Genomic DNA, 72,089 nt, shown 5'->3' with positions numbered 1-72,089 from the left:
AGCCTCCTACTGCTTCCTGTAAGCGTCCGGAAGGACGCTTACAGGTCGCATGTAAACAAACACACTGTGGCCATCTTGTGGCCAAATAGTAAACTACACCCTAAAAGCATTTTACATAAACAAACATTACATTTACACAATAAATTAACTCATTACCTCCCACACTCCCCAATTTTTTTATTTTTTTTTTGTAATTAAAAAAAAAAATACAATAAAAAAAAAACATAAATAGTTACCTTAGGGACTGAACTTTTTAAATATTTATGTCAAGAGGGTATAACACTGTTACTTTATAAACTGCGGGCTTGTAATTAGGGATGGATGCAAAACTGAAAATAATGCACCTTTATTTCCAAATAAAATATTGTTGCCAAACATTGTGATAGGGACATAATTTAAATGGTTTTATAACCGGGACAAATGGGCAAATACATTTCATGGGTTTTAATTACAGTAGCATGCATTATTTAAAAACTATAATGGCCGAAAACTGAAAAGTAATAATTTTTTCCCACATTTTTTCCTAATTTCCCATTAAAACACATTTAGAATAAAATAATTCTTGGCATAATGTCCCACCTAAAGAAAGCCTAATTGGTGGCGAAAAAAACAAGATATAGTTCATTTCATTGGGATAAGTAATAATAAAGTTATAGACGAATTAATGGAAGGAGCGCTGAAAGGTGAAAATTGCTCTGGTGTTCAAGGGGTAAAACCCCTCAGTGGTGAAGTGGTTAAGAGTGCATGCTACGCTGCTGGCAGCACGCATAGCATGCAAGCCTTTCTCCCCTACTTTTGTTACCACTTGGAAAACTACTGTAAAAACACGGCCTGACTTACCACTGCTATGCTGACGACACCCAACTATGTCTTTCCTTCAAGCCTGGTGTGACAGACCCAACTCCAACTATAAACGCCTGCTTACGTGAACTACAGCAATGGATGAGTGACAACTGGCTGAGACTAAATGCAGACAAAACTGAAGTCCTTCTGATCGGAGGGCAGCGCATGACAACAAAACAACTTGCAGTCTTCACCATTGTGAATAGGAGGCACGGATCTACGCAGCTCTGATCATGTGCATAGCCTGGGAGTTCTAACTGATGGGGATTTAAACTTCAGAACTCAAATCTCTGCTGTGGTGAAATCATCCTATTTTCACCTTAAAAACATTGCAAAAATCAAGCACCTCATCCCCCCAGATGATCTGCCAACCTTAGTCCATGCCTTCATCACATCCCGACTGGACTACTGCAATGCTCTCTACACTGGCCTTCCAAAAAAGGTTTTGTACCGCCTACAGCTGATACAGAATACTGCTGCCAGACTGCTAACCAACCAACCCCGTCACTGCCACATAACGCCAGTCCTGCACTCCCTTCACTGGCTACCTATAGAATGGAGGGTCCTATTCAAAATTGGCCTACTGACATTTAATTCACTAAATAATCTGGGCCCTGGATACATGAAAGAAATGCTGCAGCTGCGTAGCAATCCCCGCAATCTCAGATCCACAGTTCCTAATAATCTAGTCACACCCAGAGTCCACTTGGAAACTTTCGGTCCCAGAGCCTTCTGTCATGCCGCGCCTACATTATGGAACTCCTTACCTCAACAGATCAGGACAGCTCCATCCCTGGATGTGTTTAAATCCAGACTGAAAACCCACCTGTTCAGTTTGGCATTTGCAGAAATATAACTTTTGTTGTGTGAATACTTTCTCCTACTACCAATTACTGAAACTGAGAGAGCCTAAGCGCTTTGAGTCCCATGGGAGAAAAGCGCTATAGAAATGTTATTGTTATCACATTTAACTCGCACTGAACAATTTACCTCACGCTGAGCAGCACGATATAGATGAATGATTACACTCGATTGGCCCTTATTCAATTTTTTTTTTTATTTCAAAGTTTTTATTGAAAATTTTGAAAATTTTACATTAACAGCGGACAACAAAAGGGCAAGAGGGAAAGCTCTTATAAAACAAGATTTTGTACACAGGGTGATCATAGATAACAAAACGGTCATATAACTTGAAAATTACAATTCTTCTGTTCCTATAGCCCGAAGTACATGTACGAACAGGGAAAACAGACTATACAAAGGGAAATGGGGAAGGGTTCGATCCGGGCCATTGAGCCCGATGGGGGTCAAGATAGGGGTATAGGGAAATTGCGACTGCAAAGGGGTAAATGTACCTCAGAGGATTACACCAACTATCTGGGGTATGCCGTGGTAGTGGAAGGGTATAGGGACCGGCCAAGGAGGAAAGGGGAAGGAGGGGGGGGGGGAGAAGGCCGGTATAAGGGAAAGCCTAGGAGGTCAGCTCAGGCAGTGAGCAGGACCCCTACTGTTCAGAGATAGTGCGAGCTAGGGGTAGGAATGTGACCGAGAAGAGGAGAGGTAAGAGGAGGAAGAGAGGGGAGAGAAGAAGAGAAAAGAAAAGAGAGGACAGAAAAGAAGGAAGGGTCCATCTCATAGCCTGGTTATCAATGTTTCCTCCATGTTTGGGTGTTCCAGTTGGATCCAGGGTTCCCATATTTTCTCGAAGGATTTATGGGTGTCTCGGAGTATGCTTGTGAGTTTTTCATTGACCATGTAGGAATTCATTCTGGCCTTAACTTCCTCAAAGCTAACCGAAGGTTTCTTCCAACTGTTTGCTATGGTCATTGTAGCCGCTGAGAAAACTAAGGAGGCCAGTTTATTTTGTTTGGCGGTCAATATCTCAATTTTTGCATGTAGTAGGGCATGCCAAGGATTTTTAGGGATTGTTTTGTGGAACAAACTGGACAGCAGCTTAAAGACACGACTCCAGAATCTGATGAGGCGGGGACAGGACCACCAGATGTGCATCATGTCCCCTGTCACTCTACAACCCCGAAAGCAAAAGGGATTGGCTGAGGGGAATACCTTCGCTATTCTAGCTGGGACCAGGTACCACCTAGTCAGAACTTTATAAGCCAATTCTATCGTGTGTAAGTTATTAGAGCATTTAGATATTCTTCCCCAAATGTCCAGCCATACCTCTCTGTCCTTGGTTTCTGCTAAGTCGGATTCCCATCTAGACGCATATATATGCTGGATAGGGGTCCGGGGACGAGTTAAAAAGGCATAAAAAGAGGAAATGAGGCCTCTCGAGTTAGGGCGGCGGAGGCAGATGTTCTCGAAGGGGGTGAGATTGAGCGGGAGATCCCTATCTTTTATAAGTGTGGTGATCCAGTGTCGCAGCTGGAGGTAACGGAAGAACTCCGTTTTAGGAATTTGTTTTGTTTCCTGGAGTTCGGACCACGAGCAGATGCCTCTAGGGGTAAGAAGATGGTCCACAAAGGTTAGGCCATGATCTGACCACCAGGAGAATGATGCTGGGCTATCTAGGCCGGGGCGGAAAAGGGGGTTTCCCGTGAGAGGTGCTAATGGCAGGTGGGGAGATTGTAGATTGGCCGAATAGCGTATGGAGTCCCAGACTTGGAGGCTGTGTTTCAAAGGGGGACTCATGGTTGGAGTTCTTAATTTAGGGGGGAGCCAAAGTAGGGTGCTAGGTAAAAGGGGCACACATTCTGGGATTTCCAGGAATACCCACAGTGGGGTGTCCTGGAGCTGAAAGAGCCGAGTGAGTTGGCTGATAACAGCTGCTTTATAGTAGGAGTTGATGTGTGGAACACTGAGGCCACCATCTAGTCTATGCGCGAACATAGTTGTTTTACGAACTCGGGGGCCTTTACGGCCCCAGATGAAGGTCATAACTCTGCTCTGAAATATACGTAAATAGTGGTCGGGGACTTTAACTGGGAGGGTTCGAAAATAATATAAGAGTTTGGGTAAGTATGTCATTCTGATTGCGTTGATTTTACCTATCCAGGAGAGGGGGTGGGTAGACCAACTAGTGGTTAAAGCTGACAGGGATTTGAGGAGTGGGGGGTAATTGGCTGCGAAGAGGGAGGAGTATGAGGGCGTTAGAGTAATACCCAAATAGGGGAGTGTTTGTACCCATTGGAAGGGGCTTGTCTCTTTAAGGGCTTCATAACTCGTTTGGTCCACTGAAATGTTCATTGCTTTAGACTTGGCTACATTGATGCGGAGGCCTGAAATTTTAGCAAAGTTATTAAAAGCCTTGAGTGCGTTGGGTATAGAGATAAGGGGTTGAGTGAGAAATAGGAGGGTGTCGTCTGCAAACATCAGTATTTTATGGTCAATGCCCGCTTTTTCCACCCCTTTTATGTCTATGTTGTCCCTAAGGTTTCTAGCGAATGGTTCTAACGCTAATATGAAGAGTAGGGGAGACAGGGGGCACCCCTGTCTCGTCCCTCTGTTGATAGGGAAAACTTCGGAACTGTGTCCAAAGTAGCGTACAAAGGCAGTGGGATGGGAATAGATGCCTTCTATCCAATTTAAAAATTTAGAGTCTAGGCCCCATTTGCTGAGGGCGGATTTTAGGTATGCCCAGGAAAGCGTATCGAAGGCTTTGAAGATATCAAGCGACAATGCCACTCTGGGGATTTTGTGATGTTGTAGATGGTGGGTTAAAAGTATAGCCCTCCTGGTGGCATCCTCAGCTTGCCTGCCTGGGACGAATCCCACTTGGTCTCTATGGATGAGAGTGGGGAGAACTGTGCTCAACCTCAGCGCTAGGATTTTACCAAGGAGCTTAAAGTCTATATTAATTAAGGAAATGGGACGGAATTGATGAGCACTAAGGCACTCTTGCTCTTCTTTGGGGATCATAGATATTTGCGCTCTAAGCATGTTCTGAGGGGGGAGCTTGCCTTCTCTAATCTCATTGTAGCATTTGGCTAGAGTTGGCGCTATCAGTTCGGAGGTTTTTTTGTAATATTGGGCCGAAAAGCCATCAGGCCCAGGAGATTTGTTTACTTTCAGTGTTTTAATGGCCGCTTGGACTTCAATGGTTGTGATTGGAGCGCTTAACCGGTCTGCTGTGTCTGATGAGAGGCTGGGAAGGGTAGTTTGATCTAGGAAGGCTGTGATGTCTTGGGCAGAGGCTTCAGATGGGTTGGAATAAAGGTCAGTGAGGAACTTGGCGAATATATCTATGATTTTACGAGGATTGGCCGAGGCCTGGCCCAAGTGATCACGAATTTTGAGTATAGTAGGATGTAAGGGCCGGTTTTTTAAGGACCTGGCCAAAAGGGCAAGGGGTTTGTTGGCGTTGTAGTAGAACATCTGTCTCCGCCACCTCATTTGCCTCTCAACTTTGTCTGTGAGGAGTAGATCCAGTTCTGTGCGTGTTTTGTCTCTGATCAGTCTGTTAATGCGTGTAGGGGTTTGTTTCCATTCCTGCTCTGCCTTGTCTAGTTTGGAAGATAATTCCTCTATTTTAGAGTTCCTCTGGCGTTTAAGTATGCTTGCCTGACCAATCAGGAAGCCTCTGATTGTCGCTTTATGTGCTTCCCATAGAGTCAGAGAGGAAGATACAGAACCGTCATTATCTTCAAAGTATTCCTTAATTCTGCCCTTTAAAAGGCCTAAGAGGTCTTCTCTGGTCAGTAAGGAATCGTTAAGCCGCCAGTGGAACTCTCTGCGGCGAGAGAGCATGGGTGAGAAACAAATTGAAATGGGGGAGTGATCTGACCAGGAGGTGGTGTGAATTTTAGCGGCTGGGACTAAGTGCAAGCACTGTTGCTGGACAAAAATGTGGTCGATGCGGCTAAAACTGTTGTGAGCATGCGAGTAGAAGGTGAAATCCCGTACTGTGGGATGGAGGTCTCGCCAGGCATCCACAAAACCATGTTTGTCCAGCAACAGTTTGATCTTGGCGCCTTGGATGTCAGAGGGGTCAGCCGAAGGATTAGAGTTAGGACTTTTCTGTCTATCATTTTTAGGATTCAGGGTGGCATTTGTATCGCCGGTGACTATTATCGTGCCACAACCATGCTGGTTTAGTACTTGTAAGAAATGAGAGTAGAAGTTGGATTGGTGGGCGTTTGGGGCATAGTAGGTTGCTATTGTGATGTCTTGGTCATACAATGTACCTGAAATTATAAGGTATCTGCCGGTGGGGTCCGCTATTTGTTTGTTACAAACAAAGGGAAGATTTTTCCTGACCGCTATAAGAACTCCTCGGACTTTAGTCCGGGCACAGGCAAAAAAAGAGGTGGGAAAGTGTCTGCTCAGATATTTCGGGCATGACGAAGAGGATAGTCTGGTCTCTTGCAGGCAGACCAGGTCTGCCTGGCAAGATTTGTAGTAATTAAATGCTTTGGACCTCTTCTGGGGAACACCGAAACCTTGGACATTGTGTGAGAATATCTTAAGAGTGTGGGCGGTCATGGAGGGTGAGGAGGTATTTTTGCATAAAAGAGCCAGGCCATGAGATGGATAACCCAAGGAGAGAGAAAGAGAGAAGGGAAGAAGGAGAGAAAAGGGGGGTAGCAGTAAGAGAGAAGGGAGAGGAGGGACCAGAAACGCTTCTCGGTCTGAAGTGTTCTGGCGAGGGAAAAGTTATTGTAAGCCGAGGTGGGTCGGAGGACCCGCTCAGGAGGATGTAATGACCCGAGATGGGTCAGTAGCGGGATTAACCCGAGAGTCAAGGAGGTCACCCAAGGAGGGAACTCCAAGGTCATGAGAGGTGGGGTCGTGTGTCAGCCGTCTGCCCCACCTGCCCTGTCAAAGTTATCTGATACAGGACAGAAATATATATGGTGTTAGGGGAAAAAGAAAGCTAAATAAAAAATAAAACGGGGGGGGGGGGGGGAGGTAAGGGCCTCACTTTGTTTGGGGTCTGCGATGCGGCAGAAATAGCAAGTGTCAGAATCAGGGGTCGTGCTCTAGAGATTGGGTCTAAGCATGCGGAAGAAAGCGTTATACATCAGGGGTATATTTCCCTGAGGCTCACACGGTTGGAGAGGTTTAAGCTCAACTGGGGTGCGAGCTTCAAGCCTGGCCTGAGGGTCCCTGCCTGTAACCGGTGTCGGGCTTGATATCTAATATATTCATTAGCCAGTAGGAGATGCCGAGAGTGAGATTCGGTGGCCCTTATCAGAGGCCCAATTAAGGGATCCGCATAGCCAGCCACTCATAGAGGCCGATGGTATATAACCCATTTTCATAGAAAACAAAGTAGATCAAGTCCATCCCTCATCGTCGGGCGCTGCCAGCGACATGGCCGGAATCAATTTCAAGACACCGAGCCAGGCAGTGACAGCGCTCCACGCTAAGGGCTCTTGTTGCAAAAGATACAGACATATAAATCTCTCAGGAGCATATGTGCAGATATAGAGCAATGCTGCCATCTAGCGGTGTAGGTTAGCAATAATGAAATCGCTCAGCCTTATGAGTGTACCACAGGAGAGTTGCTATTATTGGCAACTATGCTCAGGTATAATGCAGAATAATAAAGCTATAGTGGTGAACATGAGGGAGCGATTCGTTTAAATAGAACGGTCCCATAGTTAGGGCTAAGAGAGCTACAGGTCTTAATTGTTGCCAGCTTAGTTTGATGGGTCAGGAACTATATAGTTGCTGGCAATGTAGATGATATCATGTTTAGCGGGGGCCCCCTAGGGGCTGCGTAGGGAAAGCTAACATTTTCACAGAAAACATATTGGCGGAATAAAGGATTCGTCTGAGGTTAATGTCCCTTGTTATCTGTGTCGGTGGCTATGCCCCCCCAGCGGACACCCCCGCTACAAAGTGAGTAGCCCGAGGGCGGTGTGGGATTTGCTAAAGTGAGTTGTTTTGGAGAAGGTCACGAAAATGCAGCGCGGAGGGCACACAGCCACCGACCCAGACCTGATATACATAAACAACATATAATCCCTTCAGTTGGTTCCTTGATTGTTTTTCTCCTGTGCTGGTAGTCGCGCCCCCAAATCAATCACTTTATGGGGAGATAAATTTCTACGAGGGCAAAGCGAGGCGTAATAAATGCATTTAAGCAAGCTAAGAGGTTGTGGCTAGGAGGCATGCTGCCACCCGCACAAGGTTAGTTTACGTATTAATGTCATGATGTAGGACCTTTATGAAAGGGCTGTTGTTAATCTGCACCAGCACAGGAAACAAACAGAGCAAGTGCCCCATAGGGATTGAGTAATAAAAGGTAGCATTTTCACACAAACAAACAAACAAAAAAAAAAACAAAAAACAAAAAAAAAAACACAGTATAAGCATGTATTGAAAAGCCGGTCGTCTTAGGTAGCCATGCAATTCCGTTCTGCACCGGGAGCCGCGTCCCCCGGATCAGCCAGCCCAATAAGAGATTGGGTTGTTTGGGAACATTGTACATCGTGGAGAACTGAAATTGTATAGTGGGCTGGGTGGTGTCACACGGGGGGGCACGCTGCTGCCGGCCCAGACCCAATACACAAGTGATCAAAATATCGCAGACCTCATGTACTAGTGCACTGGTTCAATTATACTGTAGAGATAATTGGGGCTAAGCATAATTGAAATGTCCAGCCAGCTTTGCATCAAGCCTCTGGCAGTAAGTGGAGGAAAAGTTCACGGCAGTTCTTGAAATGAAAAGAGTTCAGGTTGCGCTCAAGTCCATTAGCTGGGGTATGTGTAGTGTTCATCTGGGGAAGGGGGAGGGAGGGGGAACTGGTAGTGAGCGGCCCATTTAGAGCGGGAAGGAAATGGCGGGGCGCCAGAATTCAAACGGTGTCAGTTACTCTGTATGGGCGAACAAAGTTCGAAAACGTGCATTTCAACAATGATAAAAAGTTCAACCAACTGGAAACTGGATAACCTACATAGCTATGGCTATGTAAAACAAAGAACCGTTCAACTGTAGCTCTGGGTGTGATCCGAGTATCGGATTAGTTGGGCAGGATAAAGGCAGAAAACATTGCCTCCAACAGTTAACTGGGGAGGGGAGAAATCCGGTGCTTCAAAGTATAAGCGCCCGTAGGGAATAAACTGATGGTGAATTAAACAAGAGTCTTACCCAACCGTGGAAACCGATGAGGATAACGGGTCAGGTGGAAGGAAGGGTCTCCTATGGAGGAAAGCTGAGCCAGGCAAGATTCCTGTTGTGGAGTATCATGGCGGAGCATTGTCCGCTTGGTTGCCAGCCGATTTCATGGAGGATCTGGTTGAACGAGGTGAAGAAGCCAGGTGATCGTCATCCCGCTGAGTAGAGGATCTTTGGTTGCGGTTCCCCGCCGAAGGACGGTTATCTGTTGGCGGTAGAAGTAGATGTAGTTTCTCTAAGAGTTGCTGTGCTTCTTCTGGTGAGGAGACAGCATGCGAACGGCCCGAAGCTGTAAAAATTAATTTAAAAGGAAACCCCCATTTATACTTAATTTGGTGGGAGGATAGAGCAGATGTGTAGGGCTTCATAGCTCTCCGTTTGAGGATGGTTGAGGAAGCTAGGTCCGCGAAGATCTGGTAGCGGTACCCTTGGAAGGTTAGCGGCTCGCTGTCTCGTGCAGCCTGGAGGATGGTTTCCTTTGTCCTGTAAAAAGTGAATTTTACTAGGATGTCTCTGGGTAGTCCATTTGTTTTAATTGGGTCGAGAGCGCGATGTATGTGGTCGAATTCGAGCCGCTCTATTGGGATCGCCGGGACAAGCTCTTGGAACAGCGCGGTGGCTGTAGAGGTTAGATCTTCGATGGTTTCGGGTAGGCCCCTTATTCTTAGGTTGCTCCTTCGTGAGCGGTTCTCGGAGTCTTCAAGACGGAGCTTAGCTTCAGAGAGCTCAGTCTTCATCTCGGCCAGCTCTTTGTCGTGGGCATCTAGAACTGTGGAGGCTTTGCTCACTCTATCTTCCAGGTCTCCGGTCCGACCAACTAAGTCACGGATCTCTTTTTTAAGCTGTTGTGCGATTCTGTTGGCCACCGAGTCCAGCTCACGCTGTAGCAGCGACTTGAATTTATCCAGAAGCAGGGCATCTTTCGGGGTCCACTCTAGGGAGTCATCCGCCTCCTCCTGACGTTTCGGAGTGTTTTTAGATTTCGTAGGCGGCTGCCTAGGGTAGGAGGCGACCGTGGCCCCTGAGCACGAGGAGGCCGAGGACGCCATGTTGTCCTGGCCGCGGCGGCGTCTAGCTTTCGAGGCTGGAGTGGAGAACGACTCTTCTTGGGAATCTCTGCGCCCCATAGTTGCTTCAAGGTTAGCTCTGGTCAGGTAGGGATGTTTGGCTAGGTAGGGGTGCCTGTAACAGGTCAAATATAAGGTGAAGGCAGACGGCTGTGCAGAGCGCGGCTAGAGAGCGTCCATCTCTCAAGCGCGCTAGCCACGCCCCCCGCCCTTATTCAATTTTTATCCTGAGTTTTCTCCTAGGTGATATTTTTCACACCTTATCAATAAAATGCCCTTTAACCTTCTTAGCGGTAATCACGAGTTCAGGAAAAAACATGCCAGGAGCGGTACTCATGGTAGCCGCAGGGAGGTTACTGCAGAACAATGCACACAGCGGGCGTTTTTACTCACAACATCAGCCGCCATTCTACTTCCTCTCCTCCGAGGCTCTGCATCCCCCTGGTGAGACCGGCAGACGACAATCTCACTATAGGGTTACAGCGCCACCCGGAGGACGGAAAAAGGAACTACAGCGCTGGATCCCAGGGCGGTGAGTGAGTGCTGGGCTGCTGCAGAACTCCCTGGCAGCATGATTTTTACCAGGTTTTAGGATCTAAAAGCATGCAAAAAATTGCATCACTTTTAGACCCTAAAATCTGCAAACAATCATAACGCCAAGGGGGTTAAGCCACCAGCAAGCAAGAAAATACTCAGAATAATTTGTCTGTACTTTTTCACCTAGTTTTTGGTACTACTAAAAAGTTATTTTAAACGGAAGATGAGAAATTATCTCCTAGGTGAAAACTCTTGAGAAAAAGTGAACGGAATAGGGCCAGTGTCTGATGGTGGCATCTGGGTATCACTATTATGAAACGAGTGAGATTGCTGGGAGGAAGCGGAGGAGACGCGGCTGAATGAGCGCACATTGTTCAGCTGTACGATAAAACTGCCATGTCAGGAAACCGCTTACTTACACTTAGGGTAATTCTAAAATACATTGTTACAAAAAATCATCCTCTCTCTTTTCACCATTGTCAGGTGCCCAGCCCTCTCCAATACATCTGATTCTCACTCCTCACCATTCTGACTCCTCTCTCTTTTCACCATTGTCAGGTGCCCAGCCGTCTCCAATACATCTGATTCTCACTCCTCACCATTCTGACTCCTCTCTCTTTTCACCATTGTCAGGTGCCCAACCCTCTCCAATACATCTGACTTTCACTCCTCCGCATTCTGACTCCTCTCTCTTTTCACCATTGTCAGGTGCCCAGCCGTCTCCAATACATCTGACTCACTCCTCACCATTCTGACTCCTCTCTCTTTTCACCATTGTCAGGTGCCCAACCCTCTCCAATACATCTGACTTTCAATCCCCACCATTCTGACTCCTCTCTCTTTTCACCATTGTCAGGTGCCCAACCCTCTCCAATACATCTGACTTTCACTCCCCACCATTCTGACTCCTCTCTCTTTTCACCATTGTCAGGTGCCCAGCCGTCTCCAATACATCTGACTCTCACTCCTCACCATTCTGACTCCTCTCTCTTTTCACCATTGTCAGGTGCCCAGCCGTCTCCAATACATCTGATTCTCACTCCTCACCATTCTGACTCCTCTCTCTTTTCACCATTGTCAGGTGCCCAGCCATCTCCAATACATCTGACTCACTCCTCCGCATTCTGACTCCTCTCTCTTTTCACCATTGTCAGGTGCCCAACCGTCTCCAATACATCTGACTCTCACTCCTCACCATTCTGACTCCTCTCTCTTTTCACCATTGTCAGGTGCCCAACCCTCTCCAATACATCTGACTCACTCCCCACCATTCTGACTCCTCTCTCTTTTCACCATTGTCAGGTGCCCAGCCGTCTCCAATACATCTGACTTTCACTCCTCCGCATTCTGACTCCTCTCTCTTTTCACCATTGTCAGGTGCCCAACCCTCTCCAATACATCTGATTCTCACTCCCCACCATTCTGACTCCTCTCTCTTTTCACCATTGTCAGGTGCCCAGCCGTCTCCAATACATCTGACTTTCACTCCCCACCATTCTGACTCCTCTCTCTTTTCACCATTCTCAGGTGCCCAGCCCTCTCCAATACATCTGACTCACTCCCCACCATTCTGACTCCTCTCTCTTTTCACCATTGTCAGGTGCCCAACCCTCTCCAATACATCTGACTCTCACTCCCCACCATTCTGACTCCTCTCTCTTTTCACCATTGTCAGGTGCCCAACCCTCTCCAATACATCTGACTTTCACTCCCCACCATTCTGACTCCTCTCTCTTTTCACCATTGTCAGGTGCCCAGCCGTCTCCAATACATCTGACTCTCACTCCCCACCATTCTGACTCCTCTCTATTTTCACCATTGTCAGGTGCCCAACCTTCTCCAATACATCTGACTTTCACTCCCCACCATTCTGACTCCTCTCTCTTTTCACCATTGTCAGGTGCCCAACCCTCTCCAATACATCTGACTCTCACTCCTCCGCATTCTGACTCCTCTCTCTTTTTACCATTGTCAGGTGCCCAACCCTCTCCAATACATCTGATTCTCACTCACCACCATTCTGACTCCTCTCTCTTTTCACCATTGTCAGGTGCCCAACCCTCTCCAATACATCTGACTCTCACTCCTCCGCATTCTGACTCCTCTCTCTTTTCACCATTGTCAGGTGCCCAACCCTCTCCAATACATCTGACTCACTCCTCCGCATTCTGACGCCTCTCTCTTTTCACCATTGTCAGGTGCCCAGCCGTCTCCAATATATCTGACTCTCACTCCTCCGCATTCTGACTCCTCTCTCTTTTCACCATTGTCAGGTGCCCAGCCGTCTCCAATACATCTGACTTTCACTCCTCCGCATTCTGACTCCTCTCTCTTTTCACCATTGTCAGGTGCCCAACCCTCTCCAATACATCTGATTCTCACTCCTCCGCATTCTGACTCCTCTCTCTTTTCACCATTGTCAGGTGCCCAGCCGTCTCCAATACATCTGACTTTCACTCCTCCGCATTCTGACTCCTCTCTCTTTTCACCATTGTCAGGTGCCCAACCCTCTCCAATACATCTGACTTTCACTCCACCGCATTCTGACTCCTCTCTCTTTTCACCATTGTCAGGTGCCCAGCCGTCTCCAATACATCTGACTCTCACTCCTCCGCATTCTGACTCCTCTCTCTTTTCACCATTGTCAGGTGCCCAGCCGTCTCCAATACATCTTACTTTCACTCCTCCGCATTCTGACTCCTCTCTCTTTTCACCATTGTCAGGTGCCCAGCCGTCTCCAATACATCTGACTTTCACTCCTCCGCATTCTGACTCCTCTCTCTTTTCACCATTGTCAGGTGCCCAGCCGTCTCCAATACATCTGACTTTCACTCCTCCGCATTCTGACTCCTCTCTCTTTTCACCATTGTCAGGTGCCCAGCCGTCTCCAATACATTTGACTTTCACTCCTCCGCATTCTGACTCCTCTCTCTTTTCACCATTGTCAGGTGCCCAACCCTCTCCAATACATCTGACTTTCACTCCCCACCATTCTGACTCCTCTCTCTTTTCACCATTGTCAGGTGCCCAACCCTCTCCAATACATCTGACTCTCACTCCCCACCATTCTGACTCCTCTCTCTTTTCACCATTGTCAGGTGCCCAGCCGTCTCCAATACATCTGATTCTCACTCCCCACCATTCTGACTCCTCTCTCTTTTCACCATTGTCAGGTGCCCAACCCTCTCCAATACATCTGACTCTCACTCCCCACCATTCTGACTCCTCTCTCTTTTCACCATTGTCAGGTGCCCAGCCGTCTCCAATACATCTGACACTCACTCCCCACCATTCTGACTCCTCTCTCTTTTCACCATTGTCAGGTGCCCAGCCGTCTCCAATACATCTGATTCTCACTCCCCACCATTCTGACTCCTCTCTCTTTTCACCATTGTCAGGTGCCCAACCCTCTCCAATACATCTGACTCTCACTCCCCACCATTCTGACTCCTCTCTCTTTTCACCATTGTCAGGTGCCCAGCCGTCTCCAATACATCTGACACTCACTCCCCACCATTCTGACTCCTCTCTCTTTTCACCATTGTCAGGTGCCCAGCCGTCTCCAATACATCTGACACTCACTCCCCACCATTCTGACTCCTCTCTCTTTTCACCATTGTCAGGTGCCCAACCCTCTCCAATACATCTGACTCTCACTCCCCACCATTCTGACTCCTCTCTCTTTTCACCATTGTCAGGTGCCCAGCCGTCTCCAATACATCTGACACTCACTCCCCACCATTCTGACTCCTCTCTCTTTTCACCATTGTCAGGTGCCCAGCCGTCTCCAATACATCTGATTCTCACTCCCCACCATTCTGACTCCTCTCTCTTTTCACCATTGTCAGGTGCCCAGCCGTCTCCAATACATCTGACTCACTCCTCACCATTCTGACTCCTCTCTCTTTTCACCATTGTCAGGTGCCCAACCCTCTCCAATACATCTGATTCTCACTCCCCACCATTCTGACTCCTCTCTCTTTTCACCATTGTCAGGTGCCCAGCCCTCTCCAATACATCTGATTCTCACTCCCCACCATTCTGACTCCTGTCTCTTTTCACCATTGTCAGGTGCCCAGCCGTCTCCAATACATCTGACTCACTTCCCACCATTCTGACTCCTCTCTCTTTTCACCACTGTCAGGTGCCCAGCCCTCTCCAATACATCTGACTTTCACTCCTCCGCATTCTGACTCCTCTCTCTTTTCACCATTGTCAGGTGCCCAGCCCTCTCCAATACATCTGACTTTCACTCCTCCGCATTCTGACGCCTCTCTCTTTTCACCATTGTCAGGTGCCCAGCCGTCTCCAATACATCTGATTCTCACTCCCCACCATTCTGACTCCTCTCTCTTTTCACCATTGTCAGGTGCCCAGCCGTCTCCAATACATCTGACTCACTCCTCACCATTCTGACTCCTCTCTCTTTTCACCATTGTCAGGTGCCCAACCCTCTCCAATACATCTGATTCTCACTCCCCACCATTCTGACTCCTCTCTCTTTTCACCATTGTCAGGTGCCCAGCCCTCTCCAATACATCTGATTCTCACTCCCCACCATTCTGACTCCTCTCTCTTTTCACCATTGTCAGGTGCCCAGCCGTCTCCAATACATCTGACTCACTCCTCACCATTCTGACTCCTCTCTCTTTTCACCATTGTCAGGTGCCCAACCCTCTCCAATACATCTGACTCTCACTCCTCCGCATTCTGACTCCTCTCTCTTTTCACCATTGTCAGGTGCCCAACCCTCTCCAATACATCTGACTCTCACTCCCCACCATTCTGACTCCTCTCTCTTTTCACCATTGTCAGGTGCCCAGCCCTTTCCAATACATCTGACTCACTCCCCACCATTCTGACTCCTCTCTCTTTTCACCATTGTCAGGTGCCCAGCCGTCTCCAATACATCTGATTCTCACTCCCCACCATTCTGACTCCTCTCTCTTTTCACCATTGTCAGGTGCCCAGCCCTGTCCAATACATCTGACTTTCACTCCTCCGCATTCTGACTCCTCTCTCTTTTCACCATTGTCAGGTGCCCAGCCCTCTCCAATACATCTGATTCTCACTCCCCACCATTCTGACTCCTCTCTCTTTTCACCATTGTCAGGTGCCCAGCCGTCTCCAATACATCTGACTCTCACTCCTCACCATTCTGACTCCTCTCTCTTTTCACCATTGTCAGGTGCCCAGCCCTCTCCAATACATTTGACTCTCACTCCCCACCATTCTGACTCCCCTCTTAATTTTCTGACTCTGAATCGCCCTCCACTTTCTTTCTGACCAACCCTCCTCCATTCCACTTTTTTTTACCCCCCCCCCCCCCCCCCCCATTCTCACCATCCACTGTCTTTGATCTTTCTCTTTCTGTCCCCTTTCTTCTTCTTTCTCACACTCTTTACCGCTCATCATATTCTCTCTTTTTCATGATCTTTATCATACCCCATTTTCTTTCTTTACTATATCCCTTGTTCTTTCCAACCCCACTTTCTCACTGTGCCCCCCCCAACACACACTCACACACACACTCTTTGCAGCCTTGTCTGTTCTCTCAAGTCCCTCTCTCAAAGCAAATCAAAAATAGCTCTATTGACATGACCATACAGGCCAAAGCAAAGAGACACGGGGGAAATGAAAGGGACTGAGTCCTAAGAGTTGGGTTAGATGAACAGTGGATAAGTGGTTTGTGGACAGTTATTAGGTTTACAGTTCATTTATGCTCCTCTCAGTCTGTGACATAGTGTGCGGCAATTGTCACTGTAGATTCCTCCTCTCAGTCTGTGGCATGCTGTGATGTAGTGTGCAGCGATTGTCACTGTGGATTCCTCCTCTCAGTCTGTGGCATACTGTGATGTAGTGTGCAGCAATTGTCACTGTGGATTCCTCCTCTCAGTCTGTGGCCAGCTGTGTCATAGTGTGCAGTGATTGTCACTGTGGATTCCTCCTCTCAGTCTGTGGCATGCTGTGACCTAGTGTGCAGCGATTGTCACTGTGGATTCCTCCTCTCAGTCTGTGGCATGCTGTGTCATAGTGTGCAGCAATTGTCACTGTGGATTCCTCCTCTCAGTATGTGGCATACTGTGATGTAGTGTGCAGCAATTGTCACTGTGGATTCCTCCTCTCAGTCTGTGGCATGCTGTGTCATAGTGTGCAGCGATTGTCACTGTGGATTCCTCCTCTCAGTATGTGGCATGCTGTGATGTAGTGTGCGATTGTCACTGTGGATTCTTCCTCTCAGTCTGTGACATGCTGTGACCTGGTGTGCAGCGATTGTCACTGTGGATTCCTCCTCTCAGTATGTGGCATGCTGTGATGTAGTGTGTGATTGTCACTGTGGATTCTTCCTCTCAGTCTGTGACATGCTGTGACCTGGTGTGCAGCGATTGTCACTGTGGATTCCTCCTCTCAGTCTGTGGCATGCTGTGACATAGTGTGTAGCGATTGTCACTGTGGATTCCTCTTACTGTTTTCTCTGTAATTAGGTTTCTCTCTCCATCCCTGCATGTTCTCAATTTTCTCTTTCTTTCTCATGCTCTTTACAATTCCTCTCTCTCATATGTTATTCCAACCTGGACTGAGAAAAATCTCCATACTTTTTCAGAAATAAATGGTATGATCCATTTGTCAATCTTATATAATTTGCAAGTGTCCCTGTATCCTGTCAGTGTGTCAGTGCTTTTGCGCTACTGCGCATGTCAAGCACTGACAGCTGTTGGGACAGGAAGCAGGACAGGACCAAGTGGCGGGCCGGTGTAATGTCAGATATTGCAGCCCGGAAGCAGCCTTCCTCACTGAGTATTGCGCATGCTCAGTGGGAAGTTAGACATTATTTACCTGAAATATCTCCGCTTCGGCATTGTCAGGAACCGGCCCGCGGCACGCCTGCGTATACGGTTCCCGACTGCGGGTTTGACCAGATTAAGCGGGGAACAGCCTTATTTAAGCTACAAACAAGGCTGGAACCCCTCAAACACTTCTCACTGCCACCACTAGCTGTTCGCTAGACACTTCCACTCTGCTGTCGAGTCCTCAGCGCGCACTCCGCGTTTTCGTATTTGGGTCAGCTTTGCGCTTAGGCCAAATACGGGAACGCCACGCACCCACACACACACACAGTTGCAATCTTACACTGTCGTGAAGCAAAGACCCACTAACAGTCGTTCCGAACGATACTGTTAGCCACTCTGCTGTCGCTACTCGCACTGGCGTTGTTCGTACGTTGGGTCAGCTGCGCGCTTAGGCCAACGTATGACAAACGCCCCCACACACAATGCAATTACAATTTCATACGGTAGTGTTGCTCAAGCGTACAATTAGGCATGAACTTATACACGGTTACACTTCAGTCTCTTCTAGGCTATGAGTGTTAGTTTAGTACGGCAGAAGTCAAACTTATTAAATAATAATTTAATATTTCAGAAAAAAACATAAAACAGTGCAGAACTGAATATATACAAAAAGATTACAAAAAAACAAAGTAAAAATAGTTACAAGATAAAATGTACAAAGATAACACACAAAGCGATTTTGCTTACCAAAATAAACGGGAAATAAACGTACCAGCGTATCGATCTGGTGTTGTTGCGGGCGGTACGCACTTCTGGTCAGGAACCAGGTTAGTTCTAGCCGTGTGAGCTACCTCCAAGAACTACAAGTTGTGGCTATCCTAGCTGCGGTTTTATACTATGAAATACGCCTGGAGGCTGTAAGCCTGTGTGGACGGGGGGAAGCTAGATTTAATAACATCCTCAGACATAATTTGATTTCCCAGGTAAAAGTCTACTATACATCAAAGATTGTGAAGTTAGGCTTTCAACTCCAGGTGAAAACTTGATTAAGGCGTTTTCCTGTCTCCGTTCTCAGACATAAATGGGATTTCCAGAGATCCACATACATGAAAAGGGTACTATAGCACACACACAAAACAAAAGACTTCCTTCACTTCCAATCTCCCCAGGTTACAGGTGACAATTGATTAAGGCTTCACATTGCAGCAGGATGTCCTGTGTGATAGGTGACTGGTCGTATTCACTGAAGACCTCTTTAGATGCAAATGTAGGTCTAGTGACCCACCCACACAAATACAGGAACAGTCAATGAATCTAGCCTGCATCTCTACACCTTTGACATACCACAGCAGATATAAAAATGGGAAAATGAAAATATATTAGTGCATTATCCTTAACAGCATCAGCACCCCAATATATCTCCACACCTCCGCCGTTAACTTGGTGCAAGGCAGACGATCTTCCCAGATCATCCTGCCAGCACCTACACTGTTGGTTCTGCTTGACGGGACAGCCCGTCCGCATTCCCATGATTGCTCCCCTTCCAGATGGCGCTGGCAGGTGAATCTAACGCATCATCCTGCCAAAGCCTACATTGACGGCCTGGCCGGGTGGGGAAACCCTTTAGCATCCTCAGGAGGGTTCCCCACCTGTCAGTTAGCTCCAAGCTACACGACTGGAAAGCTAGGTCAGGTTGCTGCAATGTGTCGTTGCCCTTGGCAACCTGACGTAACCAACCAGGGGAATGTGGGTCAGTGGCGACCGTGAATTCGCAACCATAGAGACTGTGCTGCAACTGGGGAAGGGTTCCAACCGTCGCTACACGCACTCTCTCTATAGTGGCAGGAGCTATCTCTCGGTCCCTTTGGGGAACGAGTATCTGCCGGTCTGCCTCCTCCACTTCGGACAGCTCCGAGGGAATAACTTCCCAGAACCCTCTCAACCTGCCCCTCCCAGCTGGTGACCTGCTGGCTAGCCCCCTGAGCTCTTCCAGGCTGCTGTCAAATCGAACAGCCCCAGAGAGCTCAGTGCTGCCTGTCACACATTCTAGGAAGGCTGCAGACGGAGAGGCTCCTGGGCCATCCGGGCCAGGTTCAGAATTGGATGTGGCTGACCCAGCAACATTTGCCACTTCGGTGGACAGTCCCTCTGCTGTAGACCCGCTAGCACTGCGGGTTACCACTGCAGCTGAGGGAGTGCCCACCTTACACACATCATAAATCACGTCACATTTTGTCTTAAAACCATCTGAAGGGGAAAGATCTGGCCTGGTGCCGTCTGCCCCTTCAGTGGACAGTCCATCTGCTGCAGCCCAGCGAGCGCCGCTGGTTACTCCGGCAGCTGACGGAGTGTCCACATGACACACAGCATTATGTAGCACAACACATATGCCATCAGCATTATCATCCCTACATATATTGTCATTTGGGACATCACATAAAACCTCCACATTATCTGTATCATTACACACATTGCTACTCAGCACTTCACAATTATCATCAACAGTTCCTGCATCGATCGCCTCGATAGTCCGTGCGTCATAAATGACATCATCAGTTTCTGCATTCTCTGTGTCAACAGGTCCCACTCCAGGCCTAGGCACTGGAGACTCACTAGGGCTGGCTCCTAGTACACAGTCCATAGCCCCTGGGGCCTCTCCAGCACTCCCCACTTGCACAGCATTATCAAACAGTACCTTGCAAGAGTCCAGAACTTCTGCTGGGGATGCAGGCTCCACAGGGTTTGGAGTAGGCTCATACCGGGCCACTAACCGTCCCAGGTCGGTACCCAGCAAAACGTTGGTGGGGATTTTGTCAGTTACCCCAACTTCTTTCAGTCCGCTGCCGGCCCCCCAATCCAGGTGGACCAAGGCGGTGGGTATGGCGGGGGTGACACCCCCAATTCCTCTGACAGCAATCATTTTCCCAGGTATGTACTGCTCCGGGTTCACAAGCTGGGGATGTATGAGAGTCACTTCTGCTCCAGTGTCTCTCAGCCCAGTGGCAACTGTACCCCCAACCGTGACAAGCTGCAGATTCTCTGCATAGCCAGTAGCATTCCTGGTAGCACACAAAGCCGTTGGGACTTCACTGGGGTTTGAGGCCTCACTGGATTTTGGGGCCTCCCTCTTCCTCTCTGGGCAAGTCGTGCTGATATGACCCACCCTGTCACATACAAAGCATTTCCGAGTGTCAGTGGTTGGTTGCCTGAATCCAGGAGACAGCGGTGCTTGCCTCCTCTGGGTGCTGGGTGAAACAGGTTTAGCCCTCTGTTCTCCTCTCCAGCTGGGCGTAGTAGTCCTCCGGGACTCAGGTGCTCTATGGGCGGTGTAGGCATCGGCCATTTCCGCAGCCTCATCCACTGTCTTTGGTTCTCGATCCAGCACAAACAGCCGGACCTCAACAGGGCAAGTGTGGAGGAACTGGTCTTTTATTATCAGTTCCTGCAGGGCATCAAAGGTTTCAACAGCCAGTCCTTTTACCCACTGCTGGAAGGCAGTGCGCAGGTTGCAAGCATGATCCAGGTAACTGTCATTAGGACCTCGCTGCACTGTCCTGAAACGTTTGCGATACACCTCTGCCGTGAGGTGGTATCGCGCAATGATGGCTTTCTTAATTGCCTCAAAGTCTGTTTCTTCCTCCTGGGGGAGACTCACAAACGCCTCCAGGGCCTTGCCTCTCAGCCCTGGTGTGAGGTATCTTGCCCACTGCTCACGGGGCACCCCATACTGCCGACAAGTCCTTTCAAACCCCTGTAGGAAAGTGTCTATGTCAGAGTCCTTGTCCATAGCGGGGAACTTATCCAGGGGGATTCTGTGGACTCGCTCACCTTCGCGTTCTGCGGGTCCAGCAGACCGGTTCTGCTGCTGAAGTTTAGCCAGCTCCAGCTGGTGTCGCTGTGCAACTTGTTCCCTCTCGGCCTGGTGTCTTTCCCTCTCGGCCTGGTGTCGCCGTTCCGCGTGTTCCTTCTCTGCCTGTCGGTGCAGTAGGATCAGCTTTAGGCGCAGTTCGGGCTCAGCCGAACCTAGTAGCTGTAGGTCGGCTTCCAGAGATGTCATCTCCAAGTTCGGTGGATCATCCAGGACATCGTCTCCACTCGCATTCTGTGGCAGGAGCGATTCCTCCTCTGTCGTGTCGTGAGCTGCATCCGCTGACGTTGAAGCACGGGCTTGCTCTGCCGCATCATGCTCCTCGAGCGCACGAACTAACTGCTCCTTAGTCTGGCCGCTCACCGTCTCGATGCCTTTGTGCTCACACAGGTTGAGTAGTATCTCCTTGTTTTGCCTTGCATAGCTGGATGCTTTCTGAGCCATCGTGTTGCAAAAAATAAAAGAAAAGAAAAAAAAAAGGGGGGGGGGGGAAGGGAAAGCAAAACACCAAGTGTGTATCTTTGAACAAAAAAAAACGTATATAGATTCTGCACTGAGTAGACTTCTGTAGGCTAGTTGCTTCTAGCAAGCTTCCAGCCTTTAGTACTCAGAATAGCGAGCTAAACTGCGTACTAATGTACTAAACGATGCCACCACTGCCAGCCAATTATGTCAGGAACCGGCCCGCGGCACGCCTGCGTATACGGTTCCCGACTGCGGGTTTGACCAGATTAAGCGGGGAACAGCCTTATTTAAGCTACAAACAAGGCTGGAACCCCTCAAACACTTCTCACTGCCACCACTAGCTGTTCGCTAGACACTTCCACTCTGCTGTCGAGTCCTCAGCGCGCACTCCGCGTTTTCGTATTTGGGTCAGCTTTGCGCTTAGGCCAAATACGGGAACGCCACGCACCCACACACACACACAGTTGCAATCTTACACTGTCGTGAAGCAAAGACCCACTAACAGTCGTTCCGAACGATACTGTTAGCCACTCTGCTGTCGCTACTCGCACTGGCGTTGTTCGTACGTTGGGTCAGCTGCGCGCTTAGGCCAACGTATGACAAACGCCCCCACACACAATGCAATTACAATTTCATACGGTAGTGTTGCTCAAGCGTACAATTAGGCATGAACTTATACACGGTTACACTTCAGTCTCTTCTAGGCTATGAGTGTTAGTTTAGTACGGCAGAAGTCAAACTTATTAAATAATAATTTAATATTTCAGAAAAAACATAAAACAGTGCAGAACTGAATATATACAAAAAGATTACAAAAAAACAAAGTAAAAATAGTTACAAGATAAAATGTACAAAGATAACACACAAAGCGATTTTGCTTACCAAAATAAACGGGAAATAAACGTACCAGCGTATCGATCTGGTGTTGTTGCGGGCGGTACGCACTTCTGGTCAGGAACCAGGTTAGTTCTAGCCGTGTGAGCTACCTCCAAGAACTACAAGTTGTGGCTATCCTAGCTGCGGTTTTATACTATGAAATACGCCTGGAGGCTGTAAGCCTGTGTGGACGGGGGGAAGCTAGATTTAATAACATCCTCAGACATAATTTGATTTCCCAGGTAAAAGTCTACTATACATCAAAGATTGTGAAGTTAGGCTTTCAACTCCAGGTGAAAACTTGATTAAGGCGTTTTCCTGTCTCCGTTCTCAGACATAAATGGGATTTCCAGAGATCCACATACATGAAAAGGGTACTATAGCACACACACAAAACAAAAGACTTCTTTCACTTCCAATCTCCCCAGGTTACAGGTGACAATTGATTAAGGCTTTCACATTGCAGCAGGATGTCCTGTGTGATAGGTGACTGGTCGTATTCACTGAAGACCTCTTTAGATGCAAATGTAGGTCTAGTGACCCACCCACACAAATACAGGAACAGTCAATGAATCTAGCCTGCATCTCTACACCTTTGACATACCACAGCAGATATAAAAATGGGAAAATGAAAATATATTAGTGCATTATCCTTAACAGCATCAGCACCCCAATATATCTCCACAGGCATCTCCTACACTCCCGAAATTTTCAGGGGAGGGAGGGGACCCCCAGATCTAGCTTTGTGTCAAATTGCAGCCCCTGAGCTCTGCTAGTTCCCGAGATAGGTTTGCTGCAATCAGTCTCGGGAACCAGTGGGGCTCGGGGGCTGCAATTCGGCACAGAGCTAGATCTGGGGGTCCCGTCCCTCCCCTGAAAATTTCGGGGGTGTACGTGGTGCGGAAGCGGAGATATTTATGACGTTTTACGTGGCTGCGTAATTTAATGGGGCGCAGGCTCCAACTGCGCATGCGGTGCTGCAAAACGTGCAGGGCTGTAATTGCTGACATTACACCGGCTGTGTGTGCACGTGCATGCACTCTGTGATGCTGCAGCAAGGACTGACCTAGAGCCCGTTTTTAAACGGGCTTAGGTCACCCAGTTAATAATATTTGTATAATTTGTATTCATGAATAATGTTATTATTAGTATTTGTCAGTTATTGTTCTGCTACAAGCATTGCTGGTGTCACTGCTAGCGCTTCCCCTGTGGTTTGTTCTCTGATTTTATTATTATCACCAGATCACAGTATATGGGCTGCTCGCTCTCCCTTCTGTCTGTATCTATCTATCTATCTATCTATCTATCTATCTATCTATCTATCTATCTATCTATCTATCTATCTATCTATCTATCTAATCTATCTGTCTGTCTGTCTGTCTGTCTGTCTATCTATCTATCTATCTATCTATCTATCTATCTATCTATCTATCTATCTATCTATCTATCTATCTATCTATCTAATCCATCCATCTATCTTTATCTATCTCTATCTCATATCCATCAGTCTCTCTCTCCCCTCTGCAGTCTGCACGCACGGGATCTCATCTCTCGCGCCGCACGCTGGATCAAGGCACTTCCGATGAGGAGCGGAAGCCGCACTCTCCATGGAGACGCGTGGCGGGTGGGCGTGCCGGTCTCCATGGATACGGGAAGCGTCTCCCAGGTGACGGCGATACACTGAGAGAAGTTCGTGCCGCTCTGCAGCCTCCCGTCACCGATCACCGCCATGTCCGACCTGGGATCCGAGGAGTTCGAGGAGGAGGCCGAGCCCGACCTGGGGGTGAGAGCAGTGCGGGGGCCACCTGTGTGCTGCTGGGCAAAGGGGGTGTCTAGGGAGACAGGAGGAGGAACAGGGGGTCTCCAGGGGGATACAGGAAGCCATAGAGTGTCTAGGGAGACAGGAAGCACTGGGGGTGTCTGAGGATGGAGGATTATGTAGGGCAGTTTCTGAGGGCAATAGTCTAGTTGAGGGACCCACAGCTGATTCAGTAGAGACCACTAAAGCCAGGTATCCGTACATCCAGGGGTGATGGGCTGATTTGATCAAGAGACAGATCTCTCTCTAATCAGATATGATCAGATAGAGATCTGTCAGCTGCCCGTACCCTGCACGCCGATTCCCGATTGATTTCATCCTGAAATCGATCTGGTATCGGCCTTGTGACACCGTATCTGCCGCCTCGTCAGTCCGACGCTGTCCCCCCTAATGTTCATTGTACCCCCCATGCCCGGTGCACTATACTTTACCTGTCCGTGTCCTCTCCGGGCTCCATCCATACACGCACACCACATGGTTGCCGGAGTAACGTGGGCACGTATGTGACATCACACACGTGTACGCAGGTAACCACGTGAGGCGCGTGTATGGACAGAGCCCGGAGCTAGCGGCAGACACGGGCAGGTAATGTATACAGCCTGGACACGGGGGCACAATTAACATTTGGAGGGAAGGCATTGGGGACTTCGTTGCTCGTCCCGATATTGCTCGACGTTATTGCCACGCACCTGACCATCTATGGTGGGTCTATATCTTTCAGCATTTCTAATGGATATGCTTAGCCCAAAATTGGTTGCATCATCAATCAGGCATGCACTTGGCGGACGATTTTCATTCAATTTGATCATAATTATGAAAATTGGATGGCCGATCAGCCAACAAGTCGCTTGATTTAGTTGAAAGAAATAGGGGGACCCAGCAGAGAACACTATCCATGCCACCAACTGAATAGCTTTAGTAAAGTTGCGGCGGTAGTAGCAGTAGCGGAACAGAGTGCCATCCCCAAGGCCTAGCAGCTGAATGTTGCAGACGAAAGTTCAATTTTAGCGTTTTTCCCACTGGGACTCCTATTTCTTTCAAATTAGTGGACATGACCCAATTGCCTCCATTAGGGAGCGGCCGTTGGTCTATGAGATTTCCCGCTGGGCCCCCTCTAGGCCAGTGCCGTTTCTGAGACTGGTTACAGGAAATGTCTGGGGGCACAGAGGGATGTCTGGGGTCTACAGGGGATGTCTTGGGCACAAAGGAATGTCCATGGCACCGCAGAATGTATGGAGTCTATAGGGAATATCTGGGGGCACAGCAGAATATCTGGAGGTTACAGGGAATGTCTGGGGGCACAAAGGAATGCCAGTGGCACCGCAGAATGTATGGTGTCTATAGGGGATATCTGGGGGCACAAAGGAATGTCTGGGGGCACATCAGAATGTCTTGAGAATACAGGGTATGTCTGGGGGCACAGAGGTACGTCTGGTGGCTACAGGGGGTGTCTGGAGGCACATAGGTATGTCTGGAGGCTACAGGGTATGTCTGGGGGCACAGCAATGCATGGGGTCTACAGTGGATGTTTAGGGCACAAAGGAGTGTCTGGAGGCTACAGAGGATGTCTGAGGGCACAGAGGTATATCTGGAGGCTACAGAGGATGTCTGAGGGCGGAGAACACTGTCTGGAGCCTACAGGGGATGTCTTGGGGCTACAGGGGCTGTATGGATGCACAGAGGTATGTCTGGAGGCTACAGGTTATGTCTGGGGGCACAGAGGTATGTCTGGAGGCTACAGGAGATGTCTGGGGGTGTAGAGGATTGCCTGGAGGCTACAGGGAATGTATTTGGGCAACAGGTAATGACCTCAATTCACTAAGCTTATCTCCTGTCTTCAATAATGTTTCTATAGTTATCACCATGGTGATGGGGCATGTAGTATTCAGGAAACATTTTACCTCAGGCAAACCTAAAGTTAACTCTTCTGTCTTTAGGTTAACTCTTCAATCCTTAAAATAACTCCAGAGTTAAAGGGAACCTTAACTGCCGTGGAAAAATGAATTCACTTACCTGGGGGCTTTCCCAAGCCTCCTGCAGCCGTCCTGTGCCCGCGCCGGTCCTTCGGTGCCCTCCGGTCTCCCTCCGCCACTAAGTTTCGTTTTCGGACGACTGCCAGTCGTCCTCGGGCCACTACCCACATTGTTCATCGTAAACTGCAGTAAAGCGCGTCCGCATGACGCCAAACGCGTCATCCGCATGACGCCAAACGCGTCATGCGCATGACGCCAAACGCGTCATGCGGACGCGCTTTACTCCAGTTTACGACGAACAATGCGGAAGTGGCCCGAGGACGACTGGCAGTCGTCCGAAAACGAAACTTAGCGGCGAAGGGGGACCGGAGGGCACCGAAGGACCGGCGCGGGCACAGGACGGCTGCAGGAGGCTTGGGAAAGCCCCCAGGTAAGTGAATTCATTTTTCCACGGCAGTTAAGGTTCCCTTTAAAGACAAGGGCCTCAATTCACTAAGATCATGCTGGAGATAATAAGGCAAGAGTAAACTTGCCACCACGCAGTGAGAGAGTTATCTTATCTCTTCATTCCTTACGTTTCCTCCTCTGTAGTTAAGTTACCTCCTCTGTAGTTAAGTTACCTCCTCTGTAGTTATTTTCACACACAGTTAATTAACAACCTGTCTTTAACTCTGGAGTTATTTTAAGAATTGAATAATTAAATTAAAGACAGAAGAGTTAACTTTAGGTTTGCCTGAGGTAAAATGTTTCCTGAATACTACATGCCTTATCACCATGGTGATAACTCTAGAAACATTATTGAAGACAGGAGATAAGCTTAGTGAATTGAGGTCATTACCTGTTGCCCAAATACATTCCCTGTAGCCTCCAGGCAATCCTCTACACCCCCAGACATCTCCTGTAGCCTCCAGACATACCTATGTGCCTTCAGACAACCTCTGTAGCCTTCAGACATACCTCTGTGCCCCCAGACATAACCTGTAGCCTCCAGGTGTAACTCTGTACCCCGAGACTTGTCTTTAACTCTGCAGTTATTTTAAGGATTGAAGAGTTAACCTAAAGACAGAAGAGTTAACTTTAGGTTTGCCTGAGGTAAAATGTTTCCTGAATACTACACACCTTATCACCATGGTAACAACTCTAGAAACCTTATTAAAGACAGGAGATAAGCTTAATGAATTGAGGCCAATGTCTGGGGACACAGAGGAATGTTTGGAGGCTACAGGACACAGAAAGGGGTTAATAATACCCCTGTTGTGTCTATGGAAAGAGGAAGTATAGGGGGTATCGGGGAAGACACGGGGAGCCTCTGGTAGAGTCTGATGGTGTCTAGCAGATACAGGAGGGGAGATGCTGGTTGGGGGCGGGGTTTATGGTGTATACCAGGCTGATAGTTAGAGTGCCTGGCATACACCATGAAATTTCCCATCAGATAGATGGGTCGATAGATAATTTCCCACACATCCAATCATTTTCATCATATTGGTAGTATTGTCTCGCACTCACTAAAGGATCAAACCCATAGTCTTTAAAGGACTTTCGAGGCCAACATATAAAAAAAAAAAATTAAGTACCTGCATCTCTTTAAAAGACACGGAGGACGCCATCTGCGCCCTCAGTGTCGTTCCGCCGGGTCCCCACCGCTCAATAGCCCCCCCGGCCGGTCACGACCCCAGGGCCCGGGTCGGGCTCTCCTGCCTCTGCCAATATGGCCGCCGGAGCTGGCCACGGCTGCGCAGTCCGCACAGCCGCGAGTGCGGCTGCGCAGCTCTAGGGCCAACCCCCCGATCCACGCTAAAGTAGTAGCCATATTGGCAGAGGCAGGAGAGCCCGACCCGGGCCCTGCAGTCGTGACCGGCCGGGGGGCTATTGAGCGGCGGGGACCCGGCGTAACTACACGGAGGGCGCGGATGGCGTCCTCCGTGTCTTTTAAAGAGATGCAAGTACTTAACTTTTTTTTTTATATGTTGGCCTCGTAAGTCCTTTAAGGGGAGTGCGACAGCTGAAAAGAGGGATGGTGCCCTCTATGCAGTATTCAACAAGGAAGAAAGCTGGTACACCCAAAATTAATCTTAATTGGTTCCATGTAAAAATATGGCCAACGTTTTGGAGCTGCGTAGGACCCCTTTATCAAGGCAATATTTGCTCTGAGGCAAAGATCTGTCTGCTGCTGTGCAAAAGATTCTGCATAGGAAGTTGGGAGTCTGGCTCCTCCAACACTCGCTGACAGGCATTGCTGCTGCTGATCCCAGACGGTTCACATCGCTGTCAGCGAGTGTTGGAGGAGCCATACTCCCAACTTCCTATGCAGAATCTTTTGCACAGCAGCAGACAGATCTTTGCCTCAGAGCAAATCTTGCCTTGATAAAGGGGTCCTACGCGGCTCCGAAACGTTGGCCATATTTTTACATGAAACCAATTAAGATTAATTTTGGATGTGCCAGCTTTCTTCCTTGTTAGAGCCAATAATTTTTCTGATCGATTTTCTGATCACTTCTATGCAAATCGATCAGAAAAACGATCGGAAATCAGATTGGACCTGTCAGAAATTATGTATTCGACTCATCAATCTGATGGGAAATTGCATGGTGTGTGCCAGGCTTTAGTAGGCTGAGAACTTTCAGGTTTCTGGAGTTACCTCTCTTTTGTCCCGCAGGAGTATGAGGGTGAGCGGAACGAGGCTGGAGAGAGACACGGGCAGGGGAAAGCACGACTGCCGAACAGTGACACCTATGAAGGGACGTACGAGAAAGGGAAGCGGCAAGGCCAGGTAACCGCATGCCCTCCTATCCCTTCACTGCACACTTCCTGCACACTGCATGGATTACCCCTCAGTACCCCTTCCCTGGTTATTTCCCTCCAGAGGGTTCCAAATACCGAGGTGTCTAACTGTTGTCTTTTTACTGACTTCAAATGTCCTTTAAAGAGAGTCTGAAGCGATTTAAAATACCTGTTTTTATTCAGCAGGCAGCTTCAGCATTACAATACAAACTGATTTGCCGCATTCATGTTGCAGAACGAGGTCTTAATCCCCCCGAAATCTCAGGGCCAAAATTCTGCTATGCTTCCGGGTAGAGGCAGAGCTGTGCGCAGTATCTCTGCCTCTACTTCAGTCAATCTCCGCCTCTCCCCGGTCCTCTCAGTCTTCTTTCACTAAGAGGGGCGGGGCAAGGCAGAGATCGGCGGAGATTGACTGCATTAGAGGCAGAGCTACAATGTGCAGCTCTGCCTCCCCCGGGCAGCAAAATCCACGACCTGGAAAGTCGTGGAATTTTGCCCTGGGCTTTCATGGAGATAAAGACCTCGTTCTGCTGCGGGGATGCTGCAAATCAGTTTGGTTTATAATGCTGAAGATGCCTGCTGAATAAAAACAGGTATTTTAAATCGCTTTAGTCTCTCTTTAAAACTAATTTTTTTACATAACAAAATAATTATTTAATGTGGTCCTATTCTAACTACTGTAATGGTTAAGGGCTCTGCTTCTGAAGCAGGCGACCAGGGTTTGAATCGTGGTTCTTCCTGTTCAGTAAGCCAGCACCTATTCAGTAAGGAGATCTTGGGCAAGACTCCATAACACTACTACTGCCTACTGAGCGTGCCCCCTAGTGGCTGCAGCTCTGGAGCTTTGAGTCCGCCAGGAGAAAAGCGCAATATACATGCTCTGTGTTTTGTACCTTGAACCTCCAGTCTTCAGGCACAGATTTCTCCTTCGGAACCTTTCACTGATGGGCAGTAACAAATGATGTGAAGAATTGGTAATTATTTCAGATTGGTGGGAAGATCCATAGGAGTATATAAAAGAATTGAGAAATTGTAAAAAAAAAAAAATGCTGCCAAATCAGTGCATGGCATGTGTAAACAAGTTACAGCTGCTCTGCTTGAACTTTTTGATTCTTCATTTAATCAATTATAATTGCACATTCAGTCAATAAGCCCCAAAAGCTGAGATATAAGTAACCGTCTCTAAATTGGAGTACGTGTCCCAGCGCCACCGCGTGAGTTGAGCGGTAGGTTCTGTTGCCATTAAAAAATTGTTAATTTACATTACTGATATTTTACTATGCACTTACCCAGAACCCAGTCTCACTTCAACTCCCTCCTTATGTCTAAAACAACCCCCCTTTCCCTTCCCCATTGTTAAAGAGAGTCTGAAGCAACTTTTAAAACAGCGTTTTACCTTATATTCTACACGGGCATGTTTGCCCCTGCTAAAACGCCGCTATCCCGCGGCAGAACGAGGGGTCTTTACCCCCCAAATCCCCTCCGTGGTGTCCAGGGATCGCTTCCTGTTGAGGCAGGGCTAATGGCTGTAGCTCTGCCTCTCAGCGCGTCTATCAGCGCGTGTCTCTGCCTCTCCCCGTCCCTCTCAGTCTTCCTTCACTGAGAGGGGCAGGGGAGAGGCGGAGATCCGCTGCTGATAGACGCGCATGGGGCAGAGCTACAGCCGAAAGCTCTGCCTCCATGAACAGGAAAATCTACGACCAAGTTGGTCGTGGATTTTGCAGGGGGGGATTTGGGGGGTAAAGACCCCTTGTTCTGCCACGGGATAGCAGAGGCAAACATGCCCGTGTAGCATATAAGGTAAAAAGCTGTTTTAAAAGTCGCTTCAGAGTCTCTTTAACATTAAAGAGGGACTCCAGTGAAAATAATGTAATAAAAAAGTGCTTCATTTTTACAATAATTATGTATAAATGGTTTAGTCAGTGTTTGCCCATTGCAAAATCTTTCCTCTCCCTGATTTACATTCTCACATTTATCACATGGTGAGATTTTTACTGCTGGTAGGTGATGTCACTGGAAGGAGATGCTGCTTGCTTTTTTGGCAGTTGGAAACAGCTGTTATTTCCCACAATGCAACAAGGCTCCCACAGTGTGATGTCAGAACTATGGTGCTGACATCACACTGTGGGAGGGGTTTCACCACAATATCAGCCATACAGCGCCCCCTGATGATCTGTTTGTGAAAAGGAATAGATTTCTCATGGGAAAGGGGGTATCAGCTACTGATTGGGGTGAAGTCCATTTCTTGGTTAAGGTTTCTTTTTAACTCGTCCTCCAAGTGCCTAAAACTAACCTCCCCCTCCTAATTCTTAACGCTAACCCTGGCGCCTAAATAGGCGTTAGTTGTAGCTGATTGGTTATAACCATTATTTCCTACACAGTAGCTGATCAGCTACTATCCGCATTGGGCGCCCAACTCACTGCTTTGGCACTCAATTACCGATAATTAACAGAGATGTCTGTTAGACACCTGCTGATCCTCACACCCAAATCACCTGATCTGCTAAACTGCCAACCCAGGTATCATTGTTGTGAGGATGGCACTCCTTGCCCCCCTCTGTCCCCTGTCCAACCCCCACTTCCTGTGCTTGCATGCTGGTGATGATGTCATCACACACAGCCACTGATGCAGCAGCATGGCACACCTGGCTGTCCCAGCACTTTCTCCCGACTCTTTACTCCAGCTGGTGGGCAGGACAGCTTGTCATGTTAGTGAAGTGGGCGGGCTGCGGTGTGTGATTTGGAGAGGAGAGTGGCAAGGGACACAGATCCCGGAGACACACCCACTTCCAGGGAGGAGCCAATAAGAGTATGTCAGGAATGAAAATTGGTTTGGCTAAACTCTTCATTGCTTTTTACGAAACTTTGTATGCATGATTCATTTGAAAAAATTCAGCTACAACCAGGTACACACATCTAATTTTGATGGGCCAGTTTTACCATCTCCATGTAGCATGAGAGCTTACCTACTGTTCACAGTATTCAAAATCTGTTGGCCCGCATACTACATGGAGGTGGTAAAATTGCTCAGCAATTGAGCAATCAATTGGGATGTGTGTACCAGACCTTAAGGCTGCTTACACACTAAGACGTTACAGGCGCACGTTAGTGCTGCCTGTAACGCTCCCCCAACGCACAGCAATGTAACACAAGTGGGCTGTTCACACAGCCCACGTTGCGTTACATGTAACGCTGCACGTTCTCCCAAAAGTGCAGCATGCTACGGCGTTACAGCGGCTTAAGCCGCGTTAGACTGTTTGCACATGCTCAGTCAGGTTGGGGAGGAGCGGAGAGCGGCCAGGCACATGGCTAATTAATATTCACTGCACGTTGTGACGTGCAGTGTTTACTTCCTGGTGCGGCCGCTCTGTGCGGCGATTGGCCGGCGGGACCACGTGATGCTGCATGCGTCCAAGAGTACGCATCACGGCATCACGGACGCCAGAGTGAGCTGCACAACGCGGCTCACTCTGACGTCCACATCGAAGAGCACCAGGCCTTGCATTAGGGGCAGGTTATGCGACCTTAACGTAGCACCTAACGCAACGTCTTGGTGTGTAACTAGCCTAAAGGACACCCGAGGCGTAAATAAAGGAAATGAACAATTGTATCTATCTTCCTTCTCCTAAAAATGACTTTTTAAAATATTCCACTGTTTTATTTTATGTTTAAAACTACTTTTTAAGTGTTAACTGTTTTATTGTTTTTGGTCAATAACACATTCATTGAAGTTTGCCAGAGCTAAAATCTATGAACTATTGTCCCTTTTTATCTCTTTCCTGCTCTCAGAAGCCATTTTCTGCTAGGAAAATGTTTTATAGTTGGAATTTCTTATCAGTGAGGGTCACACTGTAGTCACTTCCTGTCTGAGTCAGGACTGAGTCAGCCACTTACATACCTGATATTTAAAGTGAATGTTTACCGGTTTAAAAAAGAAAAAGTCAGATACTCACCTAAGGAGAGGGAAGGCTCCGTCCTAATGAGCCTTCCCTCTCCTCTTCCGGTGCCCGGTCCCGCGCAGGATCCCCCGTGGCAGTATTCGACCAGTTCGGTCAAATACCGCCACTTCCGCATGCCGAAGGGAGCTTTAGGAAGCCTTCGGGAGCACTCGGGATCCCGAGGACGCGGCCGCTCCATACTACTCATGGGCGAGCACCCTCTATGACGCACTTGCGCGTACGTAGTATGGAGCGGCCCGTCTTCGGAAGCCCGAGTGCTCCCGAAGACCTCCGAAGTCCATGCGGTGGTGGACGCGAACGGGGGAACCAGCGCAGCACCGAGGGCACCGGGAGAGGAGAGGGAAGGCTCATTAGGACCGAGCCTTCCCTCTCCTTAGCTGAGTATCTGACTTTTTATTTTTATTAGCGGTACCCATTGGCTTTAACTCTTTCAGGCAGAGAAAGAAAAAAAGGAACACGGCATAGTTATTAGTGTGCCTGGCACTGTACATACCCGTCTATCTCATTATGTCATGTGTCACTTCGGGTATCCTTTAATGCAGTGGCATATAGGTTTACTATTAGCGTAGCTGGAAAGGCATCACAGGCATTGAGGTGTAGATAGAGTACACGGATTGTACTAATAAGCATGATCTTGCTTTGGCAGGGGACGTACAGATTCAAGAACGGCGCCCGCTACATTGGGGAGTATTACCAGAACCGGAAGCACGGCGCGGGAACCTTCATGTATCCAGACGGCTCTAAGTATGAAGGTAACGGCCTCATCTCTCCATCTGACCTGATAACAGCTCTGTGATGCTAAAACTCAGCCAGTTCCCATAAGAGGAAGCGCTTCTTCATCAGTGGCATTGTGTATGTGTCATTCTGGTTTCACTTTACATAAGCAGTTACATAACAATCAAATAAAACTGCAGTGGTTGCAGTATTTAAATGAGGGGGGAGGGGTATCCCAAAACAACACTGGACTCATGTTGGTTAGGACAATATTGCCTTTTGGAAGCAGAAAGGATTTGCCAGTGTCATTTCCATGCCAGAAGCCTTAGGACCTGACTGTTTCCAGTATGCGCAGATTGGATGCAGAATGGATGCAGACTCCAATGAATGCCTCTGGACCTGTTTCCACTAAACGCAATGTTTCTGATGCCGATTTTCCCATAGGCATTCATTGGAGTCAGTTTTTCTGCATCCATTCTGCATCCGATCTGTGTGTAGTGGGAAACAGGCCCTAACCCATTATGCACCTTGTGTGGACAATCAGCTTCATGCCCCTGTAAGGGCCTTTTTCCACTGCACAGCTGAATCGCAAATCGCTAGTGATTTTTAAATCGCTCGGGTTTATCATAGAAATCATGAGAAGTATTTTCCACTATAGTGATTCGATTCGCAAATTGCAATCTCTTTCTGGAGTGATTTTTAGAGTGATAATGCAATGAAAATGAAAAGTCACAATCGCATAACAAAATGAATGAAAAATCGCAATCGCTGGCGTTTATGATTGTGATTGCTGGTGGAAAGAGCCCTCAGACAATACTTGCTTCTTTCCATTAGTGTACTTTACATAGCTTTGTAGCTGGGGACTTTTAGGGTTCCATCAGGTCCACTAAAAAAACACAACTGGTTGGTTATATGGGCTGCTGTTCATTTACATTCTCACTTGAGTTTTCTCGAAGGAGATAATTTCTTTTTTTCTTTTGTCTAAACTACAAAATGAGTTTTCAGCACTTAAAGCACAACTGAGGCGAGAGGGATATGGAGGCTGCCATATTTATTTCCTGTTAAGTGATACCAGTTGCCTGGCAGCCTCTGCCTCTAATATTTTTAGCCATAGCCCCTGAACAAGCATGCAGCAGATCAGGTGTTTCTGACATTATAGTCAGATCTGACAAGATTAGCTGCATGCTTATTTCTGGTGTGATTCAGACACTGCTGAAGCCAAATAGATCAGCAGGATGGGAGGCAACTGGTATTGTTTAAAAGGAAATAAATATGGCAGCCTCCATATCTCTCTCACCTCAGGTTCCCTTTAAAATGGAAAAGTACTACAAAGTGAGTAGAAAAGTAAAATCAAAGTTATTTCAGCTTTTCCTAGCTCGTTGAAGGCTTAAAAGGTAGGTTTTTAAGACTAAAAAACATTTCCTGTGAGAAAACAACTAATGAGAAGAGTGATTAGAGGCCATAGACTGGAAATGTTTCTTTATCGTCTCTGTCACAGGTGGGGGCACTGATTGGTCTTTTTCCCGAAGGGTGTAGAATTATAGACCATCTCCAGACACAGCTGTAAAATACTCTTTTAGGGCTGAGACCCACTAGTGGCTGTGTTTGCGATTCAGAAATCATTTGCACCAATAATTGGCGCCAGCCTACGTACCGGACCACATTGGTGATATGCTCCTATTTATTGCCTGAGAAAGTGGGATATACCCACGAAACGTGTTGTACCTTGTTCGGAGTATGTAAATCAGGGGTCTCAAACTCAATTTACCTGGGGGCCGCAGGAGGCAAAGTCAGGATGAGGCTGGGCAGCATAAGGGATTTCACAAAAAAAGTCAATCAGCAGCTATCGCACCCCCCCCCCCCCCCCAATCAAATTCACACTGAAGCGAACTATTTTCCCTATTTTACCTTATAGTTCGGTTCAATGCTCCCATTACAAGTAATCCGCCGTGTCCCCGCCGCAAAACGAGGGCTGCAGAGCACCCAAATCGCCCAGGGGGCAATCCGCTGGCATTTCCTGGAAGGGGCAGAGCTTTCAGCTTCAGCTCTGCCCCTCCTGACGTCAATCGCAGCGCATCGCCGCCTCTCCCCGCCCCTCTCTGTGAAGGAAGAGTGAGAGGGGCCGATTTGGGGGCTCTGCAGCCCTCGTTTAGCGGCGTGGATGCGGCGGATTACTTGGGAGCACTGGAGCGAACTATAAGGAAGCTTTTGCCGGTGCGGGCCACAAAATATTGTATCGAGGGCCGCAAATGGGCCGCGAGTTTGAGAACCCTGATGTAAATAAACTGATTTTTGCTTAAAACGGCAATTTTTTTGTGTCTGTTTTGGAGGGGCAAGTCCACCGCTACCTACTTCATTTGATCCATTTTAAAGAAATATTGTTTTTACCCTGTTGGCGCCTCTGTACTACTATTACATTCTTCCCTTAATTGTCTTGAATGCGATTGCCATGGGATCACGGCAACAATGCTGCAGGCAGTGCTTTTGCGATTGCTCTGCGACTGCAGCACTGCTGTGGAACCACTCCCACGGGGTTCCACTGTTGCAGTGCTTTTCTAGTCGCTAGTGGGCCCCAGGAATAACAGCTTCTATAACCAGAGTGCTGAGACATCAAAGCAAATCCAACTGCAGGAGAAAACAGCCCGAAGCAGGAAAAAAAGGCACACGGACCCTTTTCTGAAAAAACGGCGCTGCCATAGGCTCTTGTAATAAAAGCCGCATTTTGCGGCTAGTAAGGGAAATTTGGGTGCATGGCAGAGGCCGTTGTCAGGTACCTCTGGATGCTGAAATTTACCTTCTTTGCCACAAATCTCAGTTTTTTTTAATGGCCACAATAGGCTGCATAGCAGATACATTGTGGTTCCCAGAGGCGCCCGATTAGTGGCAATACAGTAAAATATTGGTGCACAGAGGTGCACGATAGAATCGCGGGCGCACAGGGCTTGTGGAAAAGAGAATTTCTGCGTCCGCTATGCAATGCCGCAATTTGCTTTTACGCAAGCTCCCTGCGCCCGTGATTCTATCAGGTGCCTCTGTGCTCTGCAATTTTACTGTATTGCCACTAATCGTAGACCTCTGGGCGCTGGAATGTACCTGCTATGCCGCATATTGCGCCCGTTATAAGAGAAGTGATTTTTGGCGAAGAAGGTAAATTTTAGCATCCAGAGGCACCTGATAGCGGTCTCTGCCATGCGCCCAAATTTCCCTTTTTAGCTGCAAAATGCGGCTTTTATTATAGGAGCCTATGGCAGTGCCGTTTATTCCTGAAAAGGGCTTGGTGCCTTTTTTTCCTGCTTCAGTCTGTTTTCGCCTGCATTTGGATGTGCTTTGATGTGAGGTGCCAACAGGGGGGTTAGATTTAGGCACCTGCAAGGGGGGGGGGGTCTTAGTTTTAAGGCACCACTGGGGGAGGGTCTTAGTGTTAGGCACCACTGGGGGAGGGTCTTAGGGTTAAGCACCACTAGGAGGGAGGGTCTTAGGGTTAGGCACCACCGGGGGGGGGGGGTCTTAGTGTTTGGCACCACTGGGGGGGAGGGTCTTAGGGTTAGATTTAGCCATAGTAAAATATTGGTTGATATTACTGATATTTTACTATCGTAATCCAGCAGTAGTAAAATATTGCTTTGTATTGTTATTAATTATATATTGCAGTGATAGTCTACTAGCTGGAATCCCCTGCGCCCTTTTTTCCAGGCGCCTTTTTTCATATAGACATGCACAAAAAGCCAATCACTAAGAGGGAATGGACCCAAAAATCAATAAAACAATTATGTAGGTAGGAAAAACAAAGTTTTGTAAAAGTAATATGTTTTAGTGTCTAATTGATAGTGAAAGGATATCCGAGGCTTCTTCCAGCCCCTACAAATCACGCGTGTCCCTCGCCGCAGCTCCGGTCTTCTCCTGGGTCCTGCTGGCAGCCTCTGCAGTATCTGTGATTCCCTGATTGGTCGGTGTCTTCTGCACATGTCCGGGCATGTGCTCCCGGTGGTGTGGGCGCACGCCCCCACATGTGCAGAAGACACCGGCCTATCCAGGGTTGGTTGGTTGATTGGTCAGTGTCTTCTGTACATGTCCGGGCATGTGCTCCCGGTGGTGTGGGCGCACGCCCCACATGTGCAGAAGACACCGGCCTATCCAGGGTTGGTTGGTTGATTGGTCGGTGTCTGCTGTACATGTCCGGGCGTGTGCTCCCGGTGGTGTGGGCGCACACCCCCACATGTGCAGAAGACACCGGCCTATCCAGGGTTGGTTGGTTGATAGGCCGGTGTCTTCTGCACATGTCCGGGCATGTGCTCCCGGTGGTGTGGGCGCACGCCCCACATGTGTAGAAGACACTGAACTGTCTGAGGTTAGTGATCTTCAGAAGCTGCCAGCAGGACCCAGGAGAAGACCGGAGCTGTGGCGAGGGACACCCGTGATTTGTAGGGGCTGGAAAATACCTCAGGTAAGTAAAGATAGATTTATTTAATCCCCTCGGCTATCCGTTAAATTGTGAAAGCTTTTAGAGAACTCGTCCCCTTCTTCAATCTTATAGAAACCAATTTGTAATTCCACAACACAAAGCAAATGAGCTCTTGCACTGAGATTAATTCTTTTGGATACCACTAAATACATCAAAGGAGGTTGACTACAGATCAACAGACTGATCCCCACACTTCAGGAATGACAGATTCTAACCTAAACACATAAAGAATTGTTTATCCACAACCAAGCTATAAGGTGTGGCTTTATCTCTTCTGACATGACAGACAGAGACAACCCCCGGGGCACCTTCATTAAACAAGCATACTGCCCTCTAATGGCCGGGGGCCCAAGGAAACCTCATCCCCAAGACTGACTTCCTGCAATACAGGCAGAAGGAGGGCCGGGTACCACAGGATGCCACCTACTGCCCATGTCTGGGGGTCTTCTGAAGGGTTTCCAAAGAACTACAGCCCATCTCATATAAGATTGGCAATTTAAGCAATAAATCCAGCAAGAGTGACGAATTGTGTGCCGAACTTCATACCAATACTGTCACCTGATCGCAGAGTCACCCGATACAAACTCCAGGAACCAGCAGAGCTTCATGCTGCAGCAGCAGAATTTACAAGAATTTATGTAACAATTGGCTACAATGTATTTATATCACACCAAAATCCCCAACGCTGGGGAAATCCAGGATGTGTATCATAATGGCAGTAATACAACACAATGCAATGTATATCCACTATAATAGCCGGATTACAGACCAGCTTTTGTGCTGCCTATAGAGATGTCATAAGAGGGGCTGACAATTCTGCTATTTTACTGGATGTACATTGTATTGTATTACTGGTATTATCATACACATCCTGGATTTCCCCAGCAGAGGTGGATTCTTAGTATACTGTAGAGTCCTGGTTACCCAGAACTCAACCAACCAGCACAAATCACAAAACAAAACACGCCCCTGTAACAGACACAAGGGTTAAAATTCTGTAGATACTATAAGATTAGAGTAGTTCAGTGTAGAACAACCCCTATTAGTCCTCTGACTGACAAGGGGTGAATGAGGAGATTGTAGCTAAAATGAATGTTTATTATCAGGCTCGGGTTTACATCACAGGAGCCTATAGGCACAGAATTCCTCGCACCCTAGACTCCGCCCTCCATGAACCTACAAACACCCGCCTAACCCCACCGCAACTGTGCTGGCTGTCCCAGCTGTCACCTCTCCCTTACTCCCCTTGCCTGTTATAGGTAGCTAGAGGTGCCCCTTAGTATTAGGTAGCCAGAAGTACCCTCAGTATTAAGTAGCTAGAGATGCCCCAAGTATTAGCTAGCTAGAAGTGCTCTCGACTGAAGGGAGATCTGTTCAGTGGAATGCTCAGGCTCAGTGAATAACCTCTCATTTAAACTCGATTTCAGTCTCTGCATAGGGAAAGCTGGAGAGAGGCACTCCGGGAGGGGAGAGAGCCACTTTTCCATTATCAGGCGCCTGTAGGCACATGTCTACAGTGTCTTATGGTAAATCCGGACCTGATTATTATATAAAATATTGCCCTAATAAACGTGCTGATGTCTCCCACACCTCAGCGTTCAGCAGAATAATCATCACCCTCCCTTATATACTCCATGTGGTGACGTCAGCGTTCCCTCCCTCTGTCTCTGCAGGTGACTGGGTGGATGACCAGAGACAAGGACAAGGAGTCTATACATACGCCAACGGGGACTCGTACAGCGGAGACTGGTTCTCCCATCTAAGGTAATCTCATGTTTGTGTACTTCTGTTTGTTTTTCTGTAAAAATGCTGAGAAAGTAGAACAGGCAAAGCTCAACGTACACCCCTGTGTATGAAGTGTATCGAGTGCAGCACATCTTAGTTTAGGAGGACATGCGGCAGCTATGGCAAGTCCACACAGCACGACTAGACGAGTGTCTGCCAATCTTGACCATAGTGATGGTAATGTCCGCAGGACAAGGCTGGAAGGAACGCTAATATCCACCAACACATGAATAACACCAGGGCCGCCTCCAGGGCATCACAGGGGGGACTGCTGTATGGGGCCCGAGTAAATCTGGGGCCCGGCAAACAGTGCCACACACGGGCCCCAGCTGCAGTCTGTGTCTATCCTTCTGGCTGTCCATTATTCTGATGAGAGGTGTTGGGAGGCTCAGCCAGGAGTTCCCTTAGTCAGTCAGTGATGAAAGTAAACCTGAGACGAATGGGAGAAAAGGATTTTTCACTTACCTGGGGCTCCTTCCAGCCCCCTATAGTCCGTCAGCTCCCTCTACACCCTTCTGGTCCAATCTGCTGAGCTCCTGTGAAGTCTGCACAATCCAGCTGGGTAGCGGGCACTGCGCATGCACTGTTTTGGGTCATGTGCCCCCTCCATCGTGGTCCCATAGCTGTGAGCGTTCTGTGCAAGCGCAGTTACAGTCTGAACAAACTGAGAGCATGCAGAACGCTCCAAGGCATGGGAATGTGAAAGGCGTACACAGGGACATTAGTGTGCTCAGGCCTTCAAAGATTGTGATTAGCCATGTGGGGGCCGAGGGGAGTGAGGGGGTACAGTAGGTTTGCCCAGTATGAGGCCTAAAAATTTGTGATGGCGGCCCTGAATAGCACATGCTCACAAAGGTACACAGCAAGATAACCAACAGTTATCACACGAGACCCAGCAGTGAAGCTATGGCTCCAGCTACACACTATCACGGGCCACGGCCACTGTGGTCAAACAGGAAGAGGCTTGTGTGTGGACATCCACCAATGAGAGCAGACATGAAAATCGCAACACAGCTGACAAGTGGTAATTAATCAGTCCTGTGCTACTCCTACTGAGAACTGCAGACTGATAGGAGGTGACACTCACTGCAAATGCATGCAACATTCTGCAGCTGCACACGTGCAGGGAGGTCAGGACTGCCTGGCTGCAGCTCAGCAGCAACCAACAGAACATGCCCCAGGCAAGCTCATGACATTCACCTTTGTTATCAGAAGAGGGAGTCATTGTGGTCACACTAGTTACACATCACTTTGCTACAGGGCACCAGGGGACATTAGATCAGAGCTCAGATGAGGTTTTCATTATATTTCTGTAAAATGTGATGCTTAGATCAACTCTAACATGGAATCTGCTTAAAGCATTGTTCAGCCTATGCCCATCATAACTGCCAGCGTGGGTGGAATGGCCAACCATTGGCATGGAGAGGAATACAGCTGGGAACTGTGGGGAGGACATCTTTACACTGGACTCTGGCTGCTTGACCACTTTGGTACTTTTGCACGTGTCCATCCACCTTGAGGTGTCCCTAGTTTTCTTGTTCCATTCCCGATAATATAAATTGGCTGCTGAGTCCAGCAAGGTGAGGCCAGATTCTTGCAATGGGGTGCAGATACCGGGCCAGAGAAGGTGTGGCCAGATTCTTGCAATGGGGTGCAGACACCGGGCCAGAGATCTCATGCTTCAAACACTGAACATATAGAAGAGGGACACTAAAATACCATGACTGGTTGGGTGGGTCCATCAACTCTCCATTGTCCACTAAATACTGAATATAGATCTGGATGTGGAATGCCCTGTATATGACCATTGTGTATGAAGGTGACACAGATTCTGCCACCCCGCAGGCACGGGCAAGGCGAGTACACGTACGCCGACACCGGATCCAAGTACGTGGGCACGTGGGTGAACGGGAAGCAAGACGGAGCCGGAGAACTCGTCCACCTAAATCACCGCTACCAGGGAAAATTCTCCAATAATACGGTGAGTACCCCGACAATGGCCCAGTCTGAGGGTGGCCATGTCATCGCCTACCAGACACCACACTCTGCTACCAGGCCCGTTACACAGCTGTGACTTAAAAGACACCTGAAGTGAGAGGGATATGGTGACTGCCATGGTAATTTCCTTATAAACAATACCAGTTGCCTGGCTGTCCGGCTGATTTTTTACGCATCAGTAATGTCTGAATTACACCCTGAAACAAGAATGCAAACGGGCATAACTAGAGGGGCGCAGTCCCTGCGATCGCTGAGGGCCCAGAGCTTTGGGGGGGCTCCAACTACTGACCTTCCCTTACCCCGATACAGGGGACTACTTCAGATCAGGTGTTTTGTGGCTACGCTTGTTATGGGTGTGGCTATGCTTGTTATGGGTGTGGCTACGCTTGTTATGGGTGTGGCTACGCTTGTTATGGCTGTGACGATCATAATGGCTCACTTGTTTTATGACCCTCGTGAGATGGGCCCCCAGGCTGTGAAGGGCAAAAAGGGGAGGCAAGGGAAGGGGTGTCGATTTTTTTTTGGGGGGGGGAGGGAGAAGCCCCCATGAATTGCCACTGCATGCGGCATATTCAAACTTCAGTAAAACATCTGATCCGCATGCTTGTACAAGGGCTATGGCTAAGAGGATCAGAGGATAAGGCTCGGCAGGCCTGCCAGGCAATGTGTGTTGTTTAAAAGTCAATAAATATGGCAGCGTCCTTATTTCTCTCACTACAGGTGTCCATTAAGACCTACTAAGGTTCTCCTGGGTTGGACATCACTGGGGAAACATAAGCCATCCAGCAAATCTGACCTGGAGTCACTACAGATTATCTGCTGTTAGTGTTTACAACAATCACCTGGGTCATACTGGACCATAGTGAGGCTGCTGGCTACTTAACAGGCAGAGGGGCATTGCAGTCATACATCATCTGCACTGACAACGTTATGAATAGATACAGAGCCGAGGAATACAGGATTCCGTTCTCAGGCTCTCTAGTTGTGGCTGTATTAATTTCACTTGTTAGGATGTAGGGAGGCACAGACAGAATCTCTCTGAGCAGATTGCAGCCTATAGCACAGACAGTCTGTGGGACAGGAAGTGAGCTGGGTCTGGTCTCCTGACCAGGGGCTTGATTCACTAACCGGCGCTAAGCCAGTTAGTGTGCCTTATCTGAGGTTAGTGTGCCTTATCTGAGGTTAGTGTGCCTTATCTGAGGTTAGTGTGCCTTATCTGAGGTTAGTGTGCCTTATCTGAACTTAGTGCCCCTTAAGTAGCTTTCTGCACACTAAAAGATGCACAAAGCTACATCGCGCACTGCACGATAACATCGCACCCGCTATACTGTACATGATGCGACGTTAAGGTTGCATAGGATGCGACCTAAACGGCGCATCAGTGCATCGTTATTGTCGCATCCTATGCGACCTTATGATCGCATCATGTACAGTATAGCGGGTGCGACGTTATCGTCGCACCGCGCGCAAAGATTGACACATTATGCTGTGCGCGGTGCAGTGCACGATGTAGCTTTTAGTGTGCACAAAGCTACTTAAGGGGCACTAAGTTCAGATAAGGCACACTAACCTCAGATAAGGCACACTAACCTCAGATAAGGCACACTAACTCAGATAAGGCACACTAACCTCAGATAAGGCACACTAACCTCAGATAAGGCACACTAACTCAGATAAGGCACACTAACCTCAGATAAGGCACACTAACCTCAGATAAGGTTAGCGCTGTAGTTTCTGCTCACTAAGTGATAAGGCACACTAACCGGCTTAGTGCCGGTTAGTGAATCAAGGCCCAGGTATTTTACATGTGATTTAGCGAACATCAACTAATGAAGAAACATCTGAACAGAAAAAATAAGCTCCGCCACTGGTGTGCCACTTGTGTGCCAGTAGCGAGACTTGAGGCCGCTTCTACACCTGGCCACAGCGATGCTCCACCCCCATCGCATCACACTGCTAAAACCCACATTCATATGATCCTGCGACAGAGTGTGCCAACAGGGTCATGTGCATAGTGCCGCCTCCTGCAAGGACCCCATACTCCCTTCACCGCCCCCCACTCAGTGACGTACTCCCTAGACCCTGCTGGACAAGGAGTACATCACTGGGATTCTCGGGGTTTCCTGTCATGTCATTTCTTTTTTTATTTTATTTATTATTATTATTATTTATTTATTTGTTGCAGCACTGGACATTAGTTTAGGTTTAGGGGTGACATACAGCAATATGACAATACAGGAATACATGCAAACCAGATCACGCAGCACAGTTGGGGCTTGATTCACTAACTGGCGCTAGGTGTTAGCGCCGGTGTGAGAAGCCCTTTTTGGCCGCTAGTGTGCGCAAAGCTACTTTGCGCGCGGCCCCGTGCACTGCGTGGGTGCGCCGATATTAGTGCGCGGTGCGATAATAACGTTGCACCATCATGCACGATCAAAATGACGAATCGGGTACCCCCGAAGTGGCACATCATAGTGCTGCTTAACGGGTACCCGATGCGTAATTTTCGTTGCATCGGTGTGACTTTTAAGGGCCAGCAATGCGCACTATTATCCGCGCTGTGCGCGCAGTGAGCGGGGTTGTTTCAACTGTGTGGGCGCAAACCACCTAACGCCGTGGTTTGGGCACACTAACCGGCTTATTGCCGGTTAGTGAATCAAGCCCTATGAGTACAAGATAATGCTTAGTCACTGGATGGGAGCATGGAGATTAGGCAAGTCGAGTTCACTCAGATCCGTAGGATGGGTGTACGGTAATAGAGGTGCGTGATTAAGTAGGAGACATAAGGAGGAGCGCCCTGCTCAAAGGCTTACAATCTACAGGGCCTTCGTGAAGATGTTGAAGGGGGGCAAAACCCTAATGGGAGAAGGTAAGGAGTTCCAATGTGTTGGAGCAGCTCTTGAGAGGTCCTGGAGGCATGCTTGGGATTGGGTGATGGGGGGGCAGTCAGGCAAAGGTCATTGGAGGAGCGCATGCACGCCATACTGCCGCCACCAACGTATTTACATTTTCTGGCATCACCCATTGAATTGCATTCTGCCGTGAAAGTGCCGCGGAAGTCTTTATTCTACTGTCACCACAGCCGGGTTATTATTATAGTATACTTTGGCGTAGGAGCCGTAACATACCACCCCCCCCCCACCCCATCTCCCAGTCGGGTATATTATCGTTATTATACATTGATGTAGGAGCTGCGATGTATTCGGCTCTCAGCCTATCAGCTGTCTTGTATCTCTCTGTAGATGCTGGGCCCCGGGAAATACGTGTTTGACATCGGCTGCGAGCAGCACGGCGCCTACATACAGGTGGAGCAGGTAATGTACATTCATCTGTGAAACTTTCTTCCAACAGGCACGGTTCACACCGCTCACACACTTGCCTGAAGCGTATCCGTGAGGTACGTTTTTAAGCTCCTCGAAAACGCAGGAAGTGGATAAAATAGGACCCACTTACACTTGTTAAAAACATGGATCCGAGTATGATCTGTGTGCCGTGGAATGCAAGACGGAAACTAGAGTCCGGACTTTGCACTTTTTTCCCGGACTGGATGGGTAAAAGTGCCCAATGAAAGCCTATGAGAAGGGACTCTGTTCTCACTAGGCCAGTCACCGCATCCGCGTCATCCGTTGTCTTTGCATCCACAACGCCGCCGTGAGGTAATACTCATGTGTCCCCCCGCCCATTGCCTCCGATCGATCCCTTCTTAACGGCCTGGGGATCGGGGATTCTCCATTGAGCTACAGCAGACCAATAGGGATCCTCAGCAACAGGGAGAATTCTCATTGGTTCATGTGGAACCAATTAAAACTCTCCCTGTTGCTAGGCAGAATTGCCCTGTTGCAGCCTATGGAGAGCCATGTTTCTGCTGGCCCCTGGGGTGCTGAAGAGACCGAGTGCAGGACGAGCAGCAAGACAAATGGTGGCGGCAAGACAGGTGAGCGGCGTTGCTTACGGGCCGACGTAGCAACGCTCACTCAGCTCTCGGCATTCCACTGACCAGATCTCCTGTCAGTCATTGTCATAAGGCAGTCGCTAATCATATCGGGCCGCACTCCTTCTTTTCCTGCAGCGTGGACGCGCAGTAGCCGCTGTAAGCCGGAGTCATAGGCCGTGCTCATGTGGCTGCTGCATTGCTGCGCTTGTAACAGAACAGGAGCGCGGCTCCGATATGGAGGGGGAGGGGCCGCCCTCAGCGACGGGGAACATCAGACCACAGAGGCAATCCTGAACAGGATCCTGAGGCTTCCCTCTCTTCAGATTAATATCTTATTTTGAAGCCGAGCTTCGGCTCAGGATCACTTTTTAAACTTTTATTTACTCATTTAGGTTCTAAATTTAGGTTCTAAATTAAAATATATTTACACAAGTATATATTTTATATAAAATAAGAGAACGTTTGAGTGTTTTCTGTGATCTGCCTTTGTATGTAAGCTTTGGTAATATTGAGGTGTATGCACTGAACTGTACTAAGCAGAATAATGTGTATAAGTTTTACCCCACTCTGAGTAGAGCAGAATGCAATACATGACTTGCAATGCATTGCGCTCTACTCAGCCTGTGTAAGACTTTGCGCACATAATTCTGCTTACTGCAGCTTAGTGCAGACGCCACACTGTGCAATGTGACAGACTCCATGTAAAGAGACATTCTGCAGAAGTAAGACACAAGTGATTGGTTTATACAGCTGCCGGTTCCCAAGACAGAGAGCCAAAGTCGGGCAGGTGCCCGCTCTGTGCCCGTCTACACGGACCCTCCTCTGATAGAGGCATCGATGCAGGTTGTGATAGTGGACAGTGTGCTGTGGTGGAGCATGCAGGTTGTGATAGTGGACAGTGTGCTGTGGTGGAGCATGCAGGTTGTGATAGTGGACAGTGTGCTGTGGTGGAGCATGCAGGTTGTGATAGTGGACAGTGTGCTGTGGTGGAGCATGCAGGTTGTGATAGTGGACAGTGTGCTGTGGTGGAGCATGCAGGTTGTGATAGTGGACAGTGTGCTGTGGTGGAGCATGCAGGTTGTGATAGTGGACAGTGTGCTGTGGTGGAGCATGCAGGTTGTGATAGTGGGCAGTGTGCTGTGGTGGAGCATGCAGGTTGTGATAGTGGACAGTGTGCTGTGGTGGAGCATGCAGGTTGTGATAGTGGACAGTGTGCTGTGGTGGAGCATGCAGGTTGTGATAGTGGACAGTGTGCTACGGTGGAACATGCAGGTTGTGAATTGTGATAGTGGACAGTGTGCTGTGGTGGAGCATGCAGGATATGATAGTGAGAAGTGTGCTGTGGTGGAGCATGCGGGTTGTGATAGTGGACAGTGTGCTGAGTGACATGCAGGTTGTGATAGTGGACAGTGTGCTCTGGTGGAGCATGCAGGTTGTGATAGTGGATGGTGTGCTGTGGTGGAGCATGCAGGTTGTGATAGTGGACAGTGTGCTGTGGTGGAGCATGCAGGTTGTGATAGTGGACAGTGTGCTGTGGTGGAGCATGCAGGTTGTGATAGTGGACAGTGTGCTGTGGTGGAGCATGCAGGATATGATAGTGAGCAGTGTGCTGTGGTGGAGCATGCAGGTTGTGATAGTGGGCAGTGTGCTGTGGTGGAGCATGCAGGATATGATAGTGAGCAGTGTGCTGTGGTGGAGCATGCAGGTTGTGATAGTGGACAGAGTGCTGTGGTGGGGCATGCAGGATATGATAGTGGACAGTGTGCTGTAGTGGAGCATGCAGGTTGTGATAGTGGACAGTGTGCTGTGGTGGAGCATGCAGGATATGATAGTGAGCAGTGTGCTGTGGTGGAGCATGCAGGTTGTGATAGCGGACAGTGTGCTGTGGTGGAACATGCAGGTTGTGATAGCGGACAGTGTGCTGTGGTGGAGCACGCAGGTTGTGATAGTGGACAGTGTGCTGTGGTGGAGCATGAAGGTTGTGATAGTGGACAGTGTGCTGTGGTGGAGCATGCAGGTTGTGATAGTGGACAGTGTGCTGTGGTGGAGCATGCAGTTTGTGATAGCGGACAGTGTGCTGTGGTGGAGCATGCGGGTTGTGATAATGGACAGTGTGCTGTGGTGGAGCATGCAGGTTGTGATAGTGGGCAGTGTGCTGTGGTGGAGCATGCAGGTTGTGATAGTGGACAGTGTGAGTGTGCTGTGGTGGAGCATGCAGGTTGTGATAGTGGACAGTGTGCTGTGGTGGAGCATGCAGGTTGTGATAGTGGACAGTGTGCTGTGGTGGAGTATGCAGGTTGTGATAGTGGACAGTGTGCTGTGGTGGAGCATGCAGGATATGATAGTGAGCAGTGTGCTGTGGTGGAGTATGCAGGTTGTGATAGTGGACAGTGTGCTGTGGTGGAGCATGCAGGTTGTGATAGTGGGCAGTGTGCTGTGGTGGAGCATGCAGTTTGTGATAGTGGACAGTGTGCTGTGGTGGAGCATGCAGGTTGTGATAATGGACAGTGTGCTGTGGTGGGGCATGCAGGTTGTGATAGTGGACAGTGTGCTGTGGTGGAGCATGCAGGTTGTGTTAGGGGACAGTGTGCTGTGGTGGAGCATGCAGGTTGTGATAGTGGGCAGTGTGCTGTGGTGGAGCATGCAGGCTGTGATAGTGGACAGTGTGCTGTGGTGGAGCATGCAGGTTGTGATAGTGGACAGTGTGCTGTGGTGGAGCATGCAGGTTGTGATAGTGGACAGTGTGCTGTGGTGGAGCATGCAGGTTGTGATAGTGGCCAGTGTGCTACGGTGGAGCATGCAGGTTGTGATAGTGGACAGTGTGCTGTGGTGGAGCATGCAGGTTGTGATAGTGGACAATGTGCTACGGTGGAACATGCAGGTTGTGAATTGTGATAGTGGACAGTGTGCTGTGGTGGAGCATGCAGGATATGATAGTGAGCAGTGTGCTGTGGTGGAGCATGCGGGTTGTGATAGTGGACAGTGTGCTGAGTGACATGCAGGTTGTGATAGTGGACAGTGTGCTCTGGTGGAGCATGCAGGTTGTGATAGTGGATAGTGTGCTGTGGTGGAGCATGCAGGTTGTGATAGTGGACAGTGTGCTGTGGTGGAGCATGCAGGTTGTGATAGTGGACAGTGTACTGTGGTGGAGCATGCAGGTTGTGATAGTGGACAGTGTGCTGTGGTGGAGCATGCAGGTTGTGATATTGGACAGTGTGCTGTGGTGGAGCATGCAGGATATGATAGTGAGCAGTGTGCTGTGGTGGAGCATGCAGGTTGTGATAATGGGCAGTGTGCTGTGGTGGAGCATGCAGGATATGATAGTGAGCAGTGTGCTGTGGTGGAGCATGCAAGTTGTGATAGTGGACAGTGTGCTGTGGTGAAGCATGCAGGATATTATAGTGTACAGAGTGCTGTGGTGGAGCATGCAGGTTGTGATAGTGGACAGTGTGCTGTGGTGGAGCATGCAGGTTGTGACAGTGGACAGTATGCTGTGGTGGAGCATGCAGGTTGTGATAGTGGACATTGTCCTGTGGTGGAGCATGCAGGTTGTGATAGTGGGCAGTGTGCTGTGGTGGAGCATGCAGGTTGTGATAGTGGACAGTGTGCTGTGGTGGAGCATGCAGGTTGTGATAGTGGACAGTGTGCTGTGGTGGGGCATGCAGGTTGTGATAGTGGACAGTGTGCTGTGGTGGAGCATGCAGGTTGTGTTAGGGGACAGTGTGCTGTGGTGGAGCATGCAGGCTGTGATAGTGGGCAGTGTGCTGTGGTGGAGCATGCAGGCTGTGATAATGGACAGTGTGCTGTGGTGGAGCATGCAGGTTGTGATAGTGGACAGTGTGCTGTGGTGGAGCATGCAGGTTGTGATAGTGGACAGTGTGCTGTGGTGGAGCATGCAGGTTGTGATAGTGGACAGTGTGCTACGGTGGAGCATGCAGGTTGTGATAGTGGACAGTGTGCTGTGGTGGAGTATGCAGGTTGTGATAGTGGACAGTGTGCTGTGGTGGAGCATGCAGGTTGTGATAGTGGACAGTGTGCTGTGGTGGAGCATGCAGGTTGTGACAGTGGACAGTGTGCTGTGGTGGAGCATGCAGGTTGTGATAGTGGACAGTGTGCTGAGTGACATGCAGGTTGTGATAGTGGACAGTGTGCCGTGGTGGAGCATGCAGGTTGTGATAGTGGACAGTGTGCTGTGGTGGAGCATGCAGGCTGTGATAGTGGACAGTGTGCTGAGTGACATGCAGGTTGTGATAGTGGACAGTGTGCTGTGGTGGAGCATGCAGGTTGTGACAGTGGACAGTATGCTGTGGTGGAGCATGCAGGTTGTGATAGTGGACATTGTCCTGTGGTGGAGCATGCAGGTTGTGATAGTGGACAGTGTGCTGAGTGACATGCAGGTTGTGATAGTGGACAGTGTGCTGTGGTGGAGCATACAGGTTGTGATAGTGGACAGTGTGCTGTGGTGGAGCATGCAGGTTGTGATAGTGGACAGTGTGCTGTGGTGGAGCATGCAGGTTGTGACAGTGGACAGTGTGCTGTGGTGGAGCATGCAGGTTGTGATAGTGGACAGTGTGCTGAGTGACATGCAGGTTGTGATAGTGGACAGTGTGCCGTGGTGGAGCATGCAGGTTGTGATAGTGGACAGTGTGCTGTGGTGGAGCATGCAGGCTGTGATAGTGGACAGTGTGCTGAGTGACATGCAGGTTGTGATAGTGGACAGTGTGCCGTGGTGGAGCATGCAGGTTGTGATAGTGGACAGTGTGCTGTAGTGGAGCATGCAGGTTGTGATAGTGGACAGTGTGCTGAGTGACATGCAGGTTGTGATAGTGGACAGTGTGCCGTGGTGGAGCATGCAGGTTGTGATAGTGGACAGTGTGCTGTGGTGGAGCATGCAGGTTGTGATAGTGGACAGTGTGCTGTGGTGGAGCATGCAGGTTGTGATAGTGGACAGTGTGCTGTGGTGGAGCATGCAGGATAGGATAGTGAGCAGTGTGCTGTGGTGGAGCATGCAGGTTGTGATAGTGGACAGTGTACAGGGTGTGCATGCGTTTTTTAAGGTGTTGTGCTTTTATACTAGAGATTATAAATATTACTATTACTGTTTTAACTCTACATCCGCAGCATGTATAAGCTTTCCTCTGTGATTGTGCATGCTTACTGTCATGGATATTACTGTGCACAGTAGTGTGTAGTAGAATGTAGTGTGTGCAAGCTCAGCATGTATTATAGGTAGTAGTGTGCAGTGTGCGCATGCTCTGCATATCTTATAGTTAGTGGTGTGCGCATGCTCAGCATGTATTATAGGTAGTACTATGTGGTGCACGCTTGTATAGCGGGTGCTGCTCAGGATTTTGGATTGCATTAAAGGTGCAGGCAGGTGAAAACGACTGCCATTTCATTGACCATCTCCTCCTGCCAGTATGTTTTTGGGTGTGAAACTATAACCCCTGGAGGAAGTCCACGGGAACACCGGCCCTACATACAGATGGCTGCAGTGCAGAATATGTCATAGCCAGGACAGAGTGTTGGCCACACAACCACTCTGCTGTCCAACAATTCTCCTTCCTATATTTACACCCACACTAACATTAGATCATATGACGGCTGTATGATGGGTAATGTGAGTTAACATGATCCTCTACGGCAGGATAAGGAGGAAGAGGAAGAGGAGGAGCCACTGGCAGTACCCGCCACAAGATGGAACCCAGAGAAGATCACCAATCTCACCCTATGGTCGCCCACACAAGTGGTTCAGCCTCCGGCCCCAGGTACAGTACACAGAGGAGAAATGACAAGCTCAGTGTGATTGTGGAATGATTGCAGTGTCTGTGGAATCCGGCAGATCCCTGCATTAAATCTGCATACAAGCCCAAATTATAAGCAATCTACTGACCATCCGTACCCGGGCATGGCCGGGACTAACAGAGACTGCAGCCTTCAGCTCTTTTAGCACAGAGGGGAGCAAAGCAGGCATTCTCTGTTCCAGGCGATTTCAGTCAATGACACCTTTCAGCTCAGGGCATTGGTGGGCAATCAGTGGCCTCTGAGCCAAGAATCTGCTGCTCCGAGGGAAGAAACTAGACAGATTGTTAGAGAGATTCTGTGGTCTTTTTCAAGTGAACCTGTTTCATATACAAAGTAACAGCTGCTAAACTGCAGCATCTCATAGTGCCTATTATAATTCTTAAAATTTTAGAGTACTTATACTTAAAACAATCTTAAAGCATAAAAAGTTAGGTAGATATTGGGAAGCCAGAAGCCTCCTGGACCGTTCTCCAGGCCACAGTTCCAGCGTTGGGTGTCTCTTTATCTTTTGTCTGTGAGCACAGCCGTGAGCCAGCGCATCCACAATGGGCAATGCGTGAGTACAGTCTGGGCATGCCAAGTAGTGTTTTCCAACACGCACAAGCCCTTCTCTCTGCAGAGCATGCCCAGTGTGGATGAGCCCGGTCGGGGCTGTGCTCATGGCCAGAAGAAACCCATTGGAATTTTAACCACTTGTGGATGCTTGTATAGGATATACATGCCCCTGAAAATGTAAAGGCTCTGCCTCTGGCATAGGAGACCGACCATCTTGGCTTTTCCTGTTCAGTAAGGAGTTCTTGGGCAAGACTCCCTAACACTGCTACTGCCCGCTGAGTGTGCTCCAGTGGCTGCCTTGCAAATGCTTTAAGTCTGCAAGGAGAAAAGCGCCATACAAATATAAAAAATATTATTATTATCCTCCCTTCAAGTTCATTAGAGGGAGGCGTGGCCCAGAAACAATGTTGCCATCCAGAATAGGAGGAGGAGTTAATAATAAGAGGAGTCAGGGGAGGCGTTACAACTTTGGATAGGACAATTTTAAAGAGAAACTCGGACCAAAAATTGAACTTTATCCCAATCAGTAGCTGATACCCCCTTTTACATGAGAAATCTATTCCTTTTCACAAACAGACCATCAGGGGGCGCTGAATGGCTGATATTGTGGTGAAACCCCTCCCACAAGAAAAGTTCGAACTTTTGGCAGTTTCCTTTCTGTGAACCTTGTTGCATTGTGGGAAGTAGCTGTTTACAGCTGTTTCCAACTGCCAAAAAAAACCATGCAGCAGCTACATAACCTGCCAGCAGTAAAATGTTCACTGGAGTTCCTCTTTAATGCAAGTTCTGGATTTGAGCTTTAACCGTTTTCTATCCTTTGGTTGGACTGTGGCTGACATTGGCTTTTTCCAGAATAGGTCCAATATTGGACATAGTTTGACATACTGTAGGTGGCGATGTTGCCAAGGAAACTCCAGTACAGTGTCAGGCCTCTTGCACACTACATGCGATTCTGATTTTTTTATACAATCCAATTTTTGATTCCGATTAAAAACATAGCTGTACTTTTTTTTTTTAGCAGAATCAAAAATCCGATTGTATAAAAAAAATCAGAATCACAAGTAGGGCTTGATTCACTAAACCGTGATAACTGATATCATGGTCGCGCTAGCGATTTGCACGCATTAAAACGCACGTAACGGTTTTTGTGCGCAATTGCGAATTTTCACTCGAAAACACAGTCGTTTTTCTAATTTCTAGCGAAAAATCGTTTGAGAAATTCTGATCAGAAGAAAAATCATTCACTACACCATCAATGAACCAATCAGGGCTTCCTATGTATCACAACCAATCAAGAAAATTCAAATTTTGGTTTGACAAAAATCCAATCGGGCGACTATATTTATAATCGTTCATAATCGATTGTGCCCATCAACTGAGATTTTTTTCAACTAATCCGATCAGAATTTGTGATCGCTCTAACGATGTTTTGCTTGAAATTAAACCGTTAGTGGCCACTTTAAGACATCACTAAATAGTGCAGATTCCTTCTTAAACTGCTAAGAATAGGAGGAGTTAGGAAGGTTTATCAGGCAGTGCAGTGTGGGAAAGTGAGGGAAATTGCTGTTGCTGAGGTAACCAATACATCTGCTGTATTGCCTCAATGCCCTATACTGAAAGGGTTAAGCACAGAACAGCTTCACAGGACACCTGGCAGCAGAGGGGAGGAGCACTTTACAAGTCATGCCTAGTCTGCACTGCTGCACTATCTGTAGAACTGCTATTTAGCACTTCTTAATCTGTGGCAGTTTAGGGACGGATTTGCACTTTTCTTAACTATAGTGCAGCTCTAGAAGTGTGCGCTAAACTGCCATTATTATGTATGTAGGTAATAACAGCAATTAGAGCAGTTTAAGAAGAAAAAAATGTCAGTAATGCGTTGATAAATCTCCCCCTGTGGATGTTGTGGAGAGGTAGGAAGCCTTGCAGCAGCTGGCTGTGCAGTGTCTGTCAGGGATGGTACTGACAGATGTCAGGTTCAGTGTGGTGTCAGCACATGCCTGGAGGTGGCTGAGGTTTTCCTGAGCGGTCACAGCTTGTGCAGAAGTCTTGTCAGACTCCCTGTAGTGCTCAATAAACATGCAAATCAGTGTGTATACACCTGCTCCTCCGAGGAAGGGGCTGTACTATACGGTATGCTGTATTCTGCTGACATCTCTGGCGATGCCGAGGTGATAAAACCACTAAAGTGATGATACAGAAGCCTCGCCACACCTCAGTGCACAGAGCAGCAGCCGGCCATGCTAAACTCAGCTAAATCTGTGTGTGTACACCTGCTCCTCCGAGGAAGGGGCTGCGCTATACGGTACGCTGTATTCTGCTTACATCTCTGGGGATGCCGAGGTGATAAAACCACTAAAGTGATGATACAGAAGCCTCGCCACACCTCAGTGCACAGAGCAGCAGCCGGCCATGCTAAACTCAGCTAAATCTGTGTGTGTACACCTGCTCCTCCGAGGAAGGGGCTGCGCTATACGGTACGCTGTATTCTGCTTACATCTCTGGGGATGCCGAGGTGATAAAACCACTAAAGTTATGATATAGAAGCCTCGTTACACATCACTGCACAGAGCAGCAGCCGGCCGTGCTCCACTCAGTGCTCTTATAATGAGTCAAACTCTCCACTGCAGTGTTATTGATGGAACAGAGTGTATATCGGCACCCAGTATAACAAGTTACAACTCTTTACTGAAAAAAAAAATGCAGAGATACTCCATACACCACCACCAGGAAATGCAGTATACTTAGAGCAGAGAGGAACACACAGAGAATACAGGAAATCACAATACCATAGAGATCTTCACATCATTCTACAGACAGTGACATCTTGTGGTTGCTTTACTATATTGCAGTTTAGGTAATAATCCTGTTGATACTTTCAACGTTTATAGGATAAGTAAACATTTCAGAGACTTTTATTTTTTAGTTTGGTGTCCAAGAACATTTGCAATTCTCTTTACAGAGTTAAAAAAAATAGCACTTACATTTATATCAGTATCTCACAAAAGTGAATACACCTCTCACATTATTGTAAACTAGCTGACCTAAGCCCATTTCAAAACGGGCTGTAGGTCTGTCTGCGCGCACACGTCAGCCGCTCAGGTGCCCGCCCCTTGGCCCGTCCTTCTCTCTGTGTCTCTGCACATGCGCAGTTGCACAGAGCACTGACCCCACCCCCCCCCACACACACACACACACACACACACACAACCCCTGGGACGCAGAGACACGGGTTTTATTATAGAGGATATTGTATAATATCTTCTCATGGGACATCACTGCAGATATGACAGTGTGATTCAATTGTAGCAGTCAGTGTACAGCTTGTATAACGGTGTACATTTGCTGCCCCATCAAAATAATTCAACAAACAGCCATTAATGTCAAAACTTCTGACAATAAAAGTGAGTGCACTCCTAAGTGAAGCATGTCAAAACTGCCTAGAATGTGAATATATTGTGTGGCCACCAGTATACTCCAGCACTGCTGTCTCTTTCTTGGGCATGGAGGTCACTAGAGCGTCACAGGTCGGCACTGGAATCCTCTTCCCCTCCTCTAAGATGAAGCTGGTGGATGCTAGAGACCTTGCTCTCCTCCACCTTCCATATGAGGAGGCCCCACAGATGCTCAATAGGGTTTAGGTCGGGAGACACGCTAGGCAAGTCCAGAACCTTTACCCTCGGTTTCTTTAGCAAGCCAGTGGTTGTTTTGGAGGTCTGTTTGGGGTCATGATCATGTTGGAATACTGCCCTGCGGCCCAGTGCCTGAAGGGAGGGGATCATGCTCTGCTCAGTATGTCACAGTACATGTGCCGGCAGCCTTGTTAAGCCCCAAACCATGACACTCCCACCGCCATGCTTCACTGTAGGCAAGATACATTGTTCAAAATTGTGAATGTAGAACGACAGAAACCTGGGTGTAAACACGCACTGTCAAGTGTGTTCCCTGCTATGTCAAGCATTTTAAGTCCCACGCCATCACTGAAGCCTCCACCGTTCACCGCTGCCAGTGACCTGCTAATTATTCGTCTAACTAGACAAATAGTACTGCGGCTGTGCGGCATTGGCCCTGCGTGTCCTCGCTCTTGTAATTGTCATCGGGAGCTTACTGCGCAGGCGCAGTATGAAGTTTTCTTGTACTGCACCTGCGCAGTAAGCTCCCGATAATGCGCGCGGGAGCGAGTACACGCGGGGCCACAGCCGCGCAGCCGCAGTACTATTGGTCTACTTAGACGAATAATTAGCAGGTAACCGGCGGCAGCGAACGGCAGAGACTTCAGTGATGGCGTGGGACTTAATAGCTGCATAGAAGCCCCAGGTAAGTGACTCTTTTTGTTTATTTTTACACCCCACAAAACCCCTTTAAATCAATTTACATTGAACTTGTTTCTATTAAAAAAGCAACATATTAGGCAGCCATGTAAATAAATATATCTGAACTATGACCATCTAGCTGTATGTGTCTTCTCCTCACATTGCAGTGGTCGGCGGGGAGGATGAAGTGGCCAGTCCGGAGGCTGCAGGTGACGAGACCAGCGCCGTACCAGCAGAACCTGCACAGGAACCAGGAGAGGCGGCACTTCCTGAAGAGACGTCTGATCACCTGACAACTGCGTCAGAGCCGACGTCTGATTTACCAGAGAGCCAAGAAGTCGAGAGCAAAGAGCCGGAGGAGGGTGAGGAGGCTGGCGGGTGTAACCTCTGACCAGAGAACTTTCCTTCTCCTCCATCACTTTTTCCTCTGCACTTCTCTTATGTTCTGTAATCACCCGTGACCCAAATCTCTGCTCCGCCCATGATCACTGATGAGCTAGAGGTTCTCCTAACATGCACATGAAAGCATATCTAAACTGATGATTCAGCCAAGGTCGCTGATAATGCCATGCGCAAGCTGCACGTGCAAATTTTACCAGTACCTTCAGTTGGCACATCACACAACTAGTGCTGCGTAGTGCAGTGCCTCATCCCTGGGTAACGCGAGAATTGCCATGGTAATGCGCGCTAAGCAAGTAGTGTACCAATAGCACAGGCAACTTGAGTGGTGCTACTTGGGCAATGCCTTCGATAATAATAATTCTCGAATTGGATGGTCAATTGGCTGCCAAGTTGCCTGATGTATGGCTCTCCATCCAATCCATTGTCACGATGGACGTACTGTTGGCCATTCTGTAGTTGGTGATCAGCTGCACAAGTTTCTGGATGCAATTACTAACAATCGTTGTTTCTTACAGATCATGAAAGTTAAGCTGTGGATGAGAGAAACGCCAGCGCCCTCCACGAGAGACGAGACAATCTGCCCAGATACAAGGCACCACCTCCGCCTTCTTGTACCTCAGCTGAAGAGAAACACAAGGGCCCCATTCAATTCACTTTTCTCCTGAGTTTTCTCTTGGGTGATAGTCTCACACATTGGGGGTTGATTCACTAAATCGTGCTAATGCGTAGCACAGCCGGTAACACGCCTTATGAGAGATAACACACCTTACTAAAGTTAACACGCCTTATCAGAGTAGCATAGTGAGCGCTACAGGCTCAGGGCAGGACGGGTGGAGCTCTCGTCATTGCCAATTAGCAGGCATAAGTTTGTAGCGCTCACTATGCTATTCTGATAAGGCGTGTAAACTTTGGTAAGGCGTGTTATCTCTGATAAGGCGTGTTAACGGCTGTGCTATGTGTTAGCACGGTGTAGTAAATCAACCCCCTTATGAATAAAATGCCTTTTAAGCCACCAGCAAGCAAGAAAATCCTCAGAATTATTTTGATGGAACTTTTTCGCCTACTTGGTACTTTTTCAACTACAGAGTTCTGAAAAGGTATTTTATAGAGGAGATGGAAAAGTATCTCCTAGGAGAAAAAGTGAATGGGCCAATATGTCTATAATATTATTATTGTTCATTAAATAGTATTATTTCCACATCGTGTCACAATTTACTTGTTATTATTCGTGTTTCTTGTCCATGACATAAACCACTGACATGTTTACTTGCCGCAAAGGAACTTTAACTGTAAGGGGTCTGTTTCTAAACGTGAAGAAAAATTACCGGTAGATTTTTTTTCGTTACTTTTCCAAAAATATCCCCAATCTTTTCAACCACATTTATAAAAGAGAGTACTGACAATATTTGCTGATAAACTAAGCTGGGAAGGTGGGGTATAAGGAGCAATTATAAACCTTAAAGCATACCTGAGGCAGGAACCCAATACAAATCGCAAACCGATATCGCAATCGCTAACGTTTTTAATTAGCGTTTTGTAAGCGATTTCATGAGCGTTTTCTGGTGATTTTGGTAGCGATTTTAAAAAGTTTAAGCTTATTTGCCAGCGATTGTGTAGCAATTAGCGATTTTAATTCTGATTGGTCCTTTCAATTAATTTTAATTTTTTTTTACAGTGTGCAGTAATTTAAAAACGCTAGCAAATCGCTCTGTGTAGGTTTTGATGAGCGATTACGCCAGCGTTTATATACTTTACATTGCAGAAACGCTAATCGCTGTAGCCCTGACCCAGGGCCAAGCTTGTACTCACACACTTACTGTCGCATATCCACACTCGCACCCACACATATACAGCACACACATACAGACACACACATACACGCTCTCATATACATGCAGACAGAACACACATACACAGCACACACATACACACTCTCACATACATGCAGACAGAACACACATACAGAGCACACATATACACACTCTCATATACTGTACATGCAGACAGAACACACATACACACTCTCATATACTGGACATGCAGACAGAGCACACACATACACACTCTCATATACTGTACATGCAGACAGAGCACACACATACACACTCTCACATACATGCAGACAGAACACACATACACAGCACACACATACACACTCTCACATACATGCAGACAGAGCACACATACAGAGCACACACATACACACTCTCACTCTCACATACATGCAGACAGAACACACATACACAGCACACACATACACACTCTCATATACATGCAGACAGAGCACACATACAGAGCACACACATACACACTCTCACTCTCACATACATGCAGACAGAACACACATACACAGCACACACATACACACTCTCACATACATGCAGACAGAACACACATACAGAGCACACATATACACACTCTCATATACTGTACATGCAGACAGAACACACATACACACTCTCATATACTGGACATGCAGACAGAGCACACACATACACACTCTCATATACTGTACATGCAGACAGAGCACACACATACACACTCTCACATACATGCAGACAGAACACACATACACAGCACACACATACACACTCTCACATACATGCAGACAGAGCACACATACAGAGCACACACATACACACTCTCACTCTCACATACATGCAGACAGAACACACATACACAGCACACACATACACACTCTCATATACATGCAGACAGAGCACACATACAGAGCACACACATACACACTCTCACATACATGCAGACAGAACACACATACACAGCACACACATACACACTCTCACATACATGCAGACAGAACACACATACAGAGCACACATATACACACTCTCATATACTGTACATGCAGACAGAACACACATACACACTCTCATATACTGGACATGCATTCAGAGCACACACATACACACTCTCATATACTGTACATGCAGACAGAGCACACACATACACACTCTCACTCTCGTATACATGCAGACAGAACACACATACACACTCTCACTCTCACATACATGCAGACAGAACACACATACACACTCTCATATACATGCAGACAGAACACACACTCTCATATACTGTACATGCAGACAGAGCACACATACAGAGCACACACATACACACTCTCACATACATGCAGACAGAACACACATACAGAGCACACACATACACACTCTCACATACATGCAGACAGAACACACACTCTCATATACTGTACATGCAGACAGAGCACACATACACAGCACACACATACACACTCTCACTCTCGTATACATGCAGACAGAACACACATACACAGCACACACATACACACTCTCATATACATGCAGACAGAACACACACTCTCATATACTGTACATGCAGACAGAACACACATACACAGCACACACATACACACTCTCATATACTGTACATGCAGACAGAACACACATACACAGCACACACATACACACTCTCATATACTGTACATGCAGACAGAACACACATACACACTCTCACATACATGCAGACAGAACACATATACACAGCACACACATACACGCTCTCACATACATGCAGACAGAACACACATACAGAGCACACACATACACACTCTCACATACATGCAGACAGAACACACATACAGAGCACACACATACACACTCTCATATACATGCAGACAGAACACACACTCTCATATACTGTACATGCAGACAGAGCACACACATACACGCTCTCACATACATGCAGACAGAGCACACATACAGAGCACACACATACACACTCTCACATACATGCAGACAGAACACACATACACAGCACACACATACACACTCTCACATACATGCAGACAGAACACATATACACAGCACACACATACACACTCTCACATACATGCAGACAGAACACACATACACAGCACACACATACACACTCTCACATACATGCAGACAGAACACACATACAGAGCACACATATACACACTCTCATATACTGTACATGCAGACAGAACACACATACTCACTCTCATATACATGCAGACAGAGCACACATACAGAGCACACACATACACACTCTCACTCTCACATACATGCAGACAGAACACACATACACAGCACACACATACACACTCTCACATACATGCAGACAGAACACACATACAGAGCACACATATACACACTCTCATATACTGTACATGCAGACAGAACACACATACACACTCTCATATACTGGACATGCAGACAGAGCACACACATACACACTCTCATATACTGTACATGCAGACAGAGCACACACATACACACTCTCACTCTCGTATACATGCAGACAGAACACACATACACACTCTCACTCTCACATACATGCAGACAGAACACACATACACACTCTCATATACATGCAGACAGAACACACACTCTCATATACTGTACATGCAGACAGAGCACACATACAGAGCACACACATACACACTCTCACATACATGCAGACAGAACACACATACACACTCTCACATACATGCAGACAGAACACACACTCTCATATACTGTACATGCAGACAGAGCACACATACACAGCACACACATACACACTCTCACTCTCGTATACATGCAGACAGAACACACATACACAGCACACACATACACACTCTCATATACATGCAGACAGAACACACACTCTCATATACTGTACATGCAGACAGAACACACATACACAGCACACACATACACACTCTCATATACTGTACATGCAGACAGAACACACATACACAGCACACACATACACACTCTCATATACTGTACATGCAGACAGAACACACATACACAGCACACACATACACACTCTCATATACTGTACATGCAGACAGAACACACATACACACTCTCACATACATGCAGACAGAACACATATACACAGCACACACATACACGCTCTCACATACATGCAGACAGAACACACATACAGAGCACACACATACACACTCTCACATACATGCAGACAGAACACACATACAGAGCACACACATACACACTCTCATATACATGCAGACAGAACACACACTCTCATATACTGTACATGCAGACAGAGCACACACATACACGCTCTCACATACATGCAGACAGAGCACACATACAGAGCACACACATACACACTCTCACATACATGCAGACAGAACACACATACACAGCACACACATACACACTCTCACATACATGCAGACAGAACACATATACACAGCACACACATACACACTCTCACATACATGCAGACAGAACACACAGCACACACATACACACTCTCACATACATGCAGACAGAACACACATACAGAGCACACATATACACACTCTCATATACTGTACATGCAGACAGAACACACATACTCACTCTCATATACATGCAGACAGAACACACATACAGAGCACACACATACACACTCTCACTCTCGTATACATGCAGACAGAACACACATACACAGCACACACATACACACTCTCACATACATGCAGACAGAACACACATACACAGCACACACATACACACTCTCACATACATGCAGACAGAACACACATACAGAGCACACACATACACACTCTCATATACTGTACATGCAGACAGAACACACATACACACTCTCATATACTGGACATGCAGACAGAACACACATACACACTCTCATATACTGTACATGCAGACAGAACACACATACACGCTCTTTCTCTCACAGACACACACACAGTGCATGTGAGAGGTATTATCCCTGAAGCGTTAGCTGGATCTCCCCGCAGTGAATGCCCCCCCCCCCCCCCCCCCTCTATGCATAGATACATATATTGCAGTGTGAGCTGCAGCCCTTAGGAAATGTGATATGGCTGCCTAGATAATGTTGGCTTCATGTCAGATAAACACGCTCTCAGTACAGCTAACATGTACCAGTTGTCGCTGTCAGTCTATTATAAGATCAGACGTCTGTCGCTGAGCTGTGTGGGGGTCCGGCCTGAGAGGGCTTCACACAAAGCTGTACACCGCAGCAGTGACAGGTACTCTTACTCTACCCGACTATCAGTTATAAGATCAGAAGTCTTCCTCGGTCTCTGAGCTGTGCGGGGGACCGGCTCGAGGGGGCTTCACACGAAGCTGTATACCGCAGCAGTGACAGGTACTCTTACTCTATACCTGACTATCTATTATAAGATCAGACGTCTTCCTCTGTCTCCTCTCCGCTGTGCGGGGGTCCTGGCCCGAGGGGGCTTCACACAAAGCTGTATACCACAGCAGTGACAGGTACTCTTACTCTATACCTGACTATCTATTATAAGATCAGACGTCTTCCTCTGTCTCCGCTGTGCCGGGGTCCGGCCCGAGGGGGCTTCACACAAAGCTGTATACCACAGCAGTGACAGGTACTCTTACTCTACCAGACTATCAATTATAAGATCAGACGTCTTCCTCTGTCTCCGCTGTGCGGGGGTCCAGCCCAAAGAGGCTTCACACAAAGCTGTACACCACAGCAGTGACAGGTACTCTTACTCTACCAGACTATCAATTATAAGATCAGACGTCTTCCTCTGAGCTGTGCGGGGGACCGGCCCAAAGAGGCTTCACACAAAGCTGTACACCGCAGCAGTGACAGGTACTCTTACTCTATAGTAGCCTATCTATTATAAGATCAGAAGTCTTCCTCGGTCTCTGAGCTGTGCGGGGGTCCGGCCCGAGGGGGCTTCACACAAAGCTGTATACCACAGCAGTGACAGGTACTCTTACTCTATACCTGACTATTATAAGATCAGACGTCTTCCTCTGTCTCTGAGCTGTGCGGGGGTCCCGGCCCGAGGGGGCTTCACACAAAGCTGTATACCACAGCAGTGACAGGTACTCTTACTCTATACCTGACTATTATAAGTTTAGAAGTCTTCCTCTGTCTCTAAGCTGTGCGGGGGTCCGGCCCGAGGGGGCTTCACACAAAGCTGTACACCGCAGCAGTGACAGGTACTCTTACTCTATACCTGACTATCTATTATAAGATCAGACGTCTTCCTCTGAGCTGTGCGGGGGTCTGGCTTGACAGTGCTGAGGGGGCTGCAATCTCTATACCGCAGCAGTGACAGGTACTCTTACTCTATACCAGACTATTATAAGATCAGAAGTCTTCCTCTGTCTCTGAGCTGTGCGGGGGTCCCGGCCTGAGGGGGCTGCAATCTCTATACCGCAGCAGTGACAGGTACTCTTACTCTATACCAGTATTACAATGGATCTCACAGTGAAATTGGGCCTTTCTCACTCGCCGTGGATTTCCACAATAACGGCCCTGTTTTTCACTATTCAGCTGTATTTACGATGAACAAGTGGAGGGGGCGGCAACAGCGCTAAATTTCAGTGTAATGCGTATATTGGACATCTGCAGGAGGGAATCATTTGTTCCCAGGATGCACTGCAAGGTCTAGGAGCCAATAAGAAGAGATCCCAGCACAGGCAGCTAAATAGGGGGGAGGAGGCACGGGCGGGGGAGCCCCAGGTGAGGGGGATCTGATCCCACTCACCACGGCTGTGCCTTTTTCTCCCCCTTCCTGGCTGCTCCCCCCTCCAGGCTGCCTATCGGGGGGGAGGTTGCGGCATTCTCACAACTTTGCCTCAAGCGACAAAAAGTCATGAACCAGCCTTGCATACTGTATGTATACAGTGGACATTTCTTCCAGACACAGGCGGACACAGCCAGCAGTGGGCCCCTGTGCAAAATATCAATTGTGGGCCCCTGACCTGCGGCGCGCGAAGCGTGGCGCGGCAAGAAATGGGCGTGGCGATAACCTGCAAAAAATGGGTGTGGATAGAACCTGCGGCGCGTAGCGCCGCGGCAAAAAAATGGGCGTGGCAATGACCGGATAAGGGGTAGAGCTAACTGTAATTTAAAGTGATCCCGGGGTGAGAGTGATATGGAGGCTGCCATATTTATTTCCTTTTAAACAATACTAGTTGCCTGGCGGCCCTGCTGATCTATTTGGCTGCAGTAATAAACTGAATTACACCAGCAACAAGCATGCAGCTTAATCTTCTCAGTTCTGACAATATTGTCAGAAACCCCTGACCTGCTGCATGCTTGTTCAGGGTCTATGGTTGAAAGAATAAGAGGCAGAGGACCAGAACGGCAACCAGGCAACTGGTATTGCTTAAAAGGAGAGAAATATGGCAGCCTCAATATTATTCTCACCTCAGGTTCCCTTGAAAAGTGCAACGCAAAGACAGAGGGCCCAAGTTTTGGTGACCCTTTCCCCAGAAAATTGACATAATTGTGCAGGTTTTCTCAAGAAAATACACATAATGTGAGCAGATTTGCCCAGAAAATACATTCAATCATGTCGGCAGATTTGCCCAAAAAATACATTCAATCATGTTGGCAGATATGCCCAGAAAATACGTGCAATGATGTCGGCAGATATGCCCAAAAAATACGTGCAATGATGTCGGCAGATATGCCCAGAAAGTACGTGCAATGATGTCGGCAGATATGCCCAGAAAATACGTGCAATGATGTCGGCAGATATGCCCAGAAAATACGTGCAATCATGTCGGCAGATATGCCCAGAAAATACGTGCAATCATGTCGGCAGATATGCCAAGAAAATACGTATAATCATGTCGGCAGATATGCCCAGAAAATACGTGCAATCATGTCGGCAGATATGCCCAGAAAATACGTGCAATCATGTCGGCAGATATGCCCAGAAAATACGTGCAATCATGTCGGCAGATTTGCCCAGAAAATACGTGCAATCATGTCGGCAGATTTGCCCAGAAAACACATGCAATCATGTAGCAAATTTGCCCAGAACATACTGCAATCATGTGGCAGACCTGCCCAGAACATACACGCAATCATGTGGCAGACCTGCCCAGAACATACGTGCAATCATGTGGCAGACCTGCCCAGAACATACATGCAATCATGTGGCAGACCTGCCCAGAACATACATGCAATCATGTGGCAGACCTGCCCAGAACATACATGCAATCATGTGGCAGACCTGCCCAGAACATACATGCAATCATGTGGCAGACCTGCCCAGAACATACATGCAATCATGTGGCAGACCTGCCCAGAACATACACGCAATCATGTGGCAGACCTGCCCAGAACATACACGCAATCATGTGGCAGACCTGCCCAGAACATACATGCAATCATGTGGCAGACCTGCCCAGAACATACACGCAATCATGTGGCAGACCTGCCCAGAACATACACGCAATCATGTGGCAGACCTGCCCAGAACATACATGCAATCATGTGGCAGACCTGCCCAGAACATACATGCAATCATGTGGCAGACCTGCCCAGAACATACATGCAATCATGTGGCAGACCTGCCCAGAACATACGTGCAATCATGTGGCAGACCTGCCCAGAAAATACGTGCAATCATGTCGGCAGATTTGCCCAGAAAATACGTGCAATCATGTCGGCAGATTTGCCCAGAAAATACGTGCAATCATGACGGCAGATTTGCCCAGAAAACACATGCAATCATGTAGCAGACCTGCCCAGAACATACACGCAATCATGTAGCAAATTTGCCCAGAACATACATGCAATCATGTGGCAGACCTGCTCAGAACATACTGCAATCATGTGGCAGACCTGCCCAGAACATACATGCAATCATGTGGCAGACCTGCCCAGAACATACATGCAATCATGTGGCAGACCTGCCCAGAACATACACCTGCTAAAATAAATAATAAAAAAACCATTTACTCACCAGCAGCAGCAGACCTCCTGTCCCAGCCTCCATCCGGCGCGCAGCTCCCATGGGTGGTTGTATGGATAGGTAGCCTGGTGGGTGAGTGGGTAGGTAGCGTGGTGGGTAGGTAGCCTGGTGGGTAGGTAGGTAGGCAGCCGGGTGGGTAGGTAGGTAGCCCTTAGCCGGGTGGGTAGGTAGCCTGGTGGGTGGCTGGGTAGCCGGGTGGGTGGGTAGCCTGGTGGGTGGCTGGGTAGGTGGGTGGGTAGGTAGCTTGGTGGGTGGGTAGGTGGGTGGGTGGGTAGGTAGGTAGCCTGGTGGGTCTTTAGGTAGGTAGCCTGGTGGGTTGGTAGGTAGCCGGGTGGGTAGGTAGCCGGGTGGGTGGGTAGGTAGGTAGCCTGGTGGGTGGGTAGGTAGCCGGGTGGGTGTGTAGGTAGCCGGGTGGGTAGGTAGCCGGGTGGGTGGTTAGGTAGCCGGGTGGGTGTGTAGGTATCCGGGTGGGTAGGTAGCCGGGTAGGTGGTTAGGTAGCCGGGTGGGTAGGTAGCCGGCAGGGTGGTTAGGTAACCGGGTAGGTATCCGGGTGGGTAGGTAGCCGGGTGGGTGGTTAGGTAGCCGGGTGGGTAGGTAGCCGGGTGGGTGGTTAGGTAGCCGGGTGGGTGGGTAGCCGGGTGGGTGGTTAGGTAGCCGGGTGGGTGGTAGCTGGGTGGGTAGCCGGGTGGGTGGTTAGGTAGCAGGGTGGGTAGGTAGCCAGGTGGGTGGTTAGGTAGCCGGGTGGGTGGTTAGGTAGCCGGGTGGGTGGGTAGGTAGCCGGGTGGGTGAGTAGCCGGGTGGGTGTTTAGGAAGCCGGGTGGGTAGGTAGGAGGGTGGGTGGTTAGGTAGCCGGGTGGGTGTGTAGGTATCCGGGTGGGTAGGTAGCTGGGTGGGTGGTTAGGTAGCCGGGTGGGTGTGTAGGTATCCGGGTGGGTAGGTAGCCGGGTGGGTGGTTAGGTAGCCGGGTAGGTAGCCGGGTGGGTAGGTAGCCGGCAGGGTGGTTAGGTAACCGGGTAGGTATCCGGGTGGGTAGGTAGCCGGGTGGGTGGTTAGGTAGCCGGGTGGGTAGGTAGCCGGGTAGGTAGCCAGGTGGGTGGGTAGCCGGGTGGGTGGTTAGGTAGCCGGGTGGGTAGGTAGTCGGGTGGGTGGTTAGGTAGCCGGGTGGGTAGGTAGCCGGGTGGGTGGTTAGGTAGCCGGGTAGGTAGCCGGGTGGGTGTGTAGGTATCCGGGCGGGTAGGTAGCCGGGTGGGTGGTTAGGTAGCCGGGTAGGTAGCCGAGTGGGTAGGTAGCCGGCAGAGTGGTTAGGTAGCCGGGTAGGTAGCAGGGTGGGTAGGTAGTCGGGTGGGTGGTTAGGTAGCCGGGTAGGTAGCCAGGTGGGTAGGTAGCCGGGTGGGTGGTTAGGTAGCCGGGTAGGTAGCCGGGTGGGTAGGTAGCCGGCAGAGTGGTTAGGTAGCCGGGTAGGTAGCCGGGTGGGTAAGGTAGCCGGGTGGGTAGGTGGGTAGCTATCCGGGTGGGGGACTCGACTCCTATCCTCCCTCCCTCACCTCGGGGGGCCCCCCTCCCGATGCGCGGCGGCCGGCGGGAGAGCAGAAAATACAGGAAGTCTCCGGCCGGGGCTACAGCAGACGCTAGAGGCAGCTGCCGCTTGGTCTCCCGTGTCTCCAACTTTGTACACTGCTTGCTACTTCCTGGTTTAGTAGCGAGCAGAGATACAGAGTTGAAGACACGGGAGACCAAGCGGCAGCTGCCTCTAGCGTCTGCTGCAGCCCCGGCCGGAGACTTCCTGTATTTTCTGCTCTCCCGCCGCATGAGGGGGGGGGGGGGTGAGGGGGGAGGACAGGAGTCAAGGCCCCCCAGGTTAAAAAAAAAAAAAAAGTAGAGTTAAAAAAAACCCCAGCAATACTTAATGGGCCCCTGAAGCAGGGGAACTTCAGGGGCCCTCGTGCGGCGGCACGGCCTGCACGGCCGTATGTCCGCCACTGGTTCCAGAGAAAAATGTACTATATATTCATTTTTTCCTATCATGTCACTGTCACAATAAATTGAAAAATCTGTCACAACTGACAGGCTCTATACTGGCTGAAAACTGAGAAATATTTTTTTTTCTTATTATTACCTTTAAAATGCATTAAAAAAAAAAATTCTTAGCAAAAACTATGACCCCCCCAAAAAAGCCTAATTTGTGGCCAAAAAATTACATATAGATCATTTTGGTGTGATAAGTAGTGATAAAGTTATTGGTGAATGAATGGGAGGAGCATGATATAAAAATTGCTCTGTTTTTTAGGGGAAAATAACCTGTGGTGGGGACGTGTTTAAAGGACATCGCATTCAGTATAGAGATCATACAGCATTGTTCCATCATCATGTGTTCAAATAATGAACATCTCTTTCACATCCAGTTAATAATGACTAATAACGAGGCTATAATCAGCAGCAGAGTATTTATACGGACAAAGTGGAAGTTGGTGCAGGAGTTGTTCTGCGTCCTCTACATGTATTCCATCGATGACCCAGTGCTGAGCTCAGAAATCTCTCATTACTGGCAGACTGGAGACCGCTGGACATGAGATTAATCCCAAAGGAAATCAAGGTGAATTTTGCAAGAATTATTTGTAGAAGTATATTTCTATGGGTCTTTATATAGAAGGGAGAATATGACTTGTTCTGGATTCATTTATGAAGATTTAAAGGGAACCTTAACCGTGGATAAAAAAAAAGTTTCACTTACCTGGGGCTTTCCCAAGCCTCCTGCAGCCGTCCTGTGCCCTCGCAGCTCCTCCAGTGTCCTCCGGTCCCCCGCCGCCGCTTAGTTTCGTTTTCGGCCAACTCAGTCGTCCTCCGGCAACGCGTCCTATTGTTCCACATTCCCCGACGTAAAGTGCCGTAAAACGCGGCATTCGGACGCGCTTTACGGCGGGGAATGCGTTCCATGGACGCGCTTTACGGCACTTTACGTCGGGGAATGCGGAAGAATAGAACGCGTTGCCGGAGGACGACTGGCAGTCGCCCGAAAACGAAACTAAGCCGCGGCGGGGGACCGGAGGACACTGGAGGAGCTGCGCGGGCACAGGACGGCTGCAGGAGGCTTGGGAAAGCCCCAGGTAAGTTAAACTTTTTTTTTATCCACGGTTAAGGTTCCCTTTAACACGCATATAATGTGTGTAGTAAGTATGAAATATGTCATAAATGAGCAGGTTTTAGTAAAAGTAGTGATTGATTGGGAACAGTAGTATGATGTTAGAAAATACTAGTTTGTATATTGTAGTACAGAATACAGAATACAGAATCTTTATTTCGCCAAGTGCGACCGAAGTCGTACCCGGAATTGGTTGTGGTTCACATGGCATTGGCAGTTGAACAAAGACAGAATTGACGCTAAGAAGTTCACATTTTAAAAAACAATCAAAAAGACAGGCAGGCAGTACACAGAAAATAATCGATGCTGTACAACGTGCAGTTCATTCTGAATAGTCCGCACTAGTGGGTCGATACGTCTAGCCCCGGGGATAAGTGGATTCGTCTAACCCCAGGGATAAGTAACATTCACGCAGCACCATGACTTTAGTTGTTCTAGAAGTGTATCAGGATGACTGCTGGGTTATGCATGAACGGGCACCCGTGTGCCCCGTCCTAGAGTATTTGAGCTGAGTTGGGCAAGAGCGCCCCTCGAGTGGCAGGAGTTCAGCAGGAGAGCTGCTTGAGGGAAAAAGGTGTGTCTTCGCCTGTTGGTTTTTGGGCGGATGGTTCTGAAGCGTTGGCCCGATGGAAGGAGCTTGAAGAAACGGAAGCCAGGGTGGGAGGGGTCCAGGGAAATCCTGTTAGCCCTTTTCATCAATCTAGCGGTATAGAGGAGGTCTAGGGGCGGCAGAGGGGAGCCGATGACCCTTTCTGCTGAGCTGATGACTCTTTGAAGTTTGTACTTATCCCTGGCGGTTGCTCCTGCGTACCACACAATAATGGCTGAGCAGAGGGTGGCTTCAATAGTGGCAGTGTAGAAACTGGACAGCAGCTTCTGTGGCATACCAAATTTTTTCAATTGGCGTAGGAAGAATAGTCTCTGCTGAGCCTTCTTCTGGATTTTGGAGGTGTTCTCCCCCCACCTTAGGTCACTAGTCAGTGTTGTTCCAAGAAACCTAACACTAGATACTCTGGACACTTCATTCTCGTTGATGAGGACTGGTTGTGGCATGGGAGGGTGTCTCCTGAAGTCCAGGATCAGTTCCACTGTTTTGGCTGCATTTAGAACAAGGTTGTTGGCCTCACACCATCTACAGATTCTCTGGAACCCGCCGCTGCCTCCCTCATGTATGCAGAGCCGATTCTACACTATTTGCCGGCTGAAGCCAATTTTTTTTCTTGCTGCACCCCACCCCTGCAGGGCTTGGAAGGGGTGACACCGGGCTGGCAGAAGTGGGGAGGGAGGCCAACATCATTCCTCTCTCTCCGTGGGCCCCCTCCTGTGTCCCCCTGCAGAGCTGGTACAGTAGTGTGTTTTTGTAAATCTCTCACCTGTCCATACAACACATCCATGCTGCTCAGCAGCCGGCTCCTCTCTACTTCCTGTTTTATTGCATAATGCATAGGAAACAGGAAGTAGAGAGGAGTCGGCTGTCGAGAAGCATGGATGAGTTGTATGGGCAGGTGAGAGTATTACAAAAACGCACCCCTGCACCAGCTCTGCAGGGGGACACAGGAGGGGGAACTATAGAGAGGGAGGGAGAAATTATGTCCCCCCCCACTAATGCCGGCCGGTTGTAACCCCTTTTAAGCCTGCAACCTTACTCACTGTGTCACTGGCCCGGCACTGCCTCCAGGCAATCTACCACCTGAAGCAGGAGCTTCAGGCTGCGTCATAGTAGATCCGCCCCTGCGTTTTTGTAAAGACAAGTCCTACAAGGGTTTGCTATCTATAGTAGCCAGTATAGGTAGTGTTGGAATTCAGGATCCTGCATTCAGAAACCACAGTTATGCCGAACACGGCATTTCAGCACCCAAGCTTCAGGACGGGGTCACGGAGAGGTCACTCGCGCTGAACTTCACCTTACTCTAATGTCTCCGGCTTAGAAGGAGGAAGCACTGGCATCACAAGAGAACGCAGCCCCATGCCCCGTCCACTAGCTCGGGTGCCAAAGTGCCGTGTTTGGCATAATTTGGATTTATTAGTATATGAGTATTCATGTATTTTACATTTTACAATGTTTTACAATAGTGGTCCTTTAAGGTGTATTGTGTGCTAAAGAGATAACATCCACCAGCACCAGGCACTATTTGTGTGGAGTTGGAGATGTCTGTTCATAGAAT

The 72,089-nt window shown here is 48.4% G+C and overlaps 3 protein-coding genes across 7 annotated transcripts in view; 2 read left to right on the top strand and 1 right to left on the bottom strand.

Moving 5' to 3' along the window:
* The window catches only part of LOC137545365 (ecto-ADP-ribosyltransferase 5-like), a 55,325-nt gene extending 37,184 nt beyond the window's left edge, over positions 1-18,141 (bottom strand). The window contains exon 1 of the mRNA XM_068266519.1: positions 18,094-18,141. The gene's annotated coding sequence lies outside the window, so the exon portion shown is untranslated. The remainder of the gene's footprint in view (positions 1-18,093) is intronic.
* Positions 18,142-24,127: 5,986 nt separating this feature from the next.
* On the top strand, positions 24,128-57,781 carry LOC137545366 (radial spoke head 1 homolog). The gene is made up of 9 exons (XM_068266520.1): positions 24,128-24,313; positions 28,979-29,092; positions 33,709-33,814; positions 39,912-40,002; positions 41,869-42,004; positions 45,264-45,335; positions 51,603-51,723; positions 56,796-56,990; positions 57,546-57,781. Exons 1-9 carry the CDS (start codon positions 24,260-24,262, stop codon positions 57,557-57,559), a joined length of 903 nt encoding a protein of 300 aa, XP_068122621.1. The 5' UTR covers positions 24,128-24,259; the 3' UTR covers positions 57,560-57,781.
* A 5,213-nt stretch (positions 57,782-62,994) lies between these two features.
* The window catches only part of ART1 (ADP-ribosyltransferase 1), an 18,930-nt gene continuing 9,835 nt past the window's right edge, over positions 62,995-72,089 (top strand). The window contains exon 1 of one of the 5 annotated variants that reach the window (XM_068264376.1): positions 62,995-63,061. Coding sequence is in view for 1 of the 5 variants with exons in the window: in XM_068264367.1 (XP_068120468.1) it covers positions 69,352-69,378 (27 nt within the window). In the remaining 4 variants the exon portion in view is untranslated. Of the gene's footprint in view, positions 63,181-63,870; positions 64,011-64,226; positions 64,243-69,280; positions 69,379-72,089 lie in introns of those variants that run through there. The other 4 variants (XM_068264387.1, XM_068264396.1, XM_068264405.1 and 1 more) reach the window with 4 other exon arrangements.

This window comes from Hyperolius riggenbachi, chromosome 2, assembly GCF_040937935.1.
Source record: "Hyperolius riggenbachi isolate aHypRig1 chromosome 2, aHypRig1.pri, whole genome shotgun sequence".
NCBI classification, from domain to species: Eukaryota; Metazoa; Chordata; class Amphibia; order Anura; family Hyperoliidae; genus Hyperolius; species Hyperolius riggenbachi.
Note: the sequence above shows the minus strand (reverse complement) of the source record. Positions and strands in the feature narration are given on the sequence as shown.

What these genes read in the sequence shown, in the direction of transcription:
- LOC137545366 (XM_068266520.1), top strand. Translation starts at nt 24,260, where the DNA reads ATGTCCGACCTGGGATCCGAGGAGTTCGAGGAGGAGGCCGAGCCCGAC. An exon ending in AGGCCGAGCCCGACCTGGGG is followed by an intron (nt 24,314 to 28,978) that starts GTGAGAGCAGTG and finishes TTTGTCCCGCAG; the next exon opens with GAGTATGAGGGTGAGCGGAA. An exon ending in GAAAATTCTCCAATAATACG is followed by an intron (nt 42,005 to 45,263) that starts GTGAGTACCCCG and finishes ATCTCTCTGTAG; the next exon opens with ATGCTGGGCCCCGGGAAATA.